This window comes from Pyrgilauda ruficollis, unplaced genomic scaffold (assembly GCF_017590135.1).
Source record: "Pyrgilauda ruficollis isolate IOZ18807 unplaced genomic scaffold, ASM1759013v1 scaffold1, whole genome shotgun sequence".
NCBI classification, from domain to species: Eukaryota; Metazoa; Chordata; class Aves; order Passeriformes; family Passeridae; genus Pyrgilauda; species Pyrgilauda ruficollis.
In genome coordinates this window covers 4,662,962-4,714,737 of record NW_024508100.1, presented here as the reverse complement: position 1 = coordinate 4,714,737, position 51,776 = coordinate 4,662,962, and the positions used below count along the sequence as shown (strand labels likewise).

General features: G+C 42.6%; 1 protein-coding gene across 2 annotated transcripts; it reads right to left on the bottom strand.

Annotated features, from left to right (window-relative positions):
- Positions 1–835: 835 nt before the first annotated feature.
- On the bottom strand, positions 836–43,601 carry MSANTD1 (Myb/SANT DNA binding domain containing 1). 2 transcript variants are annotated; one of them, XM_041458456.1, is made up of 6 exons: positions 43,506–43,601; position 43,332; positions 34,674–34,766; positions 20,691–20,955; positions 10,528–10,812; positions 973–1,880 (listed from the first exon to the last, which is right to left on the bottom strand). In XM_041458456.1, exons 1-6 carry the CDS (start codon positions 43,599–43,601, stop codon positions 1,640–1,642), a joined length of 981 nt encoding a protein of 326 aa, XP_041314390.1. In that variant the 3' UTR covers positions 973–1,639. The 2 variants fall into 2 exon arrangements, with proteins under 2 accessions (XP_041314398.1, XP_041314390.1); XM_041458464.1 differs by lacking the exons at positions 34,674–34,766; position 43,332; positions 43,506–43,601 and having other exon boundaries at positions 836–1,880; positions 20,691–21,097.
- Positions 43,602–51,776: the final 8,175 nt, after the last annotated feature.

The window sequence follows — 51,776 nt, the reverse complement described above, 5'->3', positions numbered from 1 at the left end:
CAGAATCAGAAAAGAAACTTGGCATTTTTCCAATCATGCAATCACTGTAGTAAAGGTGGGGTGAGGGACAGTTACTTTGTTTATATTTCAGCAGCTACCATTTTCTCCAAGTTCAGCCTTCTACTACATTTGCTTTATCCTGTTATCATTAATTAAAATCAGTAGGAATGGGCCACATTTAGATATTTAATAACTTTTAATCTTCATACCTGGAGGACCTTCTGAGAATATTTCCACATATTATTAATTTGCTTGGTGAGTATAACCTTCATCCTGTTCAGCAAGCATAATTAGAGATTAATTTGTTGTGTCAGGGATTTAAAATATTTTAGCTCACCTTTAGGCAACAACATATTAAATTATATAGGAGAATGCAAATACCTTCAAAGACAAAGTTTTAAGAGGGGACATTATTCAACAGTGAGAACGGAAAATGGCCTGAGTTCCTTGTACTAATTCTTCAGTTTCTGTATTGGAATCCAACCTTTGCTCTTGCCTGTACAGTAAAACAGGCAGAAATATGGGGGTTTTTTAAGGAGAACACAAAAGAAAAAGGCATATAGGAAATTCTGGCGGCCAATTTTCGAATTTAAGTGAAAGATTATTTAAATGGTTCATGGAGGAGCCATCTCGAGCTGGTGCTGTATCTCAGCTCCCTGGGTCCAATCCTCCGTGCCTGCGGCTCCCTCGTGTGGAGCATCCCTGTCCGTCTGGGCATCAGCACCGCGGATCCTCACCCTGCCACCGGTGACTGTGAACCTCTCACTGTGCTTATCATTCCCAGTACTCCTTGCTGTCCCAAAGCATACTATCTGCCCAGCAGTAAGCAGTAAGTTTCTTCTTTTTCTTTATTTCATTTGATAGACATTATATATATGTATATACACACAGTACAATACTTTTCTTTTGTGATAGAGAATAAGTGAAAGTTTTCATTGCTGGTTGTTTGTTAAGTCAACAGATTCCAGTTAATAATGAAAAAAATTTAAACGTTTAATATCAAAAGCAACTTCAAGTATCTTCTATACATTTTAGTATTCAGTATATAGGAAGGTGGTTTGGGGCTTTTGTTTTTATATCAAAAAATGTATTTGAATAGACTATTTTTACCCTCATACTTTAAAGTACTATTCATATCAGGCATAGAGTTTAAAATTATGTAACTCATGGTCCCAACTAGCTCTTCACAAGAACCATAGGTCACTTATACAATCAGGCATATGTTTCAAAACAGGGTTTAATCATCAGCAAAGTCAAGGTGCAATAACCATGTTTAGAAATGCACTATTTCATTCTCCTAAAACAGATTAAGCTGCAGTCCTTGATGTGAAGCAATATACAGCACCACTGCTTGCAAAACAATACCTGACTTAGGCATAAATAGTACTTCAGTTCCCCGAGCTATTTATCCCTTAACCTTTCTGTATAAAAATAATTCAATTTAGGCATATATTGCACTAATTTTATCATACTGGATAGTTCTCCACCCTGCATTATGTTTTCTTTGCTGAACTAGGATTACACTAGGGTTATAATTTCCATGGAAAACCTGGGAATAGGGCAACAGACACACATATGGTGTGTAATAAATGGTTATCTATAATAGCAATAGTAATCTCAGAGGCATTCACAAAGGAAACTACACATTAGACTTGGAGATCATTTTCTCCAGTAGATTCATCATTCTCTCCTGTAACTGTAAGCTTTGAACTTGAATGATGTTCTGCTGATCCAGGATCCTGCGCACTTCTCTACAGGTTTCTTCCATAGCTCTACTCAACTTCTTTTGTTCTTCCAACATCGCTTCCATTAATTTTAGCTTCTTCTTTTGGAAACTGCAGTTTTGCATTTTTCTTTTCTTAACTGGTCTTTCTTCAGCTCTGAAATGTGAATATTTGTTAGAAATTAGAGTTATATTTATAAAAAGAAAGAACCCAAAATTCGATAGCATATTCTTGGCCAAGCTACAACCTAATCATATTTTTAAACCCCTGTGTTCTCCAATAAATTCCCTCTCAAGTTTGTGCCAAAACATAAGTATTTAATGTATTATTGCATAGTGTTACAGATTGTAAAAAAAAAAAAAAAAAAAAAAAAAAAAAAAAAGAGAAAAGAGAGAGAGATTTTACTTCTCATTGTTCTTAACAAGAATTTTCCATGCAGAATAGCAGACTTTTATTTTTTTTTAATCTTGACATGTCTTACACATTGAATTTATACACTGTACTGGGAGAGACATTTGGCTTATGTGGCCCATTGAAAATCCAATTTTAAAGCTGCAATAACCATCCCAATCCAGAGAAAGTGCTGCATGGCTACATGTGGTGGTATCTTACAGCTTGTTTTTTACAGCATTGCACCAGTAAGGCTGGTCCCACTCCAGAATATGAGTCTCAGAATTTGCCCTTGTGCCAAGACACAGCAGTAGCACTGACCACTCTTTTTTTTATATTCCACCACAAAACATTGTAAACAACATAAAAGCCTGAAAAGACAGAAAAATACCTGGGGGTTCTGGTTGACAGTGGCTGACCATGAGCCAGGTGTGCCCAGGTGGCCAAGAAAGCCAAAGGCACCTGGCCTGGATCAGCGATACGCGGCCAGCAGGACCAGGGCAGTGACTGTCACCCTGTAGTCAGCACTGGTGTGGCCACACCTCCAGTCCTGTGTCCATTTTTTGGTCCCTCACGACAAGTAAAACATTGAAGGGCTGGAGCATGTCCAGAGAAGGGCAATGGACATCCTCATCTGAAATATGCAGAGCTGCCATGTGGAATTTGGGGAACATTTTAAGAATTTCCTCTATGCTTCATCATGCTGGGTTTCTGATTTGGAAGAGAGATTAACATGGCAATAAAGACAGTGCTCTCAAGGTGTAAAGGTTAAATGGCTGTTCTAACTTGGGGTGACAAACCACACAGTCAAAACCAGCCCATGTGGCATGCAAGTGAGAACACACACACAGACCTGTGTTTCTTAACCTGCAGCCTAAGAAGAAATCATGCTAAACTGTGAAAGAGGAAGAAAGGCAAGTAGAAAGCACATGTGTAAGTGTACTACACATCTGAGAAACCTCCAGTTAGAGCTGGATAACTCCTTTCCTAACTTTAAGTGAGAGACCATGTCTTCATTTACACTTTTTGTAACTCCAGACTGGAGTCCCCAACATCAAAGATATCTGATGATGTGCCTTGAAGTCCCTTGACACAAACAGCAATCTCAGTCTTGTTCTGCCAAATGCAGTATCCTTTCTAGGTGAAATGCAATGATGTGATAGTACAGTTGGGACTAGAATGCCATGTCAACATGCTGCAGATTTTAAGGCATCCTCGAATAAAGATACTTTGAACTCTTGAAGAATGTGTTTTTATTAATGTGAAGAAGGGTAGTGGGGGTGAGGTCACTCAGCTGTGGCAGATTTGTAACATAATTTGATTCATGTTCTTATCCTACTTGACAGGCTTTGTGCAGCAGCGACTGTGACATTCAGATCTGTCAGCAGGAGAGATAAACAATCCTTAGCACATGAAAGGCTTAATGCAAATATAAGAAAAAGACACAAGCCCCTTGACATTTAAGAGTGCAGTGACCCTAAAAGGGTGAGATACTACCTACTTTGGAAGGTATACAATAAACTAAGATTTGCAGGTTCTATATAGCATATTTGATTTGAGGCATCAAATAAACATGAATAAAATAAATACACGCTGCTCTGCTCAAACTGTGGGCCTGCTCAAACTGTGGGTCAAACTTGCTGCTGATCACTGAAATTATCAGTTTTACAATCCTGTGAGAATGGGTCTTGGCTAACACTAAATTCTGTTTGTCTCCCTTAACTCTAAGGGTCAGAATTACTTTAATGTGGTTCTCCAAGAGGTCAAGCAAGTGGGAAAGATCTACAGCAGTCTAAGGACAGCACTGAATCTGTTATTCCAAGGTTCCCATCACTGTAGTCACATTCACAAAGAATGCATGGTTTCTGGTAGGCAGAGCAAGAAACTTTCTGAAATGGTGATATTATTTTAGCCAAAGTCACCTTTTGAATTTAAACTTGTCTTGACAGAGGATTTAAATGCTGGAAACTTGATGAATCTGTATTATCTTCACCATACAGTGTTAGAAAGTAGCTGTGGTAAGACCTCCTGTCTTGAAGCCAGTACAAACTCACTCCACAAGAGGGCTTGTGTGTTGTCAACATAAACACTGGTGAGAATGGTCCTTAACAAGGAATGAGAGAGAAAATCTGAGGCTTGTCAATGGTACTGAGATGCACTGAGCATTGTGTGTATTTCTTGGTAACCACCATTTGGATTTCAATTTCAACTGAGACAACAACAACAACAAGAAAAACATAAAAAACTAAGGTGGAGTGATTTAGATTGAAAGATCTAAAATAAGCCTTATTTTTAAGAGAAAAGAATCTTTGAAGTGTCTTCCTAGAGTCTGTAAAGGATTTTACCTGTTTTTCAGTTAAATCCATCAAAGAACTGTAAGACATGAAACCATACATCCAAGACAGTGTCTTGCACAGCTCCAGAGAGAAAGGAGCAGCAAATTTTTACTGTGTCAGCAGGATCTGCAGTCTGCTAATAACTAAAAAAGTACTCACTGAAGAATACTATTCAGAACTGTGTTTTAGCACAGAGAAGTTCCTCCAAAAGCAATGATCCAAGGATTTTTCAAGGTCTCCCAAGTACTCCCTACATTTGTTTACAGTAACAAACACAACTTGGTAATTGGACCTTCATTAAAAAGAAATACTTATTTCAGAAATTTTCAGAAAGCCCTAGCTTTGGTGATGGTCCCAATCTCCTTTTCTCTCCACTGACTGATACTGAAAGGGTTCTATGGTCACTCACAAGTTCACAGTAAGGAACTGGCACTTACAATCCTTTCCTCTTGCAGAATTGCTGCTGAAAGGGAGCTCTTGAGAAGGGCCCTACAAAAGAAGGCTCTAAAGAATCTAATTTACAAGCAAAGAGCACTTGCAACATGAAACAATGTAAAATGTCCAGTGATGCCCATGCAGTGATGAGTTATTTGAATACTGAAGTGTTTCCTCAGATTCTGAGCCATCTTTCTTGAGAAGTTCTAGGTGTCCTGGGCAGCATGTCAGAGACCCCTCTCTGTCAGTAATTTTTTATAACAAATTCAAGAGAGAAGCAGGAATATGGGTTCAGCACCAAGTAACCCAAGCAGCACCAGTATCCTCAAACAGTTCTAGCTAGGAGCATCTCTCCTTTGCCATTGTATGGGCACAAGAATAAGCAACTACTGATGATGGCTGTAGCATCAATCAGCTCCTGATGCCCGTTCTCCATGTGCAGCCAACACCTCTGTGACAACAGGGGTGCAGCAGATCCTGGCAGCGTCCACAAGCTGCTGAAGGAGCACCTCCCTCTCTGCCAAGCCCAGTCTCTGAAGGTAGATTTTGAGGGAAATCTCAGCAAAGAAGGGCCTGGGGAAGTAAGGACCTCAAATACAATCTGCTGGTACTCTTCTGCTGGGCTTCCAGTGCCTATGGCAGAGTATACAAGAGATTGGCATTGGTATTCCTCTGACAACATGGACCAAGCGTGGAAGGGCTCTGGCACTGGGACCATATTCCAAACAGAACCTCACAAAGCTATTTCCCTGCTATGCTTTAAAACAGACAGGGAGGGTTCCAAGGAAGCAAACCAAGGGAAAGAAATTGTTCCCTCTCACCTAGGAGACTGAGCAGAAATGACTGTGTGCAATGGACATGAGAGGGAACAATGCAAAACCTCCAGATACAATCAGGCAACGTATTAGGCAAGTCTCAAATGTATTTGCTGTCTGCCTATCTAATACCAATTTAATTCATTGTTCAATTAAAATTTCCTTGACTGATTGCTTACACTTATCCAATACAGCTTGTTTCAGGGACATGTGTGAATAATTAATGAAGCAGGAGTTGAATACAAAGATGTATTATTGTCATAAAACCCTAACAACAATTCCTCATTTCTGACTACTTCATGGCAAACAGGTCTCCAGTACCATCAGTTCTTGGAATTTATGGTTTTTAACACCTAAAACCTGTTTCTCACTGGTTTGGGTTTTTTTAGCTCCATACAAATCCGAGCAGACCTCCATAATCTATGTCCATATTTAAAAAATTAACAATGGTCTGGATATAATCAATATTAATATTAAGAGATGATATAAAGATTTCAGAGCATAAGGACTGAGGATGAGGCAACCTGGATCTTCTGGTAAACTAAGCTCATTCAGTCATTCAAATGCATTCAGGAATTAATGAGACTCATCCTTGAAGTAAAGCACAGAAAAGAACCACAAATGGCTTGGAGCCTGGGCAAAGCACCTTGCTAGGATAACAAGTCTGCATAATGAGTTAAGATGCACTACATAATGCACATAGCCTAAAGCTCAAAGTTCTTTGTAGATTATGCCTATTCAGATTTAAAAAGCCATAGCATAATTTTAGAAATAGTAAAGTCTTTGCCAAAGATGCTGTTTCCCAAATTAGCATCATCACCAAGTTTTAATGCACTTCTTTTAATCCATATCTTGGCTAGTTAATGTTACCAGTTCTTACTTTTTCTTCCTGTGTAAACATTCTGTAGCAAATTAATTCATCTACATTTAAAAATTTTTAAAAAACCAAACAGTATAATCATGGCACACAACCACCTTGCCAGAAAGCAAAAAATACTGAAAGGTTCTCCAATATACTTAAAAGAAAGGTAAGCAGAAGTAACATCTGAAAGTTTCATTCACTAAATTCACATTAGACACAAGGGACTGGTTTAAACGAGGATTTGCTAATCACTAGAAAGAAGGGAAGAGTGAATCCTCCATCTTCTGTATTTATCAGGTCTAGACCAGACATTCAGTATTTCCCAGAGTGAAACAAATGATAGAAACAACGAAGTAGAGGACAGCAGAGACAGGGGGCTCCTGGGTGCAGGAGTGCCCTGCTGCGGGAAGGGTGTCACAGAATCCTCCCAATAACATTTCTGGACTCCAGATCAGAATGACCAGATTCAAATGCTATCTAACAAGAAGTCAGACTAGACAACACAGTGGTTTTATTAAGGTCTTTTAACCTATGAAAGTAACTCTTTCACCCCCATTTTCTGTACAGTAGAAATGGCAGAACACATGAATCTGAACTACATTCACAGCCTGTATAAATATGTTCTGTCATTATTTTACTAAGAAAACAAAGACCATAAATTAATCCACAGAGTGAAAAAACACTGTTTTCAATTAGATAAAAAGTCATTTATAGTGGTGTCAGGAATTTGGATTTTAAAAGTTTAAGCTGCAGTACAAGACTCCACAACATTGCATTATATTTTATGACCATAATAGAATAATTCTATTATTGTCAGATGTTTTGTACTGTAGAACAGTGTCAGAGCAGTGTTAGAACAATACCAAACAATTACAGGCACCCCTTTAAAAGGGATTCCAAATGTTTTCCTCATCTACACAATTGAAACAAAAATTCAAGTTAATTTTATCTCACATTAATTGTGTTATCACTAACCAGCAAAATTTGGCTTTTGTAAGAAGGTCCTGAACTCAAAGTTTTTCAAACAGAATGCAAAGAAAACCAGTTTTAACTATTTTTAAATTGACAATATGTATGTACTGATTGAAGTATAAAACTTGACATTTTTTGCTATCATGAAAGCTAAACATTCAATCGATTTTTTTAAGCTATAATTTATATAGCCAAGTAGACTCCTGCTATGTTCAAAGATACTGTGAAAAACACAAAGCTGACACTCCAAAGCTGTGTTGGCGAGTTTAAAGGAATAACAGAAAAGTTTTCAGAAGTTTAAAAGTTATTTAGAAAGAACTACTGTTTAAAAGTTTTCTTCTCTATCAAATGTTGCCATAACATTAGGATTTTATTACTGAATAAAAAATCCCGTAATGTAAGTTATAAAATATACAGCTGCAAAACACATCTGTATTTTCATATAGACATGAGTGTGTGTTTTTCAAAATAAGAAAACTGAGGACCTAAAACATTCTTTTGATTTTAATTCCCAGAATTGTCTTTTATTCTTTTTTTAAATCTGTTGGATAAATTGTCTACTGTTCAGAGACAAGGGCATTGATAAAATAGCCAAGATAGACCCAAATTTTTTATGCTAATTCTTTCCTCTCTTGTTGGCTATTTCAAAGTGTTTTTCAAATACAGGATGAGACACTAATTGCTTAAGCTATAAATTGCTTCCTCAGGTCATATTTTTCCATTAGTAACTCTAAAGTAATTAACTTCCTTGTCTAACCATGGCAGATCTAAGTGATTTTAACCCATGTGGTGTCACAAGCAAGCAAGGCATTTTCTTCTGGCCAAGAAAGGGTTCCCTACTCTGCTCTCAGTCATCAGCCTAAATTAAAGAGGTCAAAGCTGGACAAGCTTTTCAAACCCCCTAGGACTATTGGAATACCTTTTTTCTCCTTCTAGACACATTAATACAAGTGGTTTCTAAATTTTAATCCAATCACGATGTTCACCTATAATATTACACTGATCTCTCATGTGGTATCTACTGCTCAACTTCTTTTCTTTTAAAACAGGGGAACTGTATTTCAACTTGTGACTGCGTAACCATCTTGCTGCTAAATGACATGGACAATATTCCATTGCACAAAATTCTCTCATCGTGGAGACTGCAGGAGCATGGCTGAATTCCTAAGTTATGGAGGCCCTGCCATCCTGAGAGCTCCCTGCCCTCCCCTGCAGCTCCCAGACCCTCCTGAGCCAGCCAGTGCAGCCACTCCTGGCAGGCAAGAGCAGCGTTGCAAGGGCTGAGTGGCATTACCTGCCCCAGACTCGCAGCCAGCTGAAAGCCAGCCTGTGCCACCAGGACCTGCATGTAAATGAGATGCAGTTTCTAAATTTAGCCAAATAATGTTAAAATACTTTTTACTATAACAGGTTAGGGTATTTCCTTGGATAAAATTATAAATAAATAAACAAACCAGTGAACCTGAAGCTGGCTAAAATGCATCATAGCTTAAATTTTCCAGAGCTTATAATTTAGTGACTGATTTAAGTCCATTTTAGCTCTAAATGAAAGCACCTACATGAGAGTGAGAGTCCACCTGCAAACTGTGGGCACAACAGATGTGGGTTTGGGGTTGATTAACTTGATCTCTGTGAGGAATGTCTATGTTCTGTAGTAAAGCCTGGTGTGGCAACCTCTGTCCTCTTATGGTACAAAATCTGTGCTGCCCTGGAGTCGCCCCTAAGCTGAAAAAACTTAACATCCAATATTTTTAAAAAACCTGATGTTATGAAGTAGTCAAGTGAATAAACTCCACAATGTTTGTGGAAATGTGACCTTCTAATTAAATATTAAATAATGTTATTGTAAATCCAATTGGGAATAAAGTTATTGCATCTGAAATGTGACTGTGGAGTTTGCAAATCCTAAAGTCAAGCGAGTTTGTGTATCAGGAATATCAACTACTTACAATGGACTAGGATGAAAAAAAATTGTTGCTTGTGAACAAAAAGGTTGCTATAGTTCAAGAGTTATGCACCCTAGTAAATATTCGTTGCCAAAAAAAATAAAAAGTTTTAAGAAATAATCAGTTATTCAAAGACTATCTGCTTGAATGATTTAATGAATTTAACTTAGTTTTATTCATCCAAGAGTGGGTCTGGAAACAATAATTCGAACTTGCTCAGTTGGTTCTTTTTCCATCTCAACATCTTTACAGTTGCAGGACTGACAGGTAATTTTACTGTTACAGTTAAAGCCTCACACACTCACGATAAGGATCTCTAGGATCAACTTTTTTCCTGCCAGAAAACTGTAATCAGCTCTTATTTCACACCACTCTGGATGAAAAATGAGACCAGTAAAGTCTGAAATTTGTAACAAGAGTACAACCCTGCCTTTTGTTAAAATGCTGCCTTCCAGGGAACTCCAATCATATCAAAAAAAAAAGGAATCACACGTTTGCATCTCAAACTAGCATTTACTTTGAAAAAAATTACATTCTCAAATGTATTTAAAATAATGCAATGTACTTTCAAACTGTATGAGCAGCTTTTCAGCGTCCAAAGAAATATTTATTTTGCATCTTTTCACCATTTTAATAATAACTGAAGCCAGAGAAATTTCATACTCATATCAAAAGCAGAACTAGAGCAAGCCAAAAATCATCTAAGCAGTATGTTATATCTCTGATTGCACCACAGGACTCTCTTGAACATGCCTGTACTCCTTTTATGAACACTCTCCCTGATGTGAGCTGTGACATGCATGCTGAGTTTTGGCAATAATATACAACTTTTTGCCCAGTTCTCCTACTCCCTTCCAGTCTTTCATAAAGGAATAAAGAAAATGCCCTAATTCAGCAAAGTGATTGAGATTGGGGAACAGATCTCATTTGTGATTTACAGAAAAAAATACAAGAGCTGCTAGAGAAAAATGCGTGAGGCTGTTCCCTTTACACAGCAAATTCGGTTCATTCTGCAAAATACTAAAAAGAGGGGAAAATAGATGCTACCTCAGCTTGTAAGAAAGCAAGCTTGATGAGCTCTCTGAATGTTCATCTTCAAAGCATTCTTCCCTTCCTTCATATGTGAACTGGTTATATGGCAAATACAGAGGGGTGGACTTGGCTGATGGAGATTGCGAGGCCTCTGTCTGTGATGTAGAAGGACCTGGCTGCTGATTTTCATGCATTTTCACATCGCTGTGGTCTGTCACTTTGGATAAGATCCTATCAATGGTTTTGTAGTAAGGCCAGTCAGGTGCCACAGTTTCACTGTCAGTCATGCATTTTAATTTCCTGTAAGAAAAGGCACAGAACATTAAAGCTTGTTTTGCTACAAAAAGTACTTTTCATACAGATCTATCTCAAAGCATTTGTTCTGGTCACATTTAGGAGTCAAACTGAATGCCTTTAAAGAGAATAAAATTAGACACTTTTCTTCTTTAACTTCCAGTGAAGCCTTTCAGGTTCTTTTCCTAGGTTTGACCTGTTATAAAAAGTTGCATGTAAACCCCAGATGAAATTCAATACAGATAAAGAACATTACAACTTCTAATGGAAACAGGACTGTGTTGGTGGCTGAATAATTTTCTTCCCCTTAAAGAATGCCCAACTAACCAATCTGACAGCAGTCCCTGACAACTGGGCTAAGCAACACGCCACAGCCTTTACTGAACTGAGGGCAGCCCTGCGCTTTCATGCTTTGAAGAATGAATATTTATTTTCTATAATGAATACAAGTGGCTATAAATACAATGCATATCCTTTTCCTAATATGGCTTAAAAGCCCTGAAATGCCTTGGTAAATATCCTTGTAACAACCATGAGATACAGACAACTGTTCATTTGTTACAGATGAATGCAGGGAAAAGATGAACTAGGGAAAAGTAGAGAGTTTCATTAATATACCAAAAAAAAAATTCAAAGCAAAACCAATCAAAAACCCCTAAAACAGTTAATAATGCATTTAGAAACAGCATGCACAAAAACATTACATCACAGTGGACTATCAACCATGACTCTGTCCTTCATGTGTACCTTATGAGATTTATTTTTCAGTCCTCAGACAAGTTCACTGCTATCCCAGTGGTTACCCAGTGTTATTTTATTTTCTTTTATTGAGAAATATAAAACCGAGGTATATAGATGTAATATACATCTCAAAGAAATTCCACTGCCCAACTAGAGTCCCAAACTTTCTTTTCATTTGCCTCTGTCAGTTCAGATCTTGTTACTCTGAATCAAAATGCAGGAAGGGAGCACAACAGGAAAGGCAAGACCAATGACAAATGCCCCATTTTCATAAACCAGATTTCATTCAAATTAACAAAAAGCTGAACCAAATTTGATTCTCACAGCTAGAGGTTTGCATTTGCAGGTAAAAAAAACCAACCAAACAAAGAAAAAACCAAAAAAACACTATTCCTGGACACCTGGCCCACCCTTCTTTTCTTGAAGCCTTTCAGGTTTTCTCTTCTCAGAATCATTCCTGCCCACACCAGTCTTGCAAGGGGTAGAATTAAATAACATGTAAACATGAAAACAATGATGCCAAACTTAAAAGTGAGAACTTGAAGTTCTTCCTTTTAAAATGCTGTCAGCCTAGAATAAGGGGAAATCCACTAGTGGGAAAAGAAGGCAGTAAGATTTGCTTAGATTTTAAAGCCCTTTAAGGATTCTTTTCTCCTTGTCCTTGCAAGGTCTGATGAGCTTTTCCAGCTATTTAGAAATGCACATCATAGTCCTGCAAAGCAGAGCCTCACAGCCATCCATACTTTTATGCCCTCTATGCATTCAAAATTTTAATTTCATACATATTTCACAACCTACTGCTGCAATTTCATAGTCAGAGAATATTGAGCACAGCCTACCCATCCAGCACAGACAGAAAATAGCTAAACACAGGCCTGACAACAACCATCAATTAATATTGATTATTTTTAGTTCAATTGTTGGGGTTATTTGCATGAAAAACAGATCAATTATGCCACTATAAGCTAGTAGCCAAGCCTCCATGCCATATTTGTTTGCCTGTGTTGAAATTCTCAATGTGTTCAAGCTATGAGGTTTAGAACTGAGCTGCAATTATGCAGTGCATTCACCGTGGTCAGGCATCCCCAGGGGTGAGGTGGCAAAGGCCAGGGGTGACCACATCTCAGCTGGGCCACTGCCAAGTCCAGCAGCTGCACTGAGACTTCATGGGACATGGTCTGAGCCCTTAGGACTGCAAAGCATTGTGTCAAAAAGGGCAGGACAGGCTTAGAGCTGATACTCTGCTGCTGCTCTGGGAACAGACTTGTACTGAGCCCAGTGTCAGCCAGGAGCCCCAGGTCCCCACCAGCAGTTGCTGTCCTGCCAGGCCGTCCCCTCCTGCTCCAGCATTTGGCCATCCCAGGAGGAGGACTTTGCATTTGTCCTTGTTGAATTTGATGGGGCCCTGTCAGCCCATTCCTCAACCTGTCCAGGTCCCCGAGTGCCAGTCCTGCCCTGCAGGGACTGCTGCAGACTGCAGCCCCAGTTTGGCACCATCTGCAAACCAGTGAGCATGCACTCCACCTTTGCCTTTGGATGGTTGATTTTAAACAGGGCATGTCCCAGTGCAAAACACCTGCAGTCCTCCACTGGGAATGAGCCTCTAGGCAGAATACAAACCATTAACAACCACTCTGTGCCCAGAGATCCAGAGAGTTTTCAGCCAGCTTGTAGTCAGTCCTTCCACCTGCAATGTAACATCCCAGCTTGGATAGAAGGATGTTCTTGGAGACCGAGTCAAAAGGGTTTGTACTGTCAAGCTAGACAATACTTTGCCCTACCCTCACCCACAGATCTAGTCTTCTAAAAAAGAAAGCAAGCAGGTCGGTCAGAAGTGATTCAGTGCTGGTAAATCTGTTCTGGCTATTCCCAGTCATCACTTTCTCCTTTCCGTGACTGGAAATTGCTTCCAAAACTTCTTGCTCAGTGATCTTCTAAGGAGTTGAAGGGAAGAACTCTTCATTCCTGTTCCTGCCTTTCTGAAGATTCAACAGCCTTTTTCTGGTCCCTAGAGACCTCCCTCAATCTTCACAAAGTTTCAGAGATGGTTCCTGACTCAGTCCTTTCCTGCTGCTGGTATTTCTGATAACTCTGCTGCAGGCACACCCGCCTGGGCAGCGAAGGCTGAAATACAGACACCAACTACCCTCAGCCTCATTACTTGCATCTGCTTCCATTAAATCACCCTGTGGTGATTCTGGGGCAACCCAGGTACAACTACACTCTGGGGGATGAAGAGATTGAGGGCAGTCCTACAGGGAAGGAGCTGGGGGTGCAGGTCAGTGAGAGGCTGGACATGAGCTGGCAATGTGCTTGTAGCCCACAAAGCCAAACCATTATCCTGGGCTGCAGCAAAAGCAGCATGGCCAGCAGGTTGAGGGAGGGGATTCTGCCCCTCTGCTCTCCTGAGACCCCACCTGGAGGGCTACAAAAACACTCAGAGCAGCTCTGCCACAGAGACAGGCTGAGAGAGACAGGATTGCTCAGCCTGGGGAAGAGAAGGCTCTGGGAAGACCTTATTGTAGATTCACACTAGATATAAGGAAGAAATGTTAACCAGAGTGGTGAGCCACTGAAACAGGTTGCCCTGGGAAGCTGTGGATGCTGCATCCTGGCAGTGTTCAAGGCCAGTTTGGATGGGGCTTTGAGCAATCTGGTTTAGTGAAGATGTCCCTGCCCATGGGAGGGGTTGGAAAGAGATGGTCTTTAAAGGTCCCTTCCAACCTGAACCATCCTATGATTCAACGGAAAGTTTCCAGGAGTAAATATTTTGCCCGATAGGTTGGTACCTTTTTGTAGCTGTTTGAGCTCAGCTGTGTACCCAGACTCCCTTTTCTTACAGAACTGTGATAATTTCGAAGGAAGAACTGTTGTTTATTGTCTGCTCACAGAGCTGTAGAGTTGCATTTATATAAATGCAGGTATTTCTCTGGCTCTCAATGCACTGAATGGATACTAATTCTACTTCTGACTGCTTACCATAGCTCTGAGCTAAATAAAAGGGATCACTACCAGGAGGTAGACAAGAGAACTGTGTGAGCTTAAAAGCAGCACCAGCAGCAATCATCTACCTGTATGGAGTCTGGCTCAAACAGAAAAAAAAGGATGAAACAGGGAAAGAGATGAGAAGATAAGGGGAAAGGGAGTGTCAGTCCTTTGGAAGAGGAGGAGAAATGCTGCAGGTGGAGGTAAATAGGGAGAACATTCACTGCAATAGTGTTGATAGTTTAGTTTTCTGGTAAAAACAAATCAAATAGCTACCTTTGTAATACTAATATCGAGTTCCAGGATTTACTGACTTTTAAATATTTTTTCTACAACTGCCAGAAGTCCAGGAAACCTAGTTGGACAGCTGAGAGCTTTTGCCTGCATTGAGGTAAATGTAAGCCTGGAAAAACTGGAGTCTAAAGCAGAGATTACTTTACTGCCCTCAGTCATTAGCATAACTCATCACAGCAACCTTAGCTGCTTCCAAGAGATAGAATTGGAGTTTTGTTTGTTTTAATGAAACATGAGGATGTTAAAAGAAACAGGACAATAGGAAGGCTGGAATGCAATAGTCCAGAAATGAGAGAGCAAGACGAGCCAAATATTAACACTTTGCAATTGGGCACATCACTGCCTGAGGGAGCAAGCCATGCAGGAAAAATGAGCTAAGAAACAGAGGTAAGTGAGAAAGTCAGCAGAGCTTGCAAAACAAATTCACACTGAGTTTATCTGGAGCTGTTGCTGTTTCATGAGGCTCTATTAAAATCCAGCTGAGAGCAGAGGAAACTGAGAACTCTCTCCAAAAACTCAGGGATCAAAGACAGATTTCCAGTGGACAAATACCCAAAGCATGCCAACTGAGTTAATTTGAAAGGTGATTGCTTGTCTTATTCCAGAGAAGTGAATAAATTAATGGACTTTGAGATCCCACTGCCAAAATGCTGCACTGAATAGACTGAGACAACTGTAGAGTCATTTGTGTTGCCATTGACCTTTTTTCAGATTTTATTCTCTGTGCCTATTAATCCACGTTCTTAAAAAAAACTATCACAATATTATGTTCTAAAGATGTTTTGGTTTTTTTGAAAATCATCATTATTTAGCCAGCAAAAAAGCAAGCAATCTATAATTTCCTTCCTTTTTTAGACTTTGCTCAAAGCAGGATTGCTTTTTTATTATTATTGCAGCATTTGATATTACGACTTGCCTTAAGGAATGGATACAAGATCCATCTCCTGGGGTTTCTAGGAAAAGCTTTCAAAATAAATAATAAATAATAACTGTTTGTGAACCAATCAATGGTGAGGAAAAGAAGGATGATGAAAGTACAATACTAAGTTGTGCATCTGCCCTAAATTATTGAAATTAAAGACAAAGATAGTAAAGTATTCAACTTTTTACAGCAATTTGGCTGCACTCATATTTTATCATTTGCTGTAACAGAGGTCAAATTTTCCAGTTGCATAATGTCATGGAGTATAGCAACGGATTACACAAGCAAAAATGTTTAATTGCTATCATGTACACATGAAAATAAAAAATTACACTACTCTTTCATTCAAATCATGAGACTGATTCAAATTTACCAATCATTAGCATTAATTGACTGCAATTCAAATCAAAGAGCAACAGCTGCATCCTGTTTTCTAGGCTTTGGGGAGGGTGATGTTTTTGAAAATAATAAATTTGCATTCACACAGTTCTTATTTTTAAACATCAGAAGGAATCAGTCAAAACTGTGGACCACTGTGCAAGCTGCGCATACCCTGCTTCCTTTTTTTAATAAGTATTGTGGCAGTGGCAATGTTATAAGAGCAGTCACAGAGCAGTGTGGCACAGCGAGATCAGCACATTAGCAGTGACAGGACAGGGCTTCCTTTCAGAAGGAATAATTACAGGTTCACATGAGCTGATAGCCCCAAGTAGGCTGCACAACACAAAGAACTGGGCACAGACTCTAAGGGATGCTAAACCCCAAGAGCTGGCACGCTAATCTCAGGAAAACTTTTGATGAGCAGCACATGTGAAAGCTTAACTTTGAATTCCAGGAAGCTTGACTCAGCCCTTCCTTCTTCCAGGATGGATAAATGGGGAGGTTCATGCAGCTCACCACACAGGTATCTTTGAAGCAGAACATTAAAAACCTGGTGGCTGATCTACCCACAGCAGATATTTCAGATTTTACAGCAATCCCTAAAAGCAGAACTTTACTCAAATATACCTGCAGAAAGAATTTTCCTTCCACCTATGTTGTTGTGCAGAATTTTTCACCCAGTCCATTTCCACGGTGGATGAAATGGTCCCTTAATATACCGAGACTCCAGTAAGAATTACTTCAGGTCACGGTATATTTTTCCCTGATTGGTTTCCTCCAAATGCACTTGGACTACAGTAATGCAGAGGAATACAGGAATCACTGCCAGCTCAGTCCATTGTCTCACTCTCTTCTGACAAAGGTCAGCGCTGAATACTTCAAGAATGATTTTGACAGACAGCTTTTGAGGGCACATTCACCCATAAAAACACATGATTATCTTTCCATCAACAGCCAGTAACATCCTGAAACCCACTGTCTTTCATAACTCTACCTAATTGGAAGACAAACAACATCTGGTTTTTTTTTATTTAATAAATCTAATCTTTATTAAAAATAATAATAATACAAAAACAACCTGCTGCTCTCTTGGTGTCAATGATTTTCAGCGGCAATTAGTTCCACATGCTAATTATGCAGTGCAATATAAGTTTATATGACTTTAACTAGTTTTGCATTTCTTGTCTTGCAATTCTTATAAATAACTTCTTGTATTATAGCAAAAAAAATCTGCTTTACAGTCTTAAAAATAGTGCATATTTGTATGCACCTCTGAAACTCCTTTAGCATTCACAAACTTTTTTTTTTTTACACTTCTCTTAATAAAGAAAGCTTTCCACATCTCAGCCTAACTGTTCTCTAAAATCTTCTCATTCTCTTATCACCTTGCTGAAATATAGGGCAGACAGAAATAAACACAAGAATTCAAGGAGGAAATAATGAGATACAATAGATTTCTGTTTGGTATTTTAACACCTGAATAATGTTTTCACCTCAGGTGTGGAGGAATGGGATATAAACACCCTAAAATTGCTTATGTGAGTGATGCTCATGCACACTGAGTTACACCTGAGGTAACTTTTACCTGGCAGCACAAGATCCCACAGGGGATCCAAATACTAATATTCACCCAGAGCCAGGGTGAATACCTGAGGTGGGAGCCCCTTCTGAGCCCCCTGCCACTGTACACACCCATGCAGGCTGCACTTGCTGCAGAAACTGCAATAATTATTGGCCAAGAAACACTCCTTCCCTACTTATGCATGTGTTTGCCTGACTTGGACACCTTCTACTCATAATGAATGGCTTGCACTAAGCAGAATAAAGAAAACTGTTTACTGAACTGACTCTTAGAATGCCATGGGATCCTCCAACTGGAGAGCACCATTATGAACATGTTCACTGCTTTCTGTTTCAGAACGCTGTATGATTCAGATCATCAATATCTATTTTTTTTCAACAGATGTCCCAGGATAAGACACACCAGTGACAGCACTTTTAAAACTGAACTTGGTTAAAGAGACTAGTAGAAATATTCAAGTACTGCTTTTTTATCTTTTATGGAAAAAATACACATATATGTATTCATCCATATATGTATGTGTAGTAATTTGTAGGACAGGGTTTTATGTTCCTTTATGAAATTTTGACACTTAGGTAAATAACATGATCTCATTAAATAATTTAATGCAGTTTATTTCTGATAAAGGAAGAGTAGAGTCCACTCCACCCCTGCAGCACTGTTCAAAGTTGCTTAAAGAAGTACAGGATCCTGAAGTGGGTGCAGAAATAAGCTCCTAGGTGCAGAACACCCCTCCTCACTCCTGCTACTGGTGCTACGTTCTCCCATGCCACACTCGCTAACCCAATGTAATCTTTACAAAGCATTATCTCAAAACAGAGCACTTTCCCCCTCTCAGGATCTTCTTTTCCAGTTTGTGCCACAGGGCAGCAATGATGCTCAGAAATGCAGTGATGTAAAGCATCTTCCTCAAGGGTCCTGCAGGCACCCAAACATAAATTAGAACTCAGCTGCCTCACAGCAAAGCCAGCAGTCGGTGGCCGCTCACATCATTTACAGTTTCACCACAACCTTCCCCATCCTCACACACCACCAAAAAGTACCCAGAAAACTAGAAATGGTGAGTAACAGCTTCTGCTTGCCCCTGTTCTCCATACCACCTCACCTTGACAGCAAAGCACACAGGCATGTGAGCAAACAACAAGAAGATGCATTTTATATTCCAGAGCACAAAATGAAACAGCTCTGTGACAGCACAAGGCAGTTTTTAACTCTCCTAAATTAGCATCTCAATCAATAAGCAGGGAGCTGCCATGCACTGCAAAATAGAAAAGCAGATTGACAACATGCAACAGAAGCAATCTTAGAAGTTCACAGAAATAGAAGGATATTTCTTAAAAGTGTGGTTTCTCTCACACACCCAGTGCATGCATGCGAGTGATTTTATTTCTTCCCTTCCCCCAGTGCAACTTTAAAGTAAAAACATTAATTAGGGGAAAAAATGAGACTCTCTGATGGATGACAACACTGTAAATTTAGAACAAAGGCTGACAGAAATAACCTATTCCACTTGGCAATTACAGCACTTAACTATGGTGCAGTGTTGCTGCTACAGACACCTGTGAAATCTCAGCGCCGCGAGATGCAATTCCCAGCAGGGAGGACTGCAGATTTAGCAGACTAAGCAAAAGCCTGGTAGCCTGCAACTCCTAAATCTGCATCTGAGTGGGAATTGCTGGGTGGTGCTGGACAAAAATTTACCTTACTTCCAGCTTTCTCATCTACAATCAGTGTGAAGGAAACTGGGGATTACAGCAGGGTTGGTGAAACATTTTGGAGACGTCAGGATTTGCCACAAAACATCAGGTTTGATATTATGGCAAATGATGTTAAACATTATGCTTGTGGATCATAGAAATGTAGAAGGACATTCAAAGTTAAGGGGTTTACAGGATTTTCCCTAGTTTTCTATTTGATGAGCAGTCTCTCTCTGCATTAAATACAGTAAGGGTGCCTTACAGAAAAACGAGCAGTTTTAACATGGTTGCCTGCTGTAATAACCTTTTTTATTATTAATATGAGCTTTGAGGAGAGATTAAATAAAAGAGTCACATATTTGATTTTCTTGCATTACAAGCACCTAGCTCAAATCACCACTCAGGATTTCCAGTATGAGGCAGTTTGTGCTTTGCAGAGATAAGAATTAAAAAAAAAAAAAAAAAAAAAAGAAAAAAAGAAGAGAAAAAAAAAAGGAAACATTTCTGTTAAGTTCTAATTATTTGTCTCCCTGCAAACAACAAATCCACAAATGCCTCTCATTTTCTGAAGCCAACTTCTCCTCCTGACTGCTTGCCTGTTCTTTATCATCCCCTCCTAGACACCTCCGCCCTCCCCCCGACTCCTCTGGAGCAGTATTGACGGTGCACATTGATTCTCTCTGCAGATATAATAGTTCTTTCACTGCTGCTGCTTATAATTATAGCAATGTGTGTCACTCAGTAATAAGACATTCAATTATTCTTGGCCCCGTGAAGTGTAACCCTTCAACTCACGAGACCAAAATTGAGGAGCATCAGCCCCCCCCCCCCCCCCCAAAATTATTTTTTTTTTGTTTTTTTCCTTTTTTTTTTTTTTTTTAACTTTGCCTTGCAATTCCGATCCTCAGTGGCCACTTGAAACTGCAGGAGTTTCACTGCAAGGAACTGGCTGCCAAGCTAACACAATCAGTCCCCTCAGCAAAGAGAAGGAAAAAAAAAAAAAATCTCTTTTCCCCATCAAATACATTTCCATCCCTCTGCATCATAACAGTGCCAGCTAATTTTAAAGAAACAAAGTTGTCCCAGAGTTTGACACGAAATGGGGGGGACAAATTAACAATGACGTAACAGCATTGGCAAGAGAGAATTTTAAAAGCGATATGAACAATCTTTAATCTTTTATCGACAGATTTCCTCTAGGAGACTTCTTTCTGAAAGGCAAAAATCACTGCGCCGTCCCTGCTAAAATCTCTTAAAATAAAAAGAATTAACTGAAGCTTACCTGTACTGGAATGTCATATTTGTAATTTTTATCTTTATTTCCTCTCCGTGGCGAATTTCTCCAGTCATTTCAAAGAGTTTGTTAGCCATTTTCTCATAAACTTTGGCATTCCTTTTAGTTTGTTTCAGCTCATCAAAAAATTCTTCCCAAACCAGCATTAAACCTCTCATTTCTGCATCAGTCCAGTTTCTGGCCCTCCTGTGTTTCTCAGTCTGAGAAGAGACAATGTAACTGGGAATTTCTGCTGCAGCCATTGCTGACTGACCTAAAAGGGTTTTAAAAGAGGACACTTAATATAGATTGAGTTTTTAGTTTAGGTTTTTTGTAGTGCAAGACATGCATATGTGGATAAAGAATTTGAATGACAACAGAACATATGAAACCTTTTTGCAACAGCTTGAAGCTTGAGTGCACAAAATGGGGCCTACATCTGACAGGCAGGAATTTAGTTAAAAGCTTTTAAACAGAGAAACGTCATTTTGATGTCACGTTTCCATAGCAACAGAGCAACTGCATAAGCTACAACAACAAAAACCTTTTAACTGAAAGCCAAAGAATCAGGACAAAGTTGACAGGCCATCAATATTAAAGCTTTTAAACACTTTAGGTTTAACAAAAAAAAAAGATCTATGCAGCCTTTGAGAAGCTACTTTTAAGTTTCTACTTCTTTTTTAGCTTTCCCTTACCTTTTAGGCAGACAATCTGCTAGCAGGGGGTCATGGTCGCCTGAACGAGCTTTTAAGTTGTGCCTTGACAGACTCTCTAGGAGGTTGCAAGGACTGAGGCCATGTACACAAAAAAAAAAAAAAAAAAAAAAAAAAAAAAAACAAAAAAAAAAAGCTTTTTTTTGCAAAGATATTCTGCAAAAAGAATCAGCCAGCTTTATGAAAACTATACATCTCTAAGCTAATAAATGTTTAAGCAGGCAGGCTCATTAAAAAGGAGCCTGCATCTGGGCTTTAGAACATGCAAAAAATAGTATTTAAGTGTTTATATAGAGAGAAATATGTACAAAATTTCAATATAAAGCCACTTTTTTTTTTTTTTTCCCTGAGATGTTTTGCTGCTGATAAGCACACACTGCAGTCCTGTCAGTATGAATTTGCCTTTGTAGGTATGTATTACTGTATGTGTATTTTGTATTCCTAGTAATTTAGATGCTATTTATGCAGCCTGTGTTCTGCCTTAGGACTGCAGCAGAAGCATTTCACCTGCTTTATGGGCAACCTAAAAGGATTATTCAACGAGTTAAAAAAAGGCTGTGAGATGCTTAGAACTGTGAATAAATTGCTTTGCTGTAAAACAAGCATTTTGAGCTGGTTTTTATATAGGGCTAAATTGTGCCAGCAGTTATATCAGAGAAGCAGGGCATATTCATTGTATTAAACACTGCAATGCAAGCAGTGGGCCAAATCCTGCCCCACTTGCACTCCTGCAGTCTGACAATAATCTTCCACAAAAGACTGAGATGCAGGAACTGCATTAATTCCAGCTTACGACCAGCTAAATAGAGAGATGTTCATTTCCTACAGTCCCAATAGAATTGCGTTATGTAAAATACAAATAAATAATCCACGGACCTTTCTTATTATTATTTTTGTGTTTCAGCATGGAACAGCAGTAACGACCTGACTGCAGGGCATTTCCTGAAGATTAATGGCAGGCAGGGGTTAATGGCCTGAGGCTCACCCAGTCAGTCGTTAATCCCCAGGAAATGTTCCCTGCCTCAATCCTTAATGCTTAAGTATCCTATAAATTGTAAGTCTTCTCATAACCACATCCTTGATCTTAACAATAGTTAAAAAATGCAGAGCTTGGTTTGCATCCTGGAGATGGCAAAGAGAGCACATAATGTTCCTGAAAGGTACACCAGTGACATTTGTGGGACCACTGCCTTCTTTCTATTTTATTTATTCTACTGCATATTACAAAAGGCACAACAGCATACCACAGAACAAGGTGGGGGTATGAGGGGGTAGAATTACATGTACTTTACATAGGAACTTCCACTGATCCAACCCTGAACATGTCTCTGTCAGAAATATACCTGCTGAGTCACTGCCTCCCTAAGGGAAAAAATAAAAAGGAGAGAAATAAAGAAAAAATCCCCTAGCTTCCAAATAACTGCTTTTAACTACTAATATGACAGCCTAGCAACTATTACCTTTAAAAATGTGTAAATAGCAGCATATGTTGTGATGATGATCTTGCATGGTTTGTCTCTTGGGTGGCCAGCTGGGAGACGTCACATGATCAGGGGACAGATGGTGGTCAGAAGAGGATCAGCTGATGACACATTCATTTTATTAATTTATTGTTTTGTTTTGAAATTCCCGTCACTTAACCTTGGGCTTCAGGCAGCTCTTTCCATAAAACCGTACCAGCCTCGGCTGCCTGTGGTCACAGCCACTGCCTGGGCATCACCAGGACAAGTTTAAGGAAGGAGCGCAGAGTCCAGAAGGAAAAACCATGGCTCTGGGTCTGACTTGGAGCTAACACACACTGCTGTAAAGCCAGGCTTGCTTTTCAACCTTTAATCATCCATTAGAGGTTTGTTTTTCTCCCTCAGACTTTAAACCACCTCTGTTGTGAAAATGCCGATTAACACCGCTGAAACCCATAGCATGATACACACAACTTGTCAAACCCAAAAGATATGTGTGGTCTCTGCTTTAAGGATATTTTTAATCCAGTTTCAAGTACAACAACGCGGACAGGGTGGGTGAAAACCTTTCCAGATGCACCAAGTTTTTTCTGTCTTAGTCCACAGTTTTCCTTCCCCGCTCCATCCACATGTGCCTGGCATATGTGCAGCTGCTCCTTGGGCTCCGTGCTGGCCCCCAGACCCCAGGATCCTGCAGAAGGGGGGCGATTGCTTCCCTGTGAAATTCACATCTCAACTTTTCTATATGCTGTTTTCTATTAGTGTACTTGACAGACTGATATAGCGGTATAGTGCTATTGAACATCTGTTAAATAAAAGAAATGCTTTCTAATAATACCTCCCTTATTCCCCTCTTCTCAGCACCTGAAGGGGATCTGAGTTTCAAGGACTCAGGTTTTACCCTCTCCTCTGAAAAAGTCGTTGATAATAATTATGGAGACTCCACATTGCCTCCTCTGCCTCGCCAAAGCCCATGTGCCAAGTGGTTGACAAAGTGACTGTTTTCCTACATGGGTCTGAAAGCGAGAGAAGTTTTTTTATCCCCAAATAATTCCTGCAGTCTTCGCCAGAGACAGGGGAGGGAAAATACACCTCTCCAGGCTGACTCTGCTGGTGTTCTGCAGATATGTGCAGTCCCAATGCATCACTAAGCCTTTGTCCTGGTCCCTGAGTTGGGACAAACAGCTAAGACAGGAGCAGCAAATCTTTTAGGGGAAGAGCAGCTCTGTGTCAGCAAGAGCAGTCCCTGTCCATGATGAGGGCACTGGGAGGAGAAGCTCTATTAGAATTCGGCTGCTTCTTGCCCCTCTCCAGTTAGAGGCCAGTCGAGATTTGTCATCTACCTCAAAGACTGGCTGGTCACGAACCCAGAATAACTGCTGACATGGCAAGCTGCAGCTCTGCCAGGCTGAAGGCACTGACATCCCTCCTGCTCTCCCCTCTAACACCTGATGGCAGAGTCCCCCAGCACCAGCTTCCTCCACATCGAGGACCAGCCTGGCACCAAGCACCACGCAAGCAACTGCAGCTGCAACTGTTCTCATCAATTAAATAAGGATATTAAAGTCTTGGAAACCACTGACATACAAAACTGAGCTATTGAGTACACCTTTGTACATTATTTCCCTCTGTAGGGGAAAGCTCTTCTCCTTCACTCTCCTGCTCACCCAGGTCCCTCCTCTGATGGGCAGTGACAAGTTCATAAGATATTCTTGTGAACACCTCACTGTGCTGGAGTATCTCACTTGTGCCTTTCCTTTCAATGCACACCAGCTCAGAGGAACATGAATTTAATGATCCTCTTGCAAATCTGTTCTTCATATCATCTGCCTAAACACCCTACCTTTTTTGCAATCATTATATATATCAGCTTGAATAATAGCTCTCACAGCTGTTCCACCTTTCATGGTGATCTCTAAAGATAACAAACCTCAAACAGGGTAGAAGGGTTTATAATTTGCAGCTGTGGATCTAATGAAGTTCCCCTATAAATGCTGCTCTCACAGAGTTTAGACAACTCCATTAATCCTTACATATCTGTTGACTAAACCTCAGGTGATCTGTGCTAACTGACTCTGTATACAGCCTTCAGCTTTGCAAGGGTGGGCTAATGCATGCCAAATAAAACTTCCTTCAGCCAAGTTTTAGGGAATGGTGTTTTCCCCTGTGCCTGCAGGGCAATAACGGCTCCAGTCACTCAAACACCAGAGCCCAGCCCACAAACTGAGCCATTACACCGGGATTACAGCAGAGCATGTCCAGTCCTGCTCATGGGGACTGTGGTAGAAATCAGGCAGAAACCTCTGTGCAAATCAGAATTTATTTATTTATTTATTTATAAAACACAAGAGATTTCTCCAACTTCTCCTAAATGTACTTCTGTGTCTGAAATCCCCATGGGAGCTGTCTACAGGGATGCTGACACACAGGTCACTGCCTATAGGGATTTTTAGAAATGGAAGAACACTAGCTTTGGTTCAGGAGACTCTTGATGCCAATTGGCAGCAAACACCAGTGACACCAGGAGGAGGAGTTTCCTGCTGAAGGAGCGTCACCCCTCAAAGACACAGATCCAACTCTACAACACATGGGTACCTCAGTAGACTATTTATAATGTCTTAATTACATAAAAATACTGAAAAACAAATAAAACCCACCAATCATCCAAAGCTGCTTTCACACTTTGTGTTTGGGGCAAGCTGTTAAAAGCAAGGTTGTCCAAAGCACAGGCTGGTCACTGCTCTTTGCAATCCTCTGGTCTGGCCCACCAGGAGCTTAACACTTGTGGGTAATAACAAATCTTGGAACTGGATAGTGACTGCAGAGCACGTGTTCAGTCTCTGGGAATTTCAGTGTAGACACACCTTCATAATTCTGCTTAAAAGGGTGCAGGACTGTGTACATATTTGACTAAAAGCATTTGGAGTTTGCATTGCAGAGGGATACTATTTGTAAGCTCAAAAAGGCTGCATGTGTTGGGAGGCTGCCTCCTGCCCCACATTTTGCTATCCACTGGGCTAGAAGGCCCACTTTCTAAAGTCTTATAAAGAATTATGGGGTTTGCATCTCTGACTGCTGCCTACTGCAATTTGCAAAGATGATTAAATGCAATGCCAGTACAGACAGGCTGGGGAATGAGACAGTGGAGAGCAGCAACTGTGAAAAAGGATCTGGGAGTCCTGGTCAATGACAAAAGCTGAATGTGAGTCAGCAGTGCCCTGGCAGACAGGAGGGACATCCCTGTCCTGGGGTGCATCCTTGTGGATCCCTTCCAACTCAGGATCCTCAGTGATATTGTGATCCTCTGTGAGAAAAGAAATACTCTGTGGGAGAGAAAATATTCTTCCAATACTTCTGAAAATCTTGGCCAGAGAAGATAGGCTGGGACAGATGATCAGGAGGAGAAGCTGCCTTTTTTTCTCCTCCATGAAATCAAGAATGAAGCTGCTGTGCTCAGGAGGAGCTGGGAACGAGGAGCCCACCCAGAGGTAGGGAAGCACCCTGCAGGCAGTGGTGCCTGGCTTAGGAACTCCAGCCAGGTCCCTGCACTCTGCCAGTCTCCTTGGGTGATGGGGTCATGGGGCTTTGTAAAGGCTCAGAAGTGACAGAAAACCACAGGGCTGTGAACACAGAGCCAGCAGGTCAGTGTCGTGGAGCTGCACACAGACACAGCTCGGGCATCCTACTGCCTCTGAGGGAATTTTAGCAATACAGCAGCTTTTGCAAAGGAAGCCCAGAGATATCCAAACTGCAGGAGGGTCTATTATTACAAATACAGAAAAAAAAAAAATTATTCAGGCTGAGGACCGACAGTAGCTGTCTTGAGATACATTAAAAAGGGCAGTCCCTTTCCTCAGAGGGCCTGAAACTTAATTGGGACATGCCACAAGGGAAACAAACAGGAGACACCAGAAGGGACAAGTGACAGCAACACATCACTGAGCAAAAGCATGGTTGGATAGCTTTTATGTACATCTAAAATAAATAACACCTGCACAGAATTCTGACAACAGAAATGGGTGCTGTGGAGGAGGCTGGCTGAAGGGAAGGCTGACGTGGCTGACATGGGGCAGAGAAGATTTTGAAAACACTTAGAACAAAACCAAGAAAAATAAAGATTTCCACACAAAAGCCCTGCCACAGGGCTGTCCGAGTGACAGGTCTCCCTGCTGGTGGAGCAGGGCACTGGGCACCCAGGAGGATTGTATTCTGGGAAGGTGCAGGTGAGCTGCAGGAAGCTGGAGAGGTTTTTTTATTTCATTTTGCAAGAAACGTCCTGCTTAAATTTCACTGTATTCAGAGCATTTCCCAAAAGCGTTTTGATCTTGCTGAACTGGCAGATTCTGACCAAAAATATCTGCTTTGCCTATTTTAGTAGTAACCATGGAAGCCAGCTTTGCACTGACATTCAGTTGGAGAGAGGATGGCGAGAGACAGCGAGGTGAATGCAGACAAGCTGGGAAATGAGGCTTCAGCAGTTTTTGTGGTCAGATCAGGAAGCATTAGCAGGCAAGGGGGAGAACTGGAATTACATGGGGCTTTAGAAGAAGGGATTGCAGGAAACCTAGAGAATTCACTGTTTGGAGAAACCAGGTACACACTGGTATGTTCACAGTAATTAGATTAAAAATTACAATACTGAAATATTTTTAAATTACATTTTTTTTTAAGTTTAGCAGAAACACAGACACGTGTGTTACAGACCCTAGTTTAGCATATTGGAGAGGGGAAAAAAAATCCCTTATGTTCAGAAGGTATAAGTAATCACTGCCCAAACGTCTGGCACTTACAATATTATGCAGGCAGGATGCCAAACTAGATGGACTTTGAGTCACACATGTTCCTAAATTTTCAAGCATGCAGGAAAAGACAGGCCAAATTATTAAAAAATTAGTTATATAATATTGAAAGCAAAGTTCATCAATTCTACATGTGTCATACTCCCAATTTATAATAAACAGAGAATTTCCTAGATTTCCTTACTCTTACAAAATAATTTGCAGGTCCTTAGCATATGGGACAACTCTGCAGAATGTAGTATCAGACATACTCCTTTTCTGGCAAGCAAGCAACAAATCGTATTACGATGAAAATCAGTTCCCAATGAATGGTTTCCCAATGAATGGTTTCCCAAATCCCACTTGAAAAAAATTATTTTGGCCCTGCTTACTTACTGGGGTTAGTCAATAAGTCCTCCTGCCTGGTTTGGTTTTTAGCACATTTGAGCAAGTTACATGCTGAAAAGTGCCTAATTCATTAAAAACTGCTGCTACAGTGCTACGCAAATATTGCTCTTCCAGAAGCAAATTCCTGTGAGAACCTGTCCTAAACACTTCGCTTTAGACATAAACCATGAGTTAATCCAGCTTGGATTTGAGATATATCACAACAGAAGAAAAACAATCCCTGTTGTGCACAAGTGTGCCTTGAGCCGAAGCCGTGACTCAGCAGGGCAGGAGGAAGAAGCCGTGTCACGAACAGATGACGGCAGAGGGTTCCATCGCCTGCTGCTGCTGCAGCTCACAGCATCGCCGTGCCCGGCAAGGGCAACACTGCTGCTGCTGCAGCTCACAGCATCGCCGTGCCCGGCAAGGGCAACACTGCTGCTGCTGCTGCAGCCATCAGCGTCGCTGTGCCCGGCAAGGGCAACCCTGCCGCTGCTGCAGCTCACAGCATCGCCGTGCCCAGCAAGGGCAACACTGCTGCTGCTGCAGCTCACAGCATCGCCGTGCCCGGCAAGGGCAGCCCTGCTGCTGCAGCTCACAGCATCGCCGTGCCCGGCAAGGGCAACCCTGCTGCTGCTGCTGCAGCTCACAGCATCGCCGTGCCCGGCAAGGGCAACACTGCTGCTGCAGCTCACAGCATCACTGTGTTCCGGCAAGGGCAACACTGCTGCTGCTGCTGCAGCTCTCAGCATCGCTGTGCCCGGCAAGGGCAACACTGCTGCTGCTGCAGCTCACAGCATCGGCTCCTGCTGCTCTGCACTCTAATCACCACAGCTTTTCAAAATTTTTATTACAATCTAAAGATGTCTGCCAAATGGAGAAAGGCTCCTGCCTACCTCGCGGTTCTGCTTGGGGACCCAAGCCTACCCCCCCCTTTCCCCTAAAAAGGTTCACTCAGCTCTTGAGCCCCTCAGAGGAAAATTTAAAGATTTTTTTTAAAAATATTTCAGATAAAATATTTAGGGCACTGGAGATTTTCATATCAGTTCATAAAAGATTTAAATACTAAAATGTAAATGGTGTTTTGGGTATTACTGCAAAGCAGCCTCAGGAATGGAAATTCAAGAAAAGTGTTGCAACCTATAAAGTTCAGACAGTACTCTTAAAAGTATTCTTAAAAGCCTGTCCCATCTGAGACCTGCCAAAACGTAAGTGAAACCAAATTCACCAGCACCCTCATGATGTGATAGAAAACAAGCATGTCTGCTTCAGTGGTTGCTGATGGAAGTTGAGACCATAAAAGAGGCAGATGCCATTTCTGGGATGGGCTGACAGCAACGTCACCCATCCCACAGCATCCGTGTCCCGACACTGGAAGCATATACATCTTCTGAGTGAACTACACTTTATTCCCAATGCCATGCTCAAACTCTTTTGGGAGAGTTAAGTTTCCCTGAGAGTTACTGATGGGGCCCATGAAGTCCTCTGTGGTCTGTGTTTGCAAATCTTTGCCCCAAAAGGATAACTTCTGCCTTTGTACAGATGATCTACACAAATTCTTCAGCCGCCACAACACTGGGTAGCATCTCCAAGACAAAGACAGGACTGGGAACTTAAGCATCAACTCTCGTGAGAGGCAGGAGGATGACCCACCTCAACGTTTATTGCAATATGCATGTCTAACATTGCCCCTTTTATCACACAGGTTTGCAGTATCTGGGGTCCTGTGATCCTGATGCCTTCAGAGGCTACCCAGTGTTAAAGGAATAAAGTAGGTATTTATTAAAAGGCCTTCAAAGGATACACCTTGGGCAGTACAAGAGCCCGGCCGTGGCTACACCCAAGATGGACCCCAGGTCATGAGTTTTCACATTTTTACAAGTTTTGGTCCATTTACATATTGGGGTTAATTGTCCAAATACAGCTTCAGGTTATGAAGTGCCATCCTCCCAGGTTGCTCTCCTCAATTCGCTGTTTGTACTTTTTGGGGCTGAAGTTGCAATGGTGTCCTTGGTTCTCACTGGAAAATGATTGTTTTTTCTGACTAAACTGTGAGGAGAACTTGCTAACACTTTACATGAAGTTCAGAGTTCTATACTAATGCAGTACAGAATCTGGAAAATACAAAAGCTAAAGCTTAAGGCACCAATCCCTCTTGGTCCAGTCTTGTTCTCTGATCATCTCAGGGACAGCCAGAAAGAGTCATCCACCCCTCTCAGCTCCAAGTGTGCCACTCCAGTCAGGACCCAGCATCTCCCCTCACTGCCTTCACCATAAGCCCGTACTGCAATTGCTGTTGTGTTCCTCATTGACTCCTGGCTTCTCCCAGCTGTTTCCCCTTCACATTGGCTCCCTGCTGTTTATAACACACTGCTCTGCTCCAATCACTCTCCACCCACCAAGGTTTAGTTTATATTCCAGCCTTAGCATGCTGCTCTGATCCAGGCTTTATTTGGCTAAAACTAAACCAAGGAGTGTGTCCTTGCTTCTTCTCATGGCTGCAGTGCAATGCTGCCAGCAAACCCATCAGCCCACAGCCCAGGGACACATTTCCCATCTGGCACAGGAGCATTCTGGCCACCTGAGGAAGCCCATCTGCCTCCTTTCATAAATTCTCCTGAACTAATGCACACCCACAAACCACATTTGGATGCAAACCTCTCCAGATTCAAGACCAGCTGTCCAGTACCACCAGGGGTTTTAAAATCCTGCCTGGTGCTTTTCATTCAAGGTGGTGTTGTAGCCCAGAGGATGGGCCCCAAGTGTAGGTCTGTGCAGGGAAAAGAGCATCATTTCCTTGGCTATAAATACCCACTGCAGTGTGGTTCTTCACACAATCACAGACTATCTCAGTTGGGAAAGGACCCATCAGGATCTTCAACTCCCTGCTATTCACAGGACTACCAAAAACTGAACCATATAACCAAGAGCATCCTTTAGACACTCCTTGAACTCAGCCAGGCTTAGTGCCATGACTACCTTCCCAGGAACCTGTCCAGTGACTGACCACCCTCTCAGTGAAGAATCCCTTTCTAATGCCCAATCTGAACTTCCCCTGATGCAGATTTGGATGCAAGAAAAGCTAAGACTACACCAAAGGGAGTGACAGTGTACCTGCCATCATCCATTTCTCAGCTGAGTCAATTATGCAAGTGCAACCAAAAGGATTAATTTAAATTATGGATTAGCTGGCCTCAGTTCACCTGTGGCAGATTAGCAAGCACTCAAATTACTCCTTTTTGGCAGAAAAACTGCCTTCAGTAAGTCAGCAAAGATTTTTCTGAAGAGTAACAAAACTGAAGAGCTATGAACCAGATTTTCAGTACCTGTTTCCAGTTCAACTTCATAGGGGACCAGGCATCTACAGCTTAAATAAGAAACCTAACTGGGTGTTTGAGGGGGAAGTGCAGACCTGAAGCGTATGCAACCTAAAACCATCCAGATGCAGGAGACACACAGCGTGAAGATGCAAGTACAGACAAGCTGTCTGAAGGGAGTCCATGGCAGATGTGAATGACACCAGGGAATTCTAATTTTGTTTCATCCCTGAACATTCACTTGACAGATTTCTGCACAGCCAGAAGGATCCCCATGTTCTTAGCAAGTCTTCAATTGCTTGGAAGGTTGGGATTCTTTTGTTATAAAATGCAGCTTTAATGACTGTAGGACAAGGGACCTAAACAAAGAAACAAGGAACCACCATCTGATTGCAGAGAAACAAGACTAAACAATTTACAGAAAATCAAACCAGTTCACAGCACAGTGTCTCATTCTCTTTTAGTGGCCAGTATTTTCCATTTTCTGTGCAAACAGGAGGATGCAGTGTGTTTCCCAGGGGAGGCACTGTCGTGCAACTGCTATTAGAGGCAATTGGCCAACTCCAAAGGACTTAAAAAGTCAGCCCTCTTCTCCCCGCAGCTCACTCCCCTTATTCTAAAAACTACTTGGGCTGCCTTTAGCTCCTCTTTTGCTGTGGTTTTAAAAGAGCTCAACAGTCTGATCCACAAACCGTGCCAAGAAAGGGCAGAAAAAGTACAACTGCCTCTTGTCAGCCTCTCACCAGCCATACAGATGAAAATATTCCCCACGCTGACTTTAATGCCCCGTAGCAATATCCCAGTGGCTGAAGCCACTCAAGCAGACACAGGCAGCAGTCTAAAACATTCAATGCTCATGTCATGGTTTTCTCCATTTGCAGCTTCTTTCCTCTCTGCACACTGCACTTCATGATAACTGGACAGGCAGATTATATTAAAGCTCATGCCTACTCTGTCAAATGATTTCTCATCAAGTCTCAGCAGGAACTAATTGAAGATTAAACTAATCATTCCTTGAGGCCTCTTCTGGAGTGTTTTATCACTTTTTGCGAATCCATTAAGGAGAACTTAAGTGAAGTGCTGATCTGGCAGGACCACTGAACACACAAGCTGGAGTGGCTGGACAACCCAACACACATGTGAGAAACGAGGGCTTCAGACATTCTCTATAAATGAGACAAGACCAACCTTTATCCATTTTTTTTCTGTAAAAACCAGCCTAGCAAAACGGCGATAAGTGTTTTCCAAAATAACATCCTGCCTTCCTGCAAACAAAGGAGCAAGCCTGACAAGAGCTGCTTGATGTTACACGAAATATTCCTGTGGAATTCTCTGATCTTCTCCGCCTGAAATCTGGAGAATACCACAAGCAGCCACCAATTACCAGCCACTGCAGCTTGTGTTGATCCCTGTTTAACCTGCTTCCACAATAGCCAAATTCTTCCATCAACAGATCTGTAGCTTCATCCCTGACCTCTGCTCTGGCCAGTGCCTCTCTGGGTATTGTACACAGCTATCAGATAACAACAATTGACATCCAGCCTTCCTCCAGCCTCGGGGTAAAAGCCATAACCACTGGGGCATGGCAGACCCCCAGATGAAAAAATTAATGTACTTTTTCTGCAGTGCCTTGCAGGGTTAAAGGAGTCATTTATCCAGACATGAAAGCTGAAAGAAAGGTCCAAAAAGCTTTTTTTTTTTTTTTTTTTGTTTTTTGTTTTTTGTTTTGTTTTGAAGGGACAGAAAACACCCCTTGGAATGGCAGAACCAGATGCTTCACTCAGTAATAAAATTCAAGGTCCCGAAAGCAGGATCAGACTTACACTTACTAGTGTTTGGTTTGAAAAAAATACACATTTTCAAGACTCTTCTACTGCAAAAGCAGAAGAGAACCGTGAATATCGGTCACCACAACTACCAGACTTATTTTGAGAGTATGGAGTACAGCTCATTAATGTAAATGTTTTAGAAATATTTTTGTGCTATATTCTATTCTGCCTCCCTATGTTGTTTTTGTCTTACAAGTGATAACTCCTTAAGGCAGGCATCACATACAAGTTCGCATCTAAGCATTTAAAATACTACAGGAGGTGCGAGTTTGTGGAATCAACCAAAGTTTCTGGAATCACTCTCACTTTTAAGATAATTTAGATGCCTCTCAATACTTTCAAAGTGCTACAATGCGAGAAAGCAAGATCAGCTTTGGTTTAGATTATTAACATAATATGATTGCAGTGCACTCAGAAATGGTAAAAAAAATCAACTCTCTTTCATTCCCAATTGCTCAATTCAGTATGAAACCACAGTAAAACTGTAAGCAAATCTTGTGAATAAGGTTTTCATTTGAACTTGACAGAGAGCCAACATCTGTGTTGCTATTTATTTACACACACATATAAATACACACAGTTTTCATACTAATATATATACATACGCACATTTTACCTGGTTGCTTTCTGATAGAAGCTATTCCTATGTAAGTCTTGGAAGAGGAGAAGAAAGCACAGCAGAAGCAAGACCAGGCCATGGCCTCACCACAGAGCCCAGAGAAAGGTGTCTACAGGCACATTAAACCTCACAAAGTTGAAGAACATCGTATTTTCCCTCCAAAAACTCAGAAAAGCATTGCATGTCCTTACAGACTGCACCATCTCAGGACAAAACCAAGACTACTAAAAATCAAAACCATGCTTGCACGCCACAAGTTGTTTTTCTGTGTCCTGTAGTGTTACATAAGCATCACCTAAAAAAGAAATTACTTTGCCTGTCTTTAAAGCAATATTCTCATCAGGGAATTCTGCAGGTAAAAGCTTGGCGAAACAACAAGTCCAATATGGACCTGTGAGAAGGCCTGTCCCCCACGAGGCACAAAAAGTTGCTGGACTCCTAAAATCAGGAAGAAAAAAGTCAACACATTTTAAAATCCATCCCTCCAGCCTACTGGCTAAAACCTCTGGAATGGTCCATCCACAGAGCACCCCCAGAGGCAGTGCATCGAGGGAATCACATGGTTCAAGGACAAAGCCCTGGCCAGTAAAACCCTGTGAAAGCTCAGGGCAGTGGTCACAGAGAGCAGGTGTCACTCCAGGGGCTCCTCTGCCCAGGAGGTGAAGTGACTCCCCACAAGGGACTGGAGCAGTGGCCAGCTCGACCTCCTCTGGATGGAGGGAAGACAACACAGCACCTTCAAGCACTCACAGGCCGCAGCCCTGAACCACTTGGCTCCATTCCCTTCCCCAGCTTTTCAGAGGAGCAGAAGGAAAGCGCAGGCTCAGCCCACAAACCCGCACCTTTATAACTGGAAGAACTTTATGGTGTGGAAGAAAAGCTTCAGTACCTGCTGTGCTAGGAGCACAAGAACGTCCATGAGCCTGGAAGTCACCACAGGACTCCTCACAGCTGATCACGGACCCAGAGCACAGCTTGGCATCTGGGGAGAGAGAGTTTGGCAGGACAAGGCTCCGTGTGGGGAGGGCCGTGAGGGGACATTTCCTACCAAGCCAGAGGGTCACCCACACTCTGCCAGGGCTATCTTGGAAAGGCCTAGAGAGGTGGGTTTGGTTTAGTTTTCAAACTCTGGCCTTTCAAACTGCACCAGCAAAGGCCTGCCCCATTCTCCAGTCCAACATAAGTAACCTAAATCGGCCCATAAGCCTTCAACAAACTCATTCCTGTGTCCTGAAAGCTGCTCACTTGAAGCCTAAAGAATATGACAGACACTCCCATCTGCACATTTCACCACTGCCAACCAAAGATGTCTCCTTAAAAGTCATTCCAGTCTCACCCAGGGCACCAGCAGGTTTAATTTTTCCCGACTTTTCTCATCTGCCCAACTTCTCCATTAGCAAGTTAACACTCAATGCTCAGCCTGCTGTCCTTCAGAGGATCACAAATCTTTCTCTAACATATGGTGGGTCCTGAAGGGACTGTAATTGCTATTTTACACTAGGAGAAGGCAAATAAACGAAGGGGGAAATTTCTATAGCTTCTAAATGACTGTGAAACTGAAGTAATTTTCAAAAGAGAATTGGACACTCCAGAGCTGAAGTTAACCTCGCACATCCTTCAGTCACACCTCACAATGAAACGCAATTCACTTCAGGCAAGGTCCTGAAAGCCACACAGGGACCTGAAGAGTGTCACAACAGGAAATTCCAAGTTTAAAATGCTGAGCTAAATGAGCCATGACTTCTCCCCTCCTCCAACCCAACAGTCCACAGGAATCAACTTTTTCACCAAAAGAAGGTTTTTGGGTACCTCAAGTTTCCTTTCCTGCGTGCTGAGCTCCAGGCATTGTGGCCAAGCTGAACCTCTCAGCACTGATGCCTGTGAAGCTCCCTCGGGTCTGGGCAGCCCTGGGCACAGCCAGCTCTCCTCAGCTGGCTCTGGGGTCGGTGTGAGGGAGCAGGCACTCGAGTTCCCTTTAAAGATGGGCTGGGGGAAGAGGGTGTGCCTGGGGTGGCACCAAAACAGCACCCGCTGCCAGGGCAAGGTGGTTGCAACCTCTCCCTGTGGGTAGAGGCACTGGGTTTGGACTCTGCCTCCAGGGCTGGTTTTGATTTTTATCCAGAGATGTTTTAATGCAAATTGTATAGTAAGCAGCCTTGGGAATGCTGCCAGATAGCTGCTCCCCACCTCCCTTTAGGGAGGCAACAGTCAGGCCCCCACTTGCTTCTCCTCTCCGGGTCTGCGAATCCTTCTCTGCACCATGGCACAACTTCAATAGGAAGGGCTGAGAGGTTGCCTACAGCCTGGGAAGGGACAGGTGGATTTGAATATCCCTTGGGAGAAGGAGGACCCAAACCCAAGTTCGACCACTTCTGAGATGAATATTAAAACCATTAAGTTATTATATGAAAACCACCACACCAATCATTTGTATCTTAAGCAGCAAGTGCAAGGCTGTGAGCTGAGACGTGAGCAGCAGGGGCAGGTTTGACTCACCTGGCCGGGTCTGGAGCTTGCAGAGTGTGGGAGCTGCTCATGGGACGCAGTGTGAGAGCTGGCATGGGGATACAGGTGGGAAAAGGGTCTCCAGGAGTCTGAGCAGACACCAAGAAAAGGACTTTGGAGGGAACCAGATCCTGCAAACTTCTGTTCCCACCATTTGAAGTCCTCACCTTACTTTAGAGTTAAATGTCAAACTTCTGATCCCACCATTTGAAGTCCTCACCTTACTTTAGAGTTAAAATGTCAAACTAAAATCTCTCTTATCACCACCAAAGTGTTTTTACCTTGAATTTTAAGCGTTTGTTTAAGCTGAGGTTAAAAAGAGCCTGGGCTCCTTGACTGCTAAGCAGATCATAAAACCCTCTGGAGTACAATAGGCTATAGAAAGTTTTCTAAGTTTTCCCAATGACTGAGTGCCTAGTTAGCTTCTTGGACCTTTTTCATCCTCAAACTAAAAGAGCTTATCTGCAAAAGGTTAACTAAAGGCATTTCTTAAAGGAATTTTGAGAGTAGCTGTTACAAACACATTGTTGGCTATGTGTTTTTATCACAACTCAACACAATAAAGTATCAGCTAGCTCTACATTTTTTGTTAGGAAAAGGGCTTTAATTAAAGAGCAAGTCTACATGTGTATTTTTAAATAGTGTGAGCCTGGTTTTCTTCAAATTTGTTGTTTCTTCCAATTCCTTAGATATACATTGAAAGAAGAGAAGGGCAGGCAGCACTATTTGGAAGTTGCAAATAAGTATTTTGAGAAAATAAATACATTTTAATCTCACAAAAACAGACTAACCCTAAAAATAGGAGGTATGAGGTAGAAAAGTGGTACTTTTTGACAAAACAGAGGAGGTATCCTTCTAAATAGGGATAGATCAATAGGCTGAGTACATGGAAATATTTGCAATGCACTTTAGATATTTAGCAAGATAGTTTTGTAGATAGATGTGTACAAGCTCTCCAGAATCTGTTTTGGGCCCAATCAGAAATAAAATCTGACACAAGAATTTGATTTCGTTTTCAGACCCATCTCGGTGACACAGTCATTAGTTTATCCAGCAGCATTAAAAGTGAACAGCAAGAGCCCTAAACTTCCTCCCACAGACTAAGAAAGTGAGAGGTAAAACTCTCTGTCATTCCACGCTGATGATTTTTAGACAGAATTTCCCACTCACCTTAGCAAGGTGATAATTAAAAAATCTGTGCCAAGGAACACAACCTCCTCACTGGACCCCCGCAGCTCTGAGCACACCTGCTGCTGGAGTTTCATATCCTGTACCTAGAGCATCACTAAGTGTTAGGGACACTCGTGTTAGCAAAAAGTTGCACAGAGATTAAATTCTTTGGAAGTCCTTTTTTTTTTTTTGAATTTTCATTCTAAGGAAAAAGAAGAGGGAATCCTGCATTTTGCTAAGTCTGAACATAAGGACACGGACACAGCTTATGATCCGTCCAGCCAAGCACCTGGTGGCTACAGAAGAAATACCACACTGCTGTGTCTCCAGTGGCTTGCTGCAGTTATTTTTTCAGCATTTGCAGTGGTGTGGGAGCCTTACAAAGTTTAGCATTGCTTTTGTCTCTTAGAGAGCAATGCCAGCCAATCCTCCTTACATTATCACATTATTTAATCAAATACCCCAAAATTAATTGTACCACATGCCAATACAGAGTGCAGTCTTACCGGCCCTAAATCAGGGTCAGGTTATGCTTTGGTAGCTAGTACTCATTCTAAATATGCTCAGCTTGATTGAGCTGTACCCTCTGCCTGTTGGGAAAGATTTCCCACGTGCATTCCACAGGATGGATCCACACCCCACAGGGGATATCTGAGCTCAGGCTTTCTTTTTTCCCCACAGAACACCAAGGTGCAGATCAGAGCTTGCCTGATATCCACAGCAGTTGCTGCATTATCTGTCAGTGTGTGTTCTGCACCACAAAGAGAATCCAGACTGCAGAAAACCCTGCTGCACACACCTTCCTCTGAATCCCGCTGTGAGGAATGCCTCTGTGCCACTGTGCCACTCTCCCAGCATGGGCTGTCACCCAAACCCAAGGCTGGCACCACCACCACCCCTTACTCAGAGGCAAGCAAGCTCCCATTGCCCTGCATCCCTCCTCTTTCACATCTCAGTCAAGAATTTTCCTGCTTGGCACTGGAGCTCAGCATTGATTTACCTCCCCACGATTTGCAGCGTTTGTTTTCTCACACCGACCACCATCGTTCTCCCAAAACGTGGAAGGAAGCAAAGATCACGTGAGGAAAATCCAAAGCTCCCACACAGCTCTGTGGAGCCTGCTACAGCCCTCAGCAGCCTGTCCTCACCTTCCAACCCTTCAGCCCAGCTCCTGGGCAGAGGTTCCAGTGAGATGGACATTCTCTGCAGAGCTTTCTCAATGACACAGTTGCTTCTGTGGTGGCAAAATACAGCCACAATCTGAAAAAATATCCCCTCTAGGTCAGTCACCAGAGATGCTCCACATAAACTAGAGATTGGGTGTTGGTACAGCACTCAGCAGCCCTGAGAAGCAGAAACTCCCAACGAATGCTAAAAAGACAGCTTCTACTCAGATTTAAGCTATGTCCCTAGACAGAAAGGGTGGTTCATCAGCAGACTGGTCTGGCCACTGAAACAAATGCATCAAATTCTAAATATTACTTGATTTGATCCAAATTGATGCCTTTTCTGGGCCTGGCACCAACCAAAATAAACCTGTGTGCTTCAAACAAGAAGCAGCACCAGAACTGCATTTCTTTTTTCCATAGACCAGGGCAGCAGCTCACCTTTTGTTCTTCTGACACAGCCAGAGAGTGCCCAGGGCCTTCCCAGTAGCTCCCCTGACTCCCAGAGAACAGTTTCTAAGATGTATTGTAATAGTATAGATCTAAAATGGTTGTGTGGATCACTGAAGGCATCTTCCACTGATTTGTGATGTCAAGAACTTTAGAAGCAAGAAAACAACATGCATCAAGCAATGAAAATGAAGGAATATTTTTTCCTATGTGGATTATATAAAAAATTTTGGACTACTTTAAAGAGACATCCTCAATTAAAATTTTATCTGGCTACAATGAGGTAGTGGTCTTCTTGTGACTGATTCATTATTGCACAGACTTGGTTTTTAGTAAGGGAAAAAAGGGGATTCACTGGTATGTGAATTGTTTCTCAGATAAAGTAAGGAAAACTGATATAACAAAAGGGAAGAATTCCTTTAACTATGGCTATATGAGGGATTTTGTCAGCCTAATTATTCTGCAACAGAAACAACCAACCATGAACTCTTCTCTCCCAATGATTGTCTCAACCATCTCTCTGAACAGTACGAGCAAAAAATTCCTCTGTACCTTCCTTCCTTTAATGAGGGCTGTGGGAAACAGCAGAGACATCAGACACTTTACATGCTTACCTACCCCCATATGTCCCACAGATGCCAAAACTCAAAAATTTCCTTTCCCTGATGTCAAAATAAATACGAAAAAGGATTTTCACAAGCATAAAAGAGACAGAGAAGGGAAAATTGGGCAGCTTTTCAGTGGATATGACAGATAATTCAGATGCAACCCAAAAAAAAATTGTTTTAGAATCTAGCTCAGTTTTCAGGATGAGTGACACCGCTGAACAAGGGGGGAAGGCACAATAGGTGGTGTAACAAGAGTAGGACAGCTGTCTCCTGACATGTAGGCAGAGCTGAACAAGCTCTGTGCATTCAGGGAGCAGACAGTTCCCTGGCAGCATTTGAGAAACACATGAAGAAGCTGTGTGCCATGGTGGCAGCAGGAGGAGAGTCTGGACACGGTGATCACAGGGGTCCTTTCCAACCTGTGTTTAAATCTCTTGGCGGAGAAACCCTGCTGTGTCTGTGACCACTCTTGCAGCTTTCATATGTTCTATTTCTATTTCTCCTCTATTCCAGACACAGTTATCACACTGTGCAACACTCAGGTACATTGTGGATTTACACACAAACCTTTTATTGGTTTTATTTTAGGTCTTCTTTAAAGTCTTTTACATCCCATTTATCATCCTGATCACTCCTAAGGATTGAGCTGATACCTTTCAAGAACTACTCACAATACAAGAAGATATTTTCCTGAATGGTGATGTCTCTGTGGATTCCTGTGTACACTTCTTTTCCCTTCCTGCATTACTTTGCAGATGTCTAGATTAGGTAAGAAAATAGAGAATATTCACAGCCAGTTTTAATTTTAACCTACCTTGAAAATTTCTTACTGGTGAGTTTGCCAATTCTGCTTTTTTCCCTAGAGCTTTAGTAGGTAATTTAACAATACAGAAACCAACAGAGACTCATCACCACCTGGTGATGGCCTGCAGTTTGAAAAAGCATGACTCAATCCCCACCCTCTGTTTTACCTTTACCTAATTAGAACCATGTCCAGTTCAAAACTACTGGCACACATTCTCTTTTATATCTTGACTGTTCAGGGGGTTTGATGACTGTTGCTGAGGGACCCTGGAAGTTCAGCTATGCCTTGTGAGCTGAATCACCTCTGCACAAGGGCTGCTGGGCTTCAAAGTACACAGATATGTGACAGCTCCTTCTACAAAATTCATTTTTACATTGACCCAATAAGTTATATTTTCAAGTCTTCATTTTATTTTCCATAAATAAAATGGAAATCAACCAGGGCAGGCTCGATTTACCAGTGTAGCCAGCCCCTTAAACATCAGTTGCATTTGCAACCTTCACTTGCCACATCTATGATTTAGTTCATATCAAAGGAAACCATTAATTTTAAAACTCCACATTTGGGACTCTTGGGTGGCTACCATGGCTACCACCTATTTTTATCAACAGTATTATGCATTTATCCAATTGTTCTAAACCTGTTCTGCTGACACTTCAGTTTAAAACACACTTTTAAATGCTTTCAGATACCAAAATTCTCCAGAAAAGAGAGTTCCCTGAGATGTTTTATAATGAACAGCAAAGCAAAGATTTATTTAGCCTTGCTGTAACAGCCCTGTGTACTTTGAGTGTTCTCATTACACTGCAATTGCCTATCAAGCCTGCTGATGGATAGGCTCCCTACCCTTCATGTGTTTAAAGGGGTTTTCCTCATTGTTTTGATGAGTTTTGCAAGTTGCTCCTCAAAATTGATTTTACCTGCCTTGTTTAACTTGCCTTATTTAACTTGCCTGTATGCTTTTTTCTATTTTCTCTGTTCAAACACAACCTCCACTTTCTGAAAGATGTCTTTGCACTCCTAACATCATTCTGCTCTTCTACTGAACACCACCAGCTTTTCAGAGTCCTCCTCAGTCCTTTTGATGGAAGAGGATACATACTTCTTCAAGCTCATATTATAAAGTTTTCTCACCAGCTGCCTGTTCTCTGCAAGTATCTTACCCTTTTAGCTGCTCCTTTGAACAGCAAAATTCATATAATCATGCATATATTTGCCTATTCCACCTCTTAAAAATTGTATTGCTAGCACAGAGACAGGAGAATGAGTTTGTCATGCTCATTGCACATTGCTCAGCATTGTCCTTTTCCCATTACATTAAATCACAGAATCACAGAACAATTTCATGTTGTTTCACACCCCTGCCTTGCTTTCCCTGTTGTCTGTCACATCAAGGTCTGTCTCCTTTTCTGATCCTCACTTCAGTGTCTTTGGTATTTCTCCATTTACCTCTGCAGAGAAAGGCCCTTTCTTCCCTTGGACTTCACTGATCTCTCTGGATAACAAATGCCTCAAACACCAGTCTCTCCTCCGAATTAAAGTGCTCCACTTGCCAAGGCCAGGGCAGCCCGTATTTCCAAAACAGAGTCCTCACATTTCCTCAGCATTTTGAGGAGAATTTTCCAGACAGTTTCATGACCACGTTTCAGCCAACACTGTGCAATGACACCAATTACAAACACATCAACATCAGCATCAACACTGCCACCTCCACACCTCCCCAAGACAAGAAATGCATTCCTCCAGCCTTTTTTTCCCCTTTGTTTCCCACCAGAGAACCGAAGTTCCCTGGAAGGGCAGTTTCTTCACACCTCCAGGATAGTTTGGATGAGAAGCCTAAGAAGATTAGCTTTTGTAATGCTTTCTAAAAACTCTGTAAGGAGGATTGCTGACACGGATGACTGATTTCCATCCAGGAGATTCTAGCATTGTTCTACTATCTCATGCATTATTAGGATTTCATTTCCTTCTGGAGCCTCAAGGGAAATTTCATAATCAGCACACCTGGTATGTGTAGTATAAATAATTAAGGGGATGCCCTCTCTAACGATCTATGCAGAAAAGCTGTTCTGCTGTAAGGAATGGCCTGGATCAGCCTGGTTAGAAGAAAGAACTATGAGGATTAGAAGATCCTTTCCATTTCCAGACTCAAACAACCTCATGAACATTTTCTGAACCAAACGGAGTCAAGGTAGAGGCACCTACTCAATCAGTGTGTTTATGAGTTGTTCCAACATTATTCTTTCTATGCTGTCAGCATAAATGGTGCTTTGTCACCATTTTTCTATCCCACAATTTAATTTATTGCTTGCCTTAAGAAAAAAAGATCATGACACCAATTTAGCTCATAATCACATCAAGAAAAACAGTTTATGTGACAAATCTGGCAATAAGCCAGCACTACAAACTGATTTGCTGACAAAAATACTTAGGGCAGACCATGTAAAAGAGGATAGAGATCATGACGTGCCCTCCACACTTGGCTTTATCTGTTCAGCAATTTGCAAGGGCAGTATTTGTTACAGCCTGGGCTCTCATGGTCTCTGGTGGCTTTTCTCTCAGAAACTGAGAGCATCAAAGTCCTCACAAAGTGGACATTGTTACAAGAAGGAATTACTTCATTATCACAAATGGATAAAATATGCAGGACATACAACTTCATGTCTGACAGCTCACCCTAACACGGTGGTAGCATCTGCACAATTTTGATCTGAAAGAGCACTTTTGATTGGTTTGGGATTTTTTCCCCTGAAAACAAAGCTCCTCGGTAGCTGGACACAGATGGTACATCTAGAAACTTTCATTTTAATGTTTTATGCCTTTCTCTGCTTTACCAAAATAACCCTTTGTTCTGAATTCTTCTTTCTGCTACTTTTGATCAATCCCTGGTCTTTATCTGTATTTATTAGTTACTCTACAGATCCCTCATTGGAAATATTTATTTAATTTCCCTAAATCCAAACTCAAGTTTTACTTCAAAGCTTCTAAAAAACCTTCTGTCATATCATGTGCTTCACTTTATTGTGCCATCTGTAACTGAAGTACAGCACAGTAAATGACATATTTGTGATTTGGAATCCAGTTTTATGGATAACAGAGGTTAAGCAGCTCATTTAAATATGCCTCTTTGATACATAACTGAAATAGATTCAAACACTGAGATTTGCTCACCACCATTACTCCTACTTTCCAACACATTAATTAGATACAGGAAGTCAAATCAAGAAATTCAGCTTCTCATCAAGGACTGTGTTTTAAATTCTGATTTTTTTTACAGCTGGAAAAATATAATGAATCATGTGGCACCAGAATATTAGACCTGATATGCACAGCACCAGCCATGCAACATTGTGTAAACACACTCTCACCCTTTCAACTTGCCCAGTTACCTCAGGTCCATCTAAAGCTCTTACATGTTTTTCTAAAGCAGATTTGAAAGACTTATGGCTAATTAAATCTATTGCTATTAGTGCGGGTAGCCCATACTTAAATTAAATTTTTAAGAAGTTATGAACCACAGGCACATTCATTACCAGGGTTTCTCTCTTTCTAGAGATAATTGGATGCCATAATTGGACTGATGGGGCACATCCTTACACCTGCATGTTGCTTCAGGGGGACTGCTTGCACACCAGGGTTCTCCAGACCCTGCAGTCACAGCATGATGAAGTATCACAGCATTACAGCCATTCTGCCAAGACAAGGACTCACCTTAACCTTCTAACTTGGTCTTGGTAACACTGAAACCTTACCCCTCAATTTTGAAAAAGAGAAGGAAAAAGTTACCAAGGTAGAAGGATCCAGGCACCCCATGATAAAATTCAGTATTTGGTTTCAGTGCAGGCCTCTTCTCATCCTACACAGAGCAGCAGGAGGCACAGGATGTGTTAAACCATTTCAGAAGGCTCAGCAAAAAGTGGGTTTCAGTTTAGGGGCTGGCTGCAGGTGGGCTCTGGGCATGTCTGCAGGGAACAGCCTACTAGTAAATCTTCCCAAGCTGAGCAGTATTTTCCCCACTTTGAGAAGTAAATGTGTGATTAGAAAAGGCACAGAGCAGATTTACTCCCAGGGAACAAGCACTTGACAGCTTCAGGTGCTCTGTGCAAGTCAAGGCTCACCTTTCTCCTCTGCGTGCTCAGGGGGACCCCCTGCCCTGCCCTGCCCCGCTCCCCTGAGCCCTAAGTGGTGCACAGTCCCAGCCCACTGACACAGCTGTGAGTGCTCTCCGTGGGGAATAAGGGGTTAACCCGGCTCGCAGGCATACATTAAATGTGCTGAGAGCATTCCACAGAAATACCATCCCGAGCCAGCCCAGGAGGAATAGCCCACCTGACAAACTCTGTGTCCAGGTCACAGACAAATGCACCGGCTTTGGAGAGCAGCAGCAATGGGGCATTTTGTGGGGTGCTCAGGAACCCTCAGAAACCCAGGGCATGGAAAACTAGCCATGGTATGGACAGCTGCAAGGGGGAAAAAAACCCTGGAAAGCCATTTATGCAGTATTAGCTGTGAAAGTTGCACTCTGCTTTAAGCAGGCTCATTTCGAGTTCTACCACCTGTTTAAAAGGCAAAATACTTCCTCGTTGCTTTTCAAAGCCGTGGCTCCATCCCCCCTTCTCCCTGCACAACATGAGGTAAAGACACCCCCTTGGAGCAGAGCACAGAACCCGTGGCTGTATCCCAGACACGGATCCTGTCAGGCTTTGTAGGGCAGAGCCCGAGTGGCCTCTCAGGAGTTTGCTGTAAAAGCAATTGGAACTGCAATTAACAACAGCACATCTTAGCATAGGGAAAGACTTCTAACTAGAAGCTAATTAGGAGGGCAAACACTGAAGCTTGTTAGCTGAGATGCTAATGAGAATTATACTTGAGTGGCAGCAGACTAGCTATTCAGAGTTAATTAGAAACCTCAGCTGATAGCATATTGCTCTTAAGAGCTTTCAAAACAAACAACTGGAAAAACTGTCCTGCAGCTAAGGATCCAGCGTGCCATGTTGAGTAATTCATGGGCAGCCAGAAGATTACACGTAGGCATCAGGGTAATTTAACAGCGTGTGGAAATGGAAGAGAGGAGGTTTTTAGGAGGTTTTTAGGAGGTGCGTGCTCCCGAGGATTTTCCAAGGATCTGCTCATCCGTGGGTGGCAGCCCTGCTCCTGCATCACGCAGTGCTGGTGGCAGGGGAGCTGCCACGTGCCCAAAGTGTCCTCAGCAGCCTCGTGCAGAGGGGGATAAGGAGCTGGGCTGGCTGGAGAGCAGCTGGCAGCTTTCCTATCCCATGCCCAGCCTCTCCCACCCCAGCCCTCAGCTCTCCTCCAGGACAGCTGCTGCTGGGAGCTGTACCAGGGGAAGCTGCGGCTGTGTGCAAGTCGCTCTCACCATGCCTTGGCCTTCCTGGGGCGCAGGAGGGGTTTACTCTCCCCCTCTCTTTGTGCAGTGAGGGGGCAAAGAGTAAATCAGGGCACTTAGAGGGGAAAAACCTGCTAAATGGAACGTGGCTGCAATGGGGATGGTGAAGTGTGGCCTTACCTGGGCTGAGCTGCATGGCTGATTCCTGCTCTGAGCAGAGCCAGGGAGGCTGAGCAGAGGGGCTGCGAGTTTAAATGTTTCCTCTGAGCCTGATTGGAAGCACAAGAGCCAGTCAGGGGCAGGGGAGAGGCTGCTAAACTCAAAGTAGGTTGCTTGTTTCAGGAAAAGGTTGGATACTGGAGAACCTCCACAGTGCGCTCATGAAAACGCTCAGTCTCACAGAGAGAAATGCTCCAGAATAATTGGGGGATTTTCAGTTTTGCAGAGGCCCTGTTTGCATTAAAACTTGCAGCAAGTTAAGTAAAACCTGGTTTTAATTCTAGTTATTGAAACCAATTGCAAACCCATGTGGATACTCTTAAACAGATTCAGCTTTCCCAAAAGAAAAAACTCTGCAAATCAGATTTCAATTAAAGCACAGAGGAGCATCCACAAACGGTTTTACACCAGTGTAATTAAATAGATTTCAAAGTTTAGCTTTAGTTTAACTAACAATTTCAAAGCTTAACTTAAAACAAATGTGACTTTTAATGCAGATGGGACCTGGCAGTCACTGGCTGTTAGAATATGGGAGGGTAGAGAACTTTGCATACTGAAACCTCCCTGTGAGAGTCCTGGGAGTGAATAGCTGTAAATATACCCTGCAACACAAACCTTTAAGTATCTGCAGTAGTCAGTGTGAAAGTATAAAAATTAAGAGTAGACACTAACACTGTCAACTGTAATCCATACATCCATTTCTTTCATAAAGGAAAAAAAAAACCTGGTGCATAAGCAGTATCCTGAAGAGACAAATTTACTTCACTAGAGCTTTGGGAACCCTCATTTTCACTCAATGTATTTGAAGCAAGAGTCCTGGATTGTGGTTATTCAGGTTTAACAGGACTTGGAAATGCTGACTGGAGTTGGAGGCAGGATTCCCCCCACACCAGAGTGATGGAGCTCTGGGCTTGACCACGCTGCAGCTGCCTGGAGATCATCCCAGCCACAGCCAAAGGCTGGGCTCAGCAGGAGCAGTCCACTGCTGACCAGGGCATGATGGGGGGTTTCACAAACCATTTCAAAACCCTTTTCAAACTCACCAGTGGCTGTTGCCTGCCGTCCCAGAGCTGGATGCATGGCCTGGGGGTCGCCGTGCACAGCTGCTCTGGGTTTAGTGCAAGGTGTAATAAACTGCTTGGCAACTCAAACCATGCTAAATAAAAGCAGTAGAAGAGATTTAAGTTACTCTCATTAATGCTTCAGAGAAGATTTACTAGTGGGTAGCTGAGAGTAGGGATAGTGGTACCTGTAGGCAGTGCTAACAAACTGCCTGGACACAAAAAAATCCAGCCAGCCCAGCACCACGGTGAAAGGCAGCTGCTGTCCTCTCCACCCCCATCACCTGGGCTTCTGGTAGATTTTCCCTGTGTGAAACACTCTGAAAGAAGCCTTCCCAGAGCTGCAGCCCAGCTTGGAAGCAAACCATGGCGAGGCTCTGGGTGTTCCTAGGGTTTATACTGCTGACAGCAAGCAGGTACAGCCATAGGAAGGGGTGGGCAGAGCTTGGATTTGGCCACAGACTTGTTTGCATCTGCCTTCCCTTTGTGAGCATCCCAGTGCCTGGAGTGGAAGGCTGGGACACTGCTGTCAGACACAGCATCATCCACAGGGTGTGTGTCTCCAAGGAGTACTGGACAGTAACTCCAGGGCCTGAGCTGACAGTGTAAGGTATTGAACTGAGCACTGAAAGGTCAGTTTAGCTAAGACTGATCCTTTTCTCAGAATCAGAACTAAAAACTGAGTTCTCTGGATACTTTATGTTACCTTGCTAAGCAATATCCTTGTTCCTCAGACTCCCCACACACAGCAATAATTTTCCCCCATGGATTCAGGAGGATGACACACAGTCTTTTAACATCCTAGCAAGCAAGCTGTAACTTTCCCCATTTGTTACGCCTGCTTGTTGCCATCTTCCCTCTGCAGGGATAAATGTGCAGCTCTAACCCTGAATTTCATCTATTTCCTGTCTCCTGACTGTGAATCCCTTTCAGTATTGCTAACTTCACACTGGCTTGCACACAGCATCCAACTCCACAAGAGCCCAATTTTCCTTTCAGGCTGATGATCTCCTGCTGCAGCAGCATCAGCTCCCCCTGCCAAGGAGCCCTCCCTGCCAGCCCTCCTCTCCTGTACACCTGCAGCAAAACTACACAATCTGTGGCAGATTTTACCTCTTTTCTCCCCCAGAACTGGGCTGCTGCTTGGCTTGCATTGCAGCTCCCTGGGGATCAGTGTTTTAGCTCTGCAGGACATTCTACCCCAGGTCTCTCTCTTGTAATGGTTTTAATTTTTCATCATGCTCAAAGCACTGCCTGCTGTCTCTTAAGCTTTCATATGCACTGGGGAATTTCTTTTGCTTGGCAAATATTCATGGGTTTATCAAAGATTATGTCTGGGTTTTCTAATAAAGGGGTTTCTAGTAATGCCTCTGAATTGACTTTTTTTCCCCTAATTCACAGTCTGATCTCTCACAACTGACATAATGCCCCAAAATTGCAACACTGCACCTTTAATCTTAGATCACTCACCAGTCCTCTTTTTCTTCGGGGAAGAAAAGAGAGAGGAAAAAAAAGGTAGTATCAGGAGCAGAAGTCTCTTCTTTGTTGAAGTCTTTGGCCTCAGGTCAAGAAGGCTTTTCATGGGAAAACCCTGCTTTCCCTGGAGAACTTGCATAAAACCCCATTCTCTGCTGCTGCCTTCACCCCTGTGCCCTCCAAAGGCAGGGGCTGTATCTGTTTTCTTGTGCTGCTTCCTTTCCTCCACATTTATTTTTTGCTAATCAAGTACAGCTATTGCTTCACACAGGAGGTGACTAAAGGAACTTTCAGCCTAGAGAAACTAGTGAATTCATGATGCTGCTTTCACTATTCTATGAATTATTAGTATCTCTTTTGTCTGGCTATGTATTGCTGAAACAATTTGGCTACATTTTAAAACAGGTAGGCTTCTACTTTCACGTGTGTTAAGCAGTTCTGTATTTTTGGCATGACCTGTAATCCCAGCATGCTGGAATTCCAAAACACCCTGTATGCCACTTATTCTGTCCTCACCACACAACAGTCACACTGTCATTCGATTTTTTACTCACCTTCCTGCAAGTTTCTCTTCTCTCGCACAGGCAGAGGAAGTCCCACATGTCCATCTCTGCCTCCCTGCCCTCTGTGCTGCTTTCCCTGAGCACATGGCACTGCTGTGCTCTTCACTGAGCATTTCTGCTGCTGTGCTCTACTCCCACCTCTACACTCTGATTCTCCAAGCCACCACTTGTGTTCCAAAGCGTTTCTCTTCTCTAACTTTATTTATTGCATTTTACTTTCTCCCCTTGTTGTCTTTGTGTCTTGCCTTTGCACAAACATAGGAGCACTACTCAAAGCACTTTCCATTATGTCTCTGAGCTACCTCATAAATTTTTTTAGCTTCCATGCTCCCTTCCTTCCCAGAAGTTCCCCAAAGGCCCTGCTGGCTGTGGGAGATGGACAGGAGAATCCACGTGTGATATTCTGGGCAGAAGTTTACTGTACCCATGCTCTATCAAACAACTGCATCAGTGCAGTGCTGGGGCAGAACTAACACATCCTGCTCCTCACTGGGACTTCTCATCCTGGCCTCGAGTCTGCAAGAAGGGCAGCACTGCAGGGATCACTGGGCTCACATCTGTCCACTTTATACTTGTACAAACACCATCAGCAAGAATCACAGACATTAGTGAGCTAACACCAAGTTCAAGTACTCTCCAGCATTTTTGCTCAAGTTTTTATTACCCTTAATCACTGCTGAGTTCATCTTGAAGATTTGTGAACATCTTGCATAGCTTGGCCATTTAACTGCTGCTTTTCCTGATTCTTGTTAATACTTGTCAATTTTCCTATCAAAACTCATTAAAGGATTTTTTTCCCTTCATTTTTCAAAAATAGGATTTTCCCTTAGCTTGGCAAGTCTATTCCTGTTCCCATCCTAATCCTGCTAGAGAATGTGCATTGCTCATTACCCTTAACAACACATCTAGTCTTTTTCTTGCTTTTCCTTTTTCTGCATGTCTGGCAGTCTGCAGCTTTACTCTTGTAAGCTGAATAAAGCTCAGTTCCTGCACCCTACAAGTCCAGCTGAGGCAGAAAGCCTAGGAGCCTTCACTGTGCCCTCCACTCACAAAGCAACTCTGAATTTCTGGTTGTATCCACAGATAGATACAACAGCTCATGTCTGCCACTGGGTGCAAGCACAAAAAAGTACCTGCTCCAGAACAACAACTCAGTTTTATTCCTGTGAGTCCAGGCCATACATCCACATGGAAGACAAGGTGGTGATCAGCAGCCAGCATGGATTCACTAAAGGTAAATCAGCCTTGACCACCTCACTGCCTCCTACAAAGGCACAACTGCCTGTCTGGCTGGGGGGAGAGCAGTGGATTTTGTCTACCTTGACTTCAGCAGGGCTTTGGACAGCGTGCCACAGCATCCTCGTGGCACTCAGGAGCTGTGGGCAGTGGGGTGCACTGAGAGCTGGCTGAGTGGCAGATCCCAGAGGGTTGTGAAAGTGGCACAGGGTCTAGCTGGAGACCTGTCACCAGTGCTGTCCCCTGGGGTGCTATGCAGGGCCATGTGTTAACTTGTTTATCAACGACTCGGATGAAGGAACAGATGCCTCCTCTGCAAGTTCCAAGCTGGGCGGAGTGGCCAGTACCCCAGGGAGCTGTGCAGCCCTTCAGAAGGACCTCAGTGGGCTGGAGAGATGGACAGAGAGGAACCTTCTGAAATTCAGCAAGGGCAAATGCAGGATCTGCACCTGGGGAGGAACAACCCCACGGAGCAGCCCAGGCTGGGGGCTGACCTGCTGGAAGGCAGCTCTGCAGAGAAGGGCCTGGGGGTCCTGGTGGACACAAGCTGTCCACGGGCCAGCAGCGTGTCCTTGTGGCTAAGGAGGCCGATGGAGTCCTGGGGTGAGTCAGGAGGAGCAGTGCCAGCAGCTCAGGGGAGGAGATCCTGCCCCTCTGCTCAGCCCTGGAGAGACACATCTGGAGTGCTGTGTCCAGTTCTGGGCTCCTCAGGACAAGAGAGACTTGGAGATCCTGGTGTGGGTCCAGTGACAAAGATGATGAAGGCTCTGGAGAGTCTCTCTTGTAAGGAAAGGCTGAGGGAGCTGAGCCTGTTCAAACTGAGACAGGACCCCATCAATGTCTGCCAGTATCTGAAGGGAGGTGTCAAGAGCGTGGATCAGACTCTGCTCAGCAACAGGATAAGAGGCAATGAGAGAAACTGATGCACAGGAAGTTCCACCTGAATATGAGGAAGAACTTTACTGGTCTGAGCGCTGGAACAGACTGCACAGAGAAGGTGTGGGGTCTCCTTCACTGGAAATATTCCAGAACCATCTGGACACAATCCTGTGCCATGTGTTCTGGGTTGACCCTGCTGCAGCAGGGTGGGACCAGATGCCTCACTGGGTTCCTTCCAGCCTCACTCATATTGTGATCCAGCGAGTCTCCTCAAGCATGTCCTGAAAGGAGACTTCTCCCTCTTCAGCACAGAATTCTGTTGCAGCACTCCCTGTCATAAAAACATCTACCTTTTGCTTGTAAGTTATCACATACTGCAAAAATCCCCACTGAAGTGTGTACGGGAGTATCCCCCAGAATGAAAGGCTCTGTGTGCATTTAATAATGAAATGCCCATTTCATGTTTAGAACCAGATGAAAGGACAGATAAGAGCAACTGGAAACAGC

Excerpts from the sequence above, each read along its gene's own strand:
- MSANTD1 (XM_041458456.1), bottom strand. The coding sequence starts at position 43,601 with ATGAGCTGCTTAACCTCTGTTATCCATAAAACTGGATTCCAAATCACA. Across the intron at positions 10,813-20,690 it reads AATATGACATTCCAGTACAG|GAAATTAAAATGCATGACTG; the intron begins GTAAGCTTCAGT and ends CTTTTCTTACAG. Across the intron at positions 1,881-10,527 it reads TTGCTTTCTTACAAGCTGAG|AGCTGAAGAAAGACCAGTTA; the intron begins GTAGCATCTATT and ends TTCACATTTCAG.